The sequence below is a fragment of the Scyliorhinus torazame genome, chromosome 22 (assembly GCF_047496885.1).
Source record: "Scyliorhinus torazame isolate Kashiwa2021f chromosome 22, sScyTor2.1, whole genome shotgun sequence".
NCBI lineage: Eukaryota > Metazoa > Chordata > Chondrichthyes > Carcharhiniformes > Scyliorhinidae > Scyliorhinus > Scyliorhinus torazame.
This window is the reverse complement of record NC_092728.1, coordinates 69,406,832-69,478,920: the sequence shown is the minus strand read 5'-3', so window position 1 is coordinate 69,478,920 and position 72,089 is coordinate 69,406,832. Positions and strand designations below refer to the sequence as shown.

Below are 72,089 nucleotides of genomic sequence, written 5' to 3'. Positions count from 1 at the left end.
TAGTGGGAGCTCGCCAATCCCCCTCTCCTGGTCCCCTAGCTGAACTACGAACAGCTCGCTCTTCCCCATATTGAGCTTGTACCCCGAAAAGTCCCCGAATTCCCTAAGGATCCTCATTACCTCTGGCATTCCTCCCACCCGGTCCGCCACATACAGCAGCAGGTCGTCCGCATAAAGCGACACTCTATGCTCCTCCCCAACCCGCACCAACCCCCTCCAGTTCCTCGACTCTCTCAGTGCCATAGCCAGTGGTTCAATCGCCAGTGCGAAGAGCAGGGGGGACAGGGCACACCCCTGTCTCGTCCCACGGTGCAACTGAAAGTACTCGGACCTCCTCCTATTTGTGGCCACACTCGCCATCGGGACCTCATACCACAGCCTAACCCACCTGACAAACCCCTCCCCAAACCCGAACCTCTTCAGCACCTCCCACAGGTACCCCCACTCTACCCTATCGAAGGCTTTCTCAGCGTCCATCGCCATCACTAACTCCGCCTCCCCCTCCCTCGCCGGCATCATGATAACGTTCAAAAGCCTCCGCACATTCGCGTTCAACTGTCTCCCCTTCACAAACCCCGCCTGGTCTTCATGGATGATATGCGGCACACAATCCTCAATCCTCGTGGCTAAGACCTTCGCCAGCACCTTGGCATCTACATTTAGCAAGGAAATCGGTCTGTAAGACCCACATTGCAGGGGATCCTTGTCCCACTTCAGGATCAAGGAGATCAGTGCCCGGGACATCGTCGGGGGGTAAAGCCCCCCCCTCCCTTGCCTCATTGAAGGTCCTAACTAACAGCGGGCCCAACAGGTCCATATATTTTTTATAGAACTCGACCGGGAAACCGTCTGGCCCCGGTGCCTTCCCTGCCTGTATGCCTCCTATCCCTTTGATCAGCTCCTCCAGCCCAATCGGGGCCCCCAGTCCCGCCACCAGTCCCTCTTCCACCTTTGGTAACCTCAATTGGTCCAGGAAACGGCCAATCCCTCCCTCCTCCCGTGGGGGCTCGGATCGGTAAAATTCCTCGTAGAAGTCCCTGAAGACCCCATTGATGCCAACCCCACTCCGCACCACGCTCCCTCCCCTGTCCTTAACTCCCCCGATCTCCCTAGCTGCGTCCCGCTTCCGAAGCTGATGCGCCAGCATCCGGCTTGCCTTTTCCCCATACTCGTAGACCGCCCCCTGGGCCTTCCTCCACTGCACCTCCGCCTTCCTGGTGGTCACCAGGTCGAATTCGGCCTGGAGGCTGCACCTCTTCCTCAACAATCCTTCCTCAGGTTCTTCCTCATACCTCCTGTCTACCCTCACCATCTCCCCCACCAGCCTCTCCCTCTCCCCCCCGCTCCCTCCGCTCCTTGTGGGCCCTGATGGAGATCAGCTTTCCCCTCACCACCACCTTCAGTGCCTCCCATACCATCCCCACTCGGACCTCCCCGTTGTCGTTGGTCTCCAAGTACCTCTCTATACTTCCTCGGACCCGCTCGCTCACCTCCTCGTCCGCTAACAGCCCCACCTCCAAGCGCCACAGCGGGCGCTGGTCCCTCTCCTCCCCCATCTCCAAGTCCACCCAATGCGGGGCGTGGTCCAAAATGGCTATTGCCGAATACTCGGTATCCTCTACTCTCGCTATCAGCGCCCTACTCAAAATAAAAAAGTCGATTCGAGAATAAGCCTTATGGACATGTGAGCAGAATGAAAATTCCCTAGCCCCCGGCCTTGCAAATCTCCAAGGGTCCACCCCTCCCATTTGGTCCATAAATCCCCTCAGCACTCTAGCCGCCGCCGGCTTCCTATCCGTCCTAAACCTGGAGCGATCCAGTGCAGGATCCAACACCATTATCAGGCCCCCCACTTCCAAGTCTGGGATCCGACCCAACATACGCCGCATAAAACCCGCATCGTCCTAGTTCGGAGCATACACATTGACCAGTACCACCCTCTCTCCCTGCAACTTACCACTTACCATTATGTACCTGCCGCCATTATCTGCCACAATGCTCGATGCCTCGAATGACACCTTCTTTCCCACCAAGATCGCCACCCCTCGATTTTTGGCATCTAGCCCCGAGTGAAACACCTGACCTACCCACCCTTTCCTCAGTCTTACCTTGTCTGCCACCTTCAGGTGTGTCTCCTGGAGCATAACCACATCCGCCTTGAGCCCCTTCAGGTGCGCGAACACGCGGGCCCGCTTAACCGGCCCATTCAGTCCCCCTTACATTCCAGGTTATCAGCCGGATCAGGGGACTACCCGCACCCCTCCCCCGGCCCGTTCCCCACAGCAGCATACCCCCGTCTCGACCCACCCCACTCGCTCCAGCTCCTCCCTGATCTTAGCAGCAGCAACTCGATTCCCCCCCCCCACCCCCCCACGGGCCTGGCTAGGACCCATCCTAGCTGGTTTACTCCCCCCATTGCACTTCCGAAAGTCAGCTGACTCCTGCTGACCCCGGCCACTCCCGCCTCCCCTTCGACTCCTCCCATTGTGTGGCACACCCTCCTCTCCCGCTCCCCATTCACAGGCTCTCCCCCTCCGTTCTAAGCGCGGGAAACAATCCTCGCTTCCCCGCCCCGGTCCCCCCCCCCCACCCCCCCACCCCCCACCCCCCCCAGTCTTCGGCGCGGGAAAAAAATCCCCGCTCTCCACCTACCAGGCCCCGCCACCAACCAAAACAGTACCCAACCCGCCCCATCCACCCTCCCCAACCCGAAAGAGAAAAACACAGAGAAAAACAAACCCAAAACAATGCAGAGGCCCCCCCCCCGAACCAGAAATATTCATAACATATCCACCGCAGTCCACAATCGCCCATCCCGACCCCCAGTCTGTGTCCAGCTTCTCGGCCTGAACAAAGGCCCACGCCTCTTCCGGAGACTCAAAATAATGGTGCCGGTCCTTGTAGGCAACCCACAGTCTCGTCGACTGCAACATGCCAAACTTCACCCCCTTCCTGTGCAGCACCGCCTTCGCTCGATTGTACCCGGCCCTCCTCTTCGCCACCTCTGCACTCCAGTCCTGATATATCCGAACCTCCGCGTTCTCCCACCTGCTGCTCCTCTCCTTCTTGGCCCACCTGAGCACACACTCCCGATCGACGAACCGATGGAACCGCACCAGCACCGCCCGCGGAGGCTCGTTAGCCTTGGGCCTCCTCGCCAACACTCTATGGGCCCCTTCCAGGTCCAGGGGCCCCTGGAAGGACCCCGCTTCCATCAGCAAGTTTAACACGGTGACCACATAGGCCCCCACGTCCGGCCCGTCCAGCCCCTCCGGGAGGCCCAGAATCCGCAGATTCTTCCGCCTCGACCGATTTTCCATCTCCTCGAACCGCTCCTGCCATTTCTTGTGGAGCGCCTCGTGCGCCTCCACCTTTACCGCTAGGACTAAGATCTCGTCCTCATTGTCAGAGATCTTTTGTTGTGCCCCTCGGATCGCCACCCCTTGGGCCGTCTGTGTCTCCAGCAGCTTATCAATAGAAGCCTTCATCGGCTCTAGCAGGTCCGTTTTAATCTCTCTGAGGCAGCGCTGGATACCCTCCTGTTGCTCCTCCGCCCACTGCCTCCACGCTGCCTGGTCTCCGCCCGCCGCCATTTTGTCCTTCTTCCCTCCCTTCTTCTGGTCCACCACCACCTTTTTTGTCACCCCGCTCCTAGTTAAAGCCATATACTGACGGGAGCTATTATTAACTCCTTCCCACACCGGGAAACGTCGAAAAAGTGCCCTTGGGGGCCAGAAAAGAGTACAAAAGTCCGTTTTTGTGGGAGCCGCCGAATGTGCGACTTAGCTCCGCATAGCCGCAACCGGAAGTCTCGAGAGGGAATCCTTTTGGCAGTGTTCGCTTCACCAATCTGCCCCAAAATGTCTGTGGAAACTCCTGAAAAAGGTCTAAGTGTCCGTTCCAGACGGGAGCTGCCGAATGCGCGACCTACTCCTCCATGGCCGCCACCGGAAGCCTCGTCCCCGCTTCTTCAGTGGCCTTGGTGAGATCTTTTCACAGTTGTTCCCTCTGCAGTTAGAATTCAACTTTGATAAAGGCCCTCAGGTCAGTTTGCAGCTTTAAGCTTGCCCTTCCCCCGCCTGCATGCTGGAAGAGGCTCTGTTTATCCTGCAGTTACAGCCAAATCTTTTACTGTTTCTGCCGGGTCTGGTAGCCAAAAGACATAACATTCCTGGGCGACACTGTCAGGGGAATGTTGCAGTCTTCCTGCCACACCGGGAAATGTCAAACTAATGCCGTTGGGGCCCTGTAAAAGAGCCCAAAAGTCCGTTCCAAGCGGGAGCTACCGAATATGCGACTTAGCTCTGCATAGCCGCACCCGGAAGTCTCGTATAGAACCTTAGTTAGGCCACACTTGGAGTATAGTGTTCAATTCTGGTCGCCACACTACCAGAAGGATGTGGAAGCTTTAGAGAGGGTGCAGAAGAGATTTACCAGAATGTTGCCTGGTATGGAGGGCATTAGCTCTGAGGAGCGGTTGAATAAACTCGGTTTGTTCTCACTGGAATGACGGAGGTTGAGGGGTGACCTGATAGAGGTCTACAAAATTATGAGGGGCATAGACAGAGTGGATAGTCAGAGGCTTTTCCCCAGGGTAGAGGGGTCAATTACTAGGGGGCATAGGTTTAAGGTGCGAGGGGCAAGGTTTAGAGTAGATGTACGAGGCAAGTTTTTTAAACAGAGTGTAGTGGGTGCCTGGAACTCGCTACCAGAGGAGGTGGTGGAAGCAGGGACGATAGTGACATTTAAAGGGCATCTTGACAAATACATGAATAGGGTGGGAATAGAGGGATACGAACCCAGGAAGTGTAGAAGATTGTAGTTTAGTCGGGCAGCATGGTCGGCACGGGCTTGGAGGGCCGAAGGGCCTGTTCCTGTGCTGTACTTTTCTTTGTTCTTTGTTCTTTATTCTGTGGGGTGTAAGGTTAGGAACGCGTCCTGGAGTTTAGTTTGACTTATTTTCAATGAGTAGGATAACACTTCGATGCAAGTGATTGAATGCATTAAATAATGCCCAAGATCAGGGCAGCACGGTGGCTCAGTGGTTAGCATTGCTGCCTCACGGTGCCGAGGTCCCAGGTTTGATCCCGGCTCTGGGTCACTGTCTGTGTGGAGTTTGCACATTCTCCCCGTGTTTGCGTGGGTTTCACCCCCACAACCCAAAAGATGTGCAGGCTGGGTGGATTGGCCACGCTAAATTGCCCCTTAATTGGAAAAAACGAATTGGGTACTCTAAATTTATTTATTTTTTAAATTAAAAAAAATAATGCCCAAGATCAGAAAGGCTGCTGTGTAGAAAACAGATGGACAATCCAGCCTTCTCTCAGCTCTTTTTCTTGATTAGCTCACAACATCTTGGGATTTTACCTTGGTGTTCAATGTAATTTGAGTCAGTTCCAGCAGAGGGAGCTCTGATACTGTTATAAATAAACACAACAGCTTTTTAAAAATTGTACCTCTAACAAATGTTCAGAAGGGTTGGAAGAGGGGGGGGGGAGGGGGAGGGGGTCGGTGCAGGCACAAATACCCCTGACATAGGGCAAGGCTTTAAGCTGTTTTGTTACAGGAAGAGAGAGAGAGAGAGAGGGGTGGAGGAGTCCCAGGTTTAGGAAGGAAATTCCAAAGAGCGAGAACTCAGTGACTGACACCACAGCCAGAAATTCAGGCTGATATGAAAAGAGGAAGAATAAAAGGGATGAGAGTTTGTGGGGTCGAGAAAGAGAAGGAGCTAAGACAGAGACGGAGAAGGGGGCTATGAATAGACTTGAGCACAAGGCCGAAAATTTTAAATACAATTCACTGGGGGCCAAAGGGGCTAAACTAGGTTGAGGAAGGAGAGATGTGATGAGGGGTCTGAGTGTGGTGTAGGATTAGGATATTAGCCGCAGAGTTGTGAATGATCTGAAATTTATGGAAGGTAGAGAATAAGAATACATCCTAAAGAGAAATCAGTCAAATGTCTGAAGAGACAAAGGTGTGGTTGAGGATCTTGGAGGTGGAAGTGTAGAATCCCAGGTTTCTTTACCCGTCAGTCTGGCCTCAATAAAAGTCGAGATGGATTTGCAGGTACAGCATTAGTTATTATATTTAGCTTGCAAGCGTTCCTCAATTCTCAGGAGCACGAAGCACATTGTGCTCCATGGACTTCTGGAATCAAGTGAGGATATGGAACAAAGGAATCTGTACTGATACATTCAAATGGCATCAAGTTTCACATACACGATGCCCATAGGTCATCCTATATCCCTCCTGACCTGTTGATCTATTCTGATTGGCTCACTTCCAATCCCTTCCTCTGGCCCCTATTACCCAGCATCCTTTTCTCCTGCTTTGGTGGACACACCTCTTCTTGTTTTTCCATGCGGTCTGAAATCCTTTGTCTGTGAACTCACCAGAATTAAACTGGCCTACCTCTACATTACATTAACTAATATCTCTAAAGTAACTATTTTATATCACATTCGTCAGAAGTAGCTGGTCTTTGAGATGAGCATGGTGTAGGGTTGGAAATACAGCTTGGGGTCAAGTGGGACATTGAGATGGTGAGCAATCTGATGCAGCCTGAGACAGTGGTCAGCAGAGGAGATGGAGTTGATGGCAAAGACACAGGGTTTATGGCAGGAGCAAAATTCAATGTCTTTGGTCTTTGCAATATCAGGTGCGTCAGATTATTGCAAACCAGAATATTGGAGCATCAGTATGACAATATGCAGATAATGGTGGGTTGGAGAGAACTGCTGGAGCTGGCTGACATCAGCATAAGTGTGGAAAACTCAATTCCTGCGCAGAAAGTTTGACAGTGAAATTGTGATGTTACTGACCTATTAATCCAATAGCTCAGTTGGCTGGACCGCTGGTTTGTGATGCAGGGCGAGGCCAGCCGCGCGGGTTCAAGCCCGGTGCCGGCTGAGGTTATCAATGAAGACCCTCCCTCCTCAACCTTGCCCCCTCATCTGAAGTGTGGTGATCCTCGGGTTACATCACCGCCAGTCAACTCTCCCCCTCAAAGGGGAAAGCAGCCTCTGGTCATCTGGGAACATGCCGACTTTCATCCGGAAAACTGTGAATTCAAGATCCAATGCGATGGTGGCTTAAGTGGTTGAATTCAATGTTAAATCGCTGGAACTGAAAAGATGGAATCAGTAAAAAGTAACCAGATTGTTGTACAAATGCAACTGTTTCATCGATGCCCTGTGGGAAGAAAAATCTGTCATGGTCACCTGGTCTGGTCCCAATGACTCTGGTCCTGTGTCAATGTGGTTGACTTTGGTTGACTGTCCTCTGAAATTGCTCAACAAACCACTAAGTTGCATCACTGTATTCTGTGGGCAATGTGGGATGGGGAATAAATTTCAACAACAGCCACATCGTTAGAATGCACTAAAATGATGATGCCAGTGTAAAAATGAAGAAGTTTTGGACGAGCACATGGGGAACTCCAGAAATGTTGTGGAGAGAAGACATTACTAGAAAGGTTGTGACAAAATGATGACCAGCATTGAAATCATTTCTGCATTTTAACATCTCCATTTGTTTGATTTATTCCTTGGGTTAGAAAATACATTTTTTTAATATTTAAAATATTTATCATAATTGTTTCATGAGGGGTTGGCAACAACTTCCATTTAAATAGTGGATTTAACAAGGCACTTAATGAGAACAATAGGAATAACAGCATTTTTGGCATATTTTTTGAGAGCTCAGGTGGAATTTTCTCATTTTTTGGGTAGAGTGGAGAAATGGGCAGGATAGATGATGTTGAAAGCTGCCAGCCACAAAGGCCGCATCCTCCATCATATTTTAAGAGTCATAGAACGCTAACTGTTAAGGGGCAGGTCCCACGGCATCACGCTTGCAGGGCGCGCTCTGATAGAGCCCCTCACCACAGAACCTTCCCCCATTACGGAACCCACACCCCCCCAACCACCACCACGGAATTCCACCACCATGGAACACCTCCCCCAAGGTCTGCCAGCACTGCCCCGAGCACTGCTGCCAGGAGAAGTGCCAGAGGGCAGTGCCAGGGGCAGTGCCCAGGCACTGCCAGGGTGCTTCCCAGGCAGGACACACTTCCCCTAGGGGGCTGCAGTTACTCTCGCAACTCTGGCGGGTTCTGCCAGCCAGGTGCACATCTTAGGGCGGCCTGTCGTGATTCGCATCGGCGAACGCGAATGGACAATCTAACGATGAGGGGACTAGCAGGCTTGAAGACCTGATAATTATATTATACAATTAAAATATATTCAAATGGGGTTCCCAACAATGAATGTCACGATTCCCATTATGTAATTGACAGAGGGTGGGGGGCAGGGTGGGGGTGGGGGGGGTGGGGTGGTCAATCAGAACATTAAATCCTGCAGCATAAACCAAATGCGTTTACATAAGCTTCACAGATTTTTAAAACTTCAATTCTTTCTCAAAGTTGCAAAGCCAATGCACAGCGCGGACAGGGCCAGCTCTTAATCCATTTCCTGGCTTGCTCCAAAAAACAATTCAAATTCATATTTAATCCAATTCCTGGTCCCCACAAGGGAGATATTCTACATACAAGCTGACAAGAGTAGGCATTACATCAGATCTCGGATTTCATCCTACACTTGATCTTAGCCAAAAGGCGGAGCTTTACAGGATTTATGAAGCCTTTCACCATAAGTACAAAAATGCAATACGTGATAGCAGGCAGTGGTAGCAGTCACATTTACTGGGGAACACCAGCCCTCAACCTTCAGTAGACTGTGGCGCATGTCTCCCACGTGAAAAAATTCTTCATTGGACTCTGACTTTGAGAGGCTGGAATCCATGTGAACCGATATTCCTATGGCCATTGTACAGTAAACCTCCTTTTCTCTGTCCATACCCCTCCTTTTGTTTTATAAATTTTTAAATTGAATTTTACATTTTTTTCACTATACAGGTGATGATTGAAACGGTTATTATTTACAACTTACATGCTTTTCCTTTTTTGGCACTCCCTCTCCCCCCACCTTGTGTCTCTCCCGCCTCCCCCATTTCTGCTATTCAGGTTCTGTCCTAGACCCATTCCTCCGCCATGGGTGCTATTATCTATCCTTCATTTTGTTTTTGTTCTTATGGCTTTGTGGGGGGCCCTCTGTCCCCTCTTTGGTCTCTCCCTGGGTGCCCCCTGGTGTTTCCTTGGGTCCCTCCCTCACTGCCCTCACCACCACCTACCACCCCCCCCCCTTCTCCCCCCTCCCCACCTCTCGCTTTGTTCCTGTCTTCTTTGTGTGGCCCTATTGGTTCCTATTCCCACCGCTTCCTATCCATTATTGGCTTCAAACAGGTCATGTAACAGGCTGTTGAATTGTCCCCATGCTTTGTGGAAGCCATCATCTGAACCTCAGATTGTGTATGTGATCTTCTCCAGATGGAGAAATTCCGACAGGTCTGCCAGCCAGTCTGCAGCTGTGGGTGGTGCTGCTGATCGCCAGCTGAGCAGGATTCTCCGGCAGGCGATTAAGGAAGCAAAAGCCTGGGCGTCGGCCCTCTCCCCCATATGAAGTTGTGGCTGGTCCTTTACTGTGTGAATGCAGAGTGGGATCTTGCAGACACTCCTTTTGCGGATTTTGAACTAACCTTCTGAGTTAATCCCGACTTGAGTTTGCTGTGGAATTATTAGTAAAACTGGATCGCACAAGAATGGAGGGTGCAATGAGATGCATAAGTAATCATGCAATATAGTGATAGACAAGACCTCCAACCAGCAGGTGGCAGTATGGAAAAACCACATGACACTGTTACCTCAGGGAGCCTGGGCATAGTCTTCGTAGTGGATAGTCACAATTTGTAGTAGCTCTTATGTTATTTGTAATAGTTGGTAGTTTTTGAAAATATTCTCATGGTTATCTAACCCACGTAATTTTTGAATAATAACACTTTAACTAGTCAAGAGCTAGACTTTCTCTAGTGCACTTATTCTGACCGCCAAGCACCAGAACGTAACAGGCGGGTTGGGAAAAGGATACTTCATCACTTATTCTTTAAAATAAACTAGTCCAAAACACCTTCCATTTTTGGATATGTGATAAAAGGAAACAGTGCTGTTTGAACTAACCCCCCTCTCCAGTCCATAACTCTAGGCTGGGAAATAGGAGACTGCCTGGCATGGAAAGCAAGGAATAGTCAATCCTCGAGGTAACGGAGGCGTGGATGAGAGTTTCAGCTTATGAGCTGAGAGAAGCTTGGAGTCACAGAGGTGGAGGCAAGTATCATGGTGATGGTGTGGATAGGTGGACAGAAATTCAACGCAAGGTCAAATCATCCTTAAGGAGATGGAAATGGTGAAGAAATGGTGAGGAATTACCATACCAATGAGAAACTGAGAAATGTCAGGAATGAGAATGACTAAACATGAAAGTGGATGGACATCCACATACTCTGTGCCAATGTGTTACCCAGCTGCTGTGTCCATCTGGTGGTAATTGGTTCCAGTTGGGCGGGGGGAGGGGGTTCTCCCGCACCAGCTGAGAATTCTGAATTCTCCCTCTGTGTACCCGAACAGGCACCGGAATGTGGCGACTCGGGGCTTTTCACAGTAACTTCATTGCAGTGTTCATGTAAGCCTACATGTGACAAAAAAAAGATTATTATTAAAAGGTGCAGGCACCCACACAATCCAAATCTTGGTACAGCGGAAGTAAGTCCTCCGGTAGAGTGCAGGCATCTCGTTTAGCCAGCAGTCTCATTTTGCTGAACTTCCGTAGCACTTCTTGAAACCAAATAAGGAAATAGGAATGAAACAGCTTACAATTATATAGTGTTGAGGACTTTCCAAAGTGCTTTACACTTAATGAAGTCTTTTGAATTGTGGCTACAGTTAAATTTATGTTGAGTTTTTCATTTCCTTTCACATAAATCACTTTGATGAGGATCACTTCCCTTTTTGGCGCTAGTTAAGTACTTTGTTCTGCAGTCACAACTTAATCGAATATGGATACATTTTGGTTTCCAGTGTTAAAGATAAGTGGTTCAAAAGATGTGGTACGTCGGTGGCGCAAAAGTAAGTTGAATCTTTACAAGAATTATAACCCTGGAGATATTTTAACAATGATTTAATTGTCACAGAAATAACAAATAAAACTATCAAAAAACTCACACATGTGTGTTACAGTATTGTATCAATCTCTGCTGAGAGCACAGTTAAGATATTACTGTGCTGCATTAACACTTTAACAAAAATACTTTTGTTAACCCTCATATACTGGATATTCAACTGGACCTACTGAAATAAACTAGAACAGATACTCAATTGATCAGATCATGAAATTAAAATATTTTATGATTTGTATTTTGCATTTGAAAGAAGCCAATCAGCAAGAAAGTTAATGAACTAGAAGTTAAATCAATGCAACATTCAAATTTCAATCGCTCGCAAGACTGGGGCACATGAATGCTGATTACACTCTAGTTTATTACTTGGGGTTACATTTAATGGACAGATCTGATACAGCTGCTGCATTTCAAAATAGTATGGAACTCTTGAGTTATGTCCAGACAGATCTTTATCCTACTGCAGTCCTCACAGATTGCAAAAAGCAGCACAGGTAAAAACCCAGATGCACAAGATGGACTTTGATTCAGTTGGCCTGGCTTGTTTGAATGAAGTGATCGTAGGACCTTTGTAAGTGTCAGTACTCATGAAGAGATGAGTGCAAATATTTGATCGGAGGGACTTTCAACTAAGAGGCATGTTTACACTATTTTTCGAAAGAAAAGGAATGAGGGCCATGATTAGCCTTGCAGTTTGTTGGTTCCAGTGAGGTACGGTTCCAAGCCTTGTAGTGCTAATTAATTGTTATATTCTGTACTTGCTCGCACAGCTGAATGACGATTCCGTTAACTGCATTTCCTGGGGTTCTTTCGCACAGGCTTGTTGACTTTGCTGGCATTATGACAGATAACTACAAAAACCCTATGCTGTAAGTACTGTTTTATTTTTGCCTTTACAGCTACAGGAGCATATCCAGTTCTAAGTTTGTGATGCGTTAGTGGTATGCATCTAAAGGGATGATTTCAAGTATTCATGATTTCCATCAAGCACCTAAATCTGTTGTTTTAGAGGACTCCCATCCTTTTGCCGAAAATAATAAGCGTAAACCATTTCCCTGTATCGTTACAATATCACAAACGAATAAGAATCTCAACCCAGTTTGCATGCTATTGTTTAGTGTCAGGAAAACAGAGGTAGTTTTAGATGAGCAATATTCGTAATGTTAAATATTAGAAATAAGGTATAGTTTTAAGCGGCAGGGTCCCAGGGTCGATTCCCGGCATAGGCCACTGTATGTGCGGAGTTTGCACGTTCTCCCTGTGTCTGCGTGGGTTTCCGCCGGGTGCTCCGGTTTCCTCCCACAAGTCCCGAAAGATGTGCTTGTTAATTAATTTGGACATTCTGAATTCTCCTTCAGTGTTCCCGAACAGTAGCCGAAGGGTGGCGACTAGGAGATTTTCACAGTAACTTCATTGCAGTGTTAATGTTAGCCTATTTGTGACTCAATATCACGAAGATTATTATTATTAATTTAGTGTTGCAGTGTAAGGAAATGTAAACCCATAATTAGATTAATGCCAGAAGTAAGTGTGGGGTTTTGGTCAGCTCAAACGGTGCTTCTATTGTGCTTGGAGAGCATGAAAGGTAAACAAGCTGGGAGAAGTGGAAAGTCGTTGCGAAGTAACCAGGGGCACCTCTCAGTTGGGAAGGCATTTTGCGTTTAGTTTTAACTGGATTTATAGCAATTGGCGCTATGTAGTGAGAGAGAAGGCAGCTCTTACAGACCTGCTGGAAGCAAGAAAGGGCAGTTAGTTCTAGAAGCCAGGGAATGGAAAACAAAAGCCAGGAATATTGAAGTAAAGAGAATCAAAGAAGAACTGCATTTGGAGCAGATTCCTGCTTATGGAAGTCATAGTCAGACCTGGGAACAAAGAAAAAACAAAGAACAAAGAAATGTACAGCACAGGAACAGGCCCTTCGGCCCTCCAAGCCAGTGCCGACCATGCTGCCCGACTAAACTACAATCTTCTACACTTCCTGGGTCCGTATCCCTCTATTCCCATCCTATTCATGTATTTGTCAAGATGCCCCTTAAATGTCACTATCGTCCCTGCTTCCACCACCTCCTCCGGTAGCGAGTTCCAGGCACCCACTACCCTCTGCGTAAAAAACTTGCCTCGTACACCTACTCTAAACCTTGCCCCTCTCACCTTAAACCTATGCCCCCTAGTAATTGACCCCTCTACCCTGGGGAAAAGCCTCTGACTATCCACTCTGTCTATGCCCCTCATAATTTTGTAGACCTCTATCAGGTCTCCCCTCAACCTCCTTCGTTCCATTGAGAACAAACCGAGTTTATTCAACCGCTCCTCATAGCTAATGCCCTCCATACCAGGCAACATTCTGGTAAATCTCTTCTGCACCCTCTCTAAAGCCTCCACATCCTTCTGGTAGTGTGGCGACCAGAAGTGAACACTATACTCCAAGTGTGGCCTAACTAAGATTCTATACAGCTGTAACATGACTTGCCAATTCTTATACTCAATGCCCCGGCCAATGAAGGCAAGCATGCCGTATGCCTTCTTGACCACCTTCTCCACCTGTGTTGCCCCTTTCAATGACCTGTGGACCTGTACTCCTAGATCTCTTTGACTTTCAATGCTCTTGAGGGTTCTACCATTCACTGTATATTCCCTACCTGCATTAGACCTTCCAAAATGCATTACCTCACATTTGTCCGGATTAAACTCCATCTGCCATCTCTCCGCCCAAGTCTCCAAACAATCTAAATCCTGCTGTATCCTCTAACAGTCCTCATCGCTATCCGCAATTCCACCAACCTTTGTGTCGTCTGCAAACTTACGAATCAGACCAGTTACATTTTCCTCCAAATCATTTATATATACTACAAAGAGCAAAGGTCCCAGCACTGATCCCTGTGGAACACCACTGGTCACAGCCCTCCAATTAGAAAAGCGTCCTTCCATTGCTACTCTCTGCCTTCTATGACCTAGCCAGTTCTGTATCCACCTTGCCAGCTCACCCCTGATCCCGTGTGACTTCACCTTTTGTACTAGTCTACCATGAGGGACCTTGTCAAAGGCCTTACTGAAGTCCATATAGACAACATCCACTGCCCTACCTGCATCAATCATCTTAGTGACCTCCTCAAAAAACTCTATCAAGTTAGTGAGACACGACCTCCCCTTCACAAAACCATGCTGCCTCTCACTAATACGTTCATTTGCTTCCAAATGGGAGTAGATCCTGTCTTGAAGAATTCTCTCCAGTAATTTCCCTACCACTGAAGTAAGGCTCACCGGCCTGTAGTTCCCAGGATTATCCTTGCTACCCTTCTTAAACAGAGGAACAACATTGGCTATTCTCCAGTCCTCCGGGACATCCCCTGAAGACAGTGAGGATCCAAAGATTTCTGTCAAGGCCTCAGCAATTTCCTCTCCAGCCTCCTTCAGTATTCTGGGGTAGATCCCATCAGGCCCTGGGGACTTATCTACCTTAATATTTTTTATGACACCCAACACCTCGTCTTTTTGGATCTCAATGTGACCCAGGCTATCTACACACCCTTCTCCAGACTCAACATCTACCAATTTCTTCTCTTTGGTGAATACTGATGCAAAGTATTCATTTAGTACCTCGCCCATTTCCTCTGGCTCCACACATAGATTCCCTTGCCTATCCTTCAGTGGGCCAACCCTTTCCCTGGCTACCCTCTTGCTTTTTATGTACGTGTAAAAAGCCTTGGGATTTTCCTTAATCCTATTTGCCAATGACTTTTCGTGACCCCTTCTAGCCCTCCTGACTCCTTGCTTAAGTTCCTTCCTACTTTCCTTATATTCCACGCAGGCTTCGTCTGTTCCCAGCCTTTTAGCCCTGACAGATGCCTCCTTTTTCTTTTTGACGAGGCCTACAATATCTCTCGTTATCCAAGGTTCCCGAAAATTGCCGTATTTATCCTTCTTCTCACAGGAACATGCCGGTCCTGAATTCCTTTCAACTGCCACTTGAAAGCCTCCCACATGTCAGATGTTGATTTGCCCTCAAACATCCGCCCCAATCTATGTTCTTCAGTTCCCGCCTAATATTGTTATAATTAGCCTTCCCCCAATTTAGCACATTCATCCTAGGACCACTCTTATCCTTGTCCACCAGTACTTTAAAACTTACTGAATTGTGGTCACTGTTACCGAAATGCTCCCCTACTGAAACATCTACCACCTGGCCGGGCTCATTCCCCAATACCAGGTCCAGTACCGCCCCTTCCCTAGTTGGACTGTCTACATATTGTTTTAAGAAGCCCTCCTGGATGCTCCTTACAAACTCCGCCCCGTCTAAGCCCCTGGCACTAAGTGAGTCCCAGTCAATATTGGGGAAGTTGAAGTCTCCCATCACCACAACCCTGTTGTTTTTACTCTTTTCCAAAATCTGTCTACCTATCTGCTCCTCTATCTCCCGCTGGCTGTTGGGAGGCCTGTAGTAAACCCCCAACATTGTGACTGCGCCCTTCTTATTCCTGATCTCTACCCATATAGCCTCACTGCCCTCTGAGGTGTCCTCCTGCAGTACAGCTGTGATATTCTCCCGAACCAGTAGCGCAACTCCGCCTCCCCTTTTACATCCCCCTCTATCCCGCCTGAAACATCTAAATCCTGGAACGTTTAGCTGCTAATCCTGCCCTTCCCTCAACCAGGTCTCTGTAATGGCAACAACATCATAGTTCCAAGTACTAATCCAAGCTCTAAGTTCATCTGCCTTACCCGTAATACTTCTTGCATTAAAACATATGCACTTCAGGCCACCAGACCCGTTGTGTTCAGCAACTTCTCCCTGTCTGCTCTGCCTCAGAGCCCCACTGTCCCTATTCCCTAGTTCTCCCTCAATGCTCTCACCTTCTGACCTATTGCTCCCGTGCCCACCCCCCTGCCATACTAGTTTAAACCCTCCCGTGTGACACTAGCAAACCTCGCGGCCAGGATATTTATGCCTCTCCGGTTTAGATGCAACCCGTCCTTCTTATGTAGGTCACACCTGCCCCGGAAGAGCTCCCAGTAGTCCAGATAATGGAAACCCTCCCTCCTACACCAGCTGTTTAGCCACGTGTTTAGCTGCTCTATCTTCCTATTTCTAGCCTCACTGGCACGTGGCCCAGGGAGTAATCCCGAGATTACAACCCTAGAGGTCCTGTCTTTTAACTTTCTGCCTAGCTCCCTGAACTCCTGCTGCAGGACCTCATGCCCCTTCCTGCCTATGTCATTAGTACCAATATGTACAACGACCTCTGCCTGTTTGCCCTCCCCCTTCAGGATGCCCTCTACCCGTTTGCAGACATCCTGGACCCTGGCACCAGGGAGGCAACATACCATCCTGGAGTCTCTTTCACGTCCACAGAAGCGCCTATCTGTGCCCCTGACTATAGAATCCCCTATTACTATTGCTCTTCTGCGCTTTGACCCTCCGTTCTGAACATCAGAGCCAGCCGTGGTGCCACTGCTCTGGCTGCTGCTGTTTTCCCCTGATAGGCTATCCCCCCCGACAGTATCCAAAGGGGTGTATACCTGTTCGAGAGGGGAACAACCACAGGGGATTCCTGCACTGACTGCCTGCCCTTTCTGGTGGTCACCCATTTCTCTGCCTGCACCTTGGGTGTGACCACATTTACATAACAGCGATCTATGACGCTTTCCGCCACCTGCATGCTCCTAAGTGCATCCAATTGCTGCTCCAACCGAACCATGCGGTTCATGAGGAGCTCCAGTTGGGTGCACGTTCTGCAGATGAAGCCATCTGGGATGCTGGAAGCCTCCTGGACCTGCCACATCTCACAGTCAGAGCACTGCACCCCTCTAACTGACATTGCATCAATTAATTAAAATTAAAATTTAAAAAAAAAAATGTTTTTAATGTATTTTTTTTTTAATTTCAAAGTTACTGCTAACTATCTGTTTCCAAGCACTAGATTTCTAATAGAAATGTGAAAGCTAAATATAGTACTCTCCGATCTCTGGCTTAGATACCCCTCTAAATTATAATTAAGTAATTATGTTTAATTAGTTACCAATGCTTAATTTTTTTAATTTAGTGTAGATTCCCAACCAGCCAATCAGGTCACAGCTTTTCTGTGATGTCACTTCAGTTTCCCCCGACACACACAATTTGAAAAAGGTATAAAAGTAAAAATGAATAAAAATCACTTACTTACCTTCTTACCTTCTGAGTGTCTTAGATGTTCTCAGGTTCTCCCCCTGACAGAGACTGCTCCTCCCCCTCCGAACCTTGACCTGCACAATGCTAATAATATAATATAATAATAATATAATATGGCACTTACCTCACACCAATGGGTCTTATTATTAGGTTAGAGGAGGAGGGCGGGTGGGAGCCACTACACGTGTAGTGTCTCGGGTTTCCTCTCCACCAGAATTTATTGGTTGGGGGGGGGTCTTCCCAGAAGTCCGCGGGTCGAAAAAAATAAAACAGAAAAGAAGTGTTTTTTTAAAAGGATACACTTACCTCCCTGAAATCACTTGCGCACCGCTGCCGCTGAAATCGACTGGCCTGCTCCTGTGAAGGTAAGAGTTTTTAAAGGATACACTTACCTCCCAGAAATCACTTGCGCGCCGCTCCCGCTGAAATCGACTGGCCTGCTCCTGTGAAGGTAAGAGTTTTTAAAGGATACACTTACCTCCCAGAAATCACTTGCGCACCGCTCCCGCTGAAATCGACTCTAGAAGAGAAGAGTTGATGGGGTTGGCTGCAGCCAAGCCACATACCTGAAGCAATCATAAGGTTCGGTGTTATATCGGAATCAAACTTTTCGGGAGCGATTTTCAGCCCATGTTAGCTGTCAATGAGAACGGCAACATGGGTGCAAAATACAGCGAGAATCGGAAAACGCTCACCGGTGAGATCGTGTTTTCTGGTTTTCCAGACCCTTGCTGGTGAGGTAACAAGAATCCTGCCACAGAAGGCCGGTGTTATATTTCTTTGTTGCCGCAAAGAGTACAGGTCTGGAGGTGCCCACACTCCGAATTCTTGTAAAACAGGCTGAGAGATGTTGCTCATACAATCAAGGTGATGATCTGTCCAAAACCCGCGCAAAGACTCATGACACATCACGTGATGCAAAACCAGCAAGAATGTCTTCTGGGATACACAGCACCCCTCCCTCGTTACTTCATTATTGCAATGACAACGATTAACATTCATACAACAGATCGCCTTATGTATTATTTCTATACATATAAGACAGTCTCCATGGTGGATGTTTGTCGCTTTCAGTGTTCTTGAACTTGGCTCCTTGCCACCTCAGAAGTGTCCTCATTCCTTTCTGTAGATGGTACTTCATGAGTAGTTCTTTCAGTATCTGTCACTATAGGCATTAGAAAGTCCTCAGAAACAGAATGTAAACTCGCTCAGTTTCTAGTCTCTGTTCCAAAGTATAGCTCTCTAGATCTTCAAAAGGTAGAACCCTTGATAAGTTTGTACAAACTTACTGATTAAGTAACGATCAGCATGTCGTCGGCAAAATCTTTCATCGTCTGTCTGTATGGTGGTTATTGGACCTGTCTTTTCTCGGAAGGTAACTGGTACCCATTTCTCATTGGTGGTAATTCCTAGCTAACTCCCTCTCTCCCTGGTTGAATACTATTTTTTAGAGATTCTCTCCCTCCGAGCAATTTGTGTTGTTGTCATTTGACAATCTCTGAAGTATCAGATGGAGTTAACAAATAAAACTGTGTTTGTAGTTTCCTCTTGAACAGCAGCATTGCCGATGAACTTTGCGTGGTAGCATGTACAGTGTTCCAATAAGATATTCAAAATTTGTTTACTCTTCTTGATAACATTTCCAGGTCCTTCGATGCTTTCATGATTGTACAAAACGTGCAGCCAATCCATTTGTTGCTGGATGATATGGAGCTGACTTGACTTGATAGGGTGTATATTATTCCCTTTCGAGTAGTCCTCAAACTGAAGTAAACTGGGTATCATTATCATGTCCAGTGTTCCGACTCTTGCAAACACTTCTTCTTGTTTCTTAATTGTCTGCTCAGTCATCGTTAACTTCGCTAAAGCGACTTCTAACCATATCGCGTGTGCGTCCACAATCACTAAGAACATGTGCCCGTCTAATGGGCCAGCATAATCGATGTGTATTCTTTGCCATGGCTGTGTCGGCCATTTTCCTGGATGTAATGGTTGTAATGATAATAATCATCCTTATTAGTGTCACAAGTAGGCTTACATTAACACTGCAATGAAGTTACTATGAAAATCCCCCAGTTGCCACACTCAGGTGCCTTTTCGTATACACTGAAGGAGAATTCAGGATATCCAATTCAGCTAACGAGCATGTCTTTAGACCTGTGGGGGGAAACCGGAACACCCAGAGGAAGTTGACACAGACATTGGGAGAACGTGCAGACTCCGCACAGACAGTGATCCAAGCCGGGAATCGAACCTGGGTCCCTGGCGCTGTGAAGCAACAGTGCTGATGGCATGTTCCTTAGTTTCACACGCGATTGGCATTGCCCAACATTCTCTTCAACTTCAGTATCTAATCCTGGCCATCAAAAATAACAGTGAGCCAATTCCTTCATCCTTACCAGATCAGGATGTCCCTCGTGCAGTTGGTCAAGCACTCTACTGTGCAAGCATGGAGGAATAATCGCACAATAGAATTCCACTGTCAACTCAAGTCTTCATATGATGTAGGGTTTGAGGTCTGGACTTTTCCTATCAACGTCTGACAGCGCTCCTTTTGGACCAAGTTCATCTGCCTCGCCATCACTGGATTGGTTCTTGCATATCTTTGGATTGCAATTAAGTCACAGGTTACACTATTCAAGAGCGAGATAAACAAAATGTTGACTAACTTTCTTCTGGTCATGCTTGACTTATAACAGCATACGTGATGAAGCATCAGCATTTGCATGCTGCTTGGACTTGTGATATTGGATATTGTTGAAAGTTTCTTTATCTAGCTGAGCATAATTTATTTCTGTGGTAGTAAGAGTGCGTGAAGCAAATTCTATCGGCCATTCCACTGCTGAAGGCATAATGTGTGAGATGAGTGCACCAACCTCATAGAGTGAGGCATTGCAAGCAAGTTGCAACTTCAGCTTGCAATTACAACAAACCAACAGCTCTGACTTCAGTAAAGCTTCTTTCCCTTTGTTGTATGCATTCTCACATTCTTCTGACCAGCGCCATGCCTGTTTGATTCATAGCAAAGTGCGTAAGGGCTTCAATCCTATTGCTAACCATCATAATTGTTCAATCAATAGAAACGACCTTAATTGTGTCACATTTTGAGGACGTGGTGCTTCTAAGATTGCTGACATCTTCTTTGGTTCCTTGTGCAAGCCATCGTTGTCAATATTATGACCAAGGTAATTTATGGCCGACTTGAAAAAGTCATACTTTTCCTTCTTAAATTTTAGGTTATGGCTTTGTAAACGCTTAGTGGCAGCTCCCAAATTCTCTAATTGTTCTGGTTCACTCGAAACGGTGATGAGTATGTCATCTAAATAACATTGCATTCCATTAAACCCACTTCGAATTTAGTCTATGGATCTTTTAAAAAGAGCTACTCCGCAAGGAAGTCTTCTGTAATGAAACAGACCTTTGTGCGTTATGATGGTGAGTTGTAGCTGTCATTTGGCAGCCGCATTCATCTGCAGATATGCCCGCGAAACCTCAAATTTGCTGAATTTCCAGAAATTCTAGCAAACAAGTCTTCAATCAACGGCAGTGGATAATGATCTATGCCCAAAACTGGGTTAATAGAAGCTTTAAATTCTCCACAAATTGTCACTGAGCCATTAATGCAGGAACTATTGTTACCCAATGACTTGTAGCAACAGGTTCAATGACTCCTGTTCATACCAATCTTTCTAGTTATTCTTCACCTTTAGGCCTGATGGTGTACGGTATAGTTGTAGCTTTGAGACATTTGGATGTGCATTCTGGCTTGATTTTTCGGTACCTCAACTGCAGTGAACCTTTGAAAACTTTTTATGCCAATCAAGCTCTGCCAAATAGAGCAGGGAAGTTTCCATGGGCTGGTTTAGCTCACTGGGCTAAATCGCTGGCTTTTAAAGCAGACCAAGGCAGGCCAGCAGCGAGGGTTCAATTCCCATACCAGCCTCCCTGAACAGGTGCCGGAATGTGGTGACTAGGGGCTTTTCACAGTAACTTCATTTGAAGCCTACTTGTGACAATAAGCGATTTTCATTTCATTTCACAATGTGAAGAGGCAAGTTCACTGTCTGTCCATTTGCTTCTACTTTCACCATAATGCATCCTTTTAATGGTACAACCTCTTCGGTGCACATCTTTAGGATCACATTTGGTGGTTTTCAAGGCAGATGCCTCAGCTTTTGATGATAAATTGCTCGGGTATTAATGGTACTGCTGCGCCCCTATCCACTTCCATTTTAATTTCATGCTATTCAAGTTTTGGATATGTCCAATAACGTTGCTGATCTCCCTGCATTGACAAAGCACCCACCTTAAGCTCTTGCAGTAGCTCAGTTTCATTGTCTTTTGAGTGATCTTGAGAAAATCATCCACAAATTTGTAGACATGATCAAATTGTTTGACTGTGCTTTCCTTCTCTCACTTTCTTGGTGTAGAAAGGTTTTTCTGAGCCCAACGTCCTTGGCAATGTGGCCCTTCTTGCCACAGTACGTGGATGTGATCGATTTACTCCAGCATTCCTCCTGTTGTGTGTCCAACCTGTGTACAATGGTGACATGGTTGCACCTTTGCCGCCTTGTTCCATGAGGTATCCATTTTGTGGATCTTCGCTCCAGCCCCTGGGCGGGATTCTCCGGGAATTGGCGGGGCGGGCCATACCGGTGCCAAGGAGTGGTGTGAACCACTCCGGCGTCGGGCCGCCAAGAAGGTGCGGAATCCTCTGCACCTCCGGGGGCTAGGCCGGCGCTGGAGTGGTTGGCGCCGTGCCAACAAGCGCCGAATGGCCACCGCTGGCCAGCGCGAGTTGGCGCATGTGCAGGATCGCCAGCGTGTTCTGGCACATGCGCAGATCCGCTGGCGTGTTTCCTGAACATGCATGGGGGGGTTTCTTCTCCGCGCCGGCCATCGCGGAGCTTTGCAGAGGCCGGCTCGGAGGGAAAGAGTGCCCCCACGGCACAGGCCCGCCCACAGATTGATGGGCCCCGATCGCGGGCCTGGCCACCATGGGGGCCCCCCGGGGTCGGCTCCCCCCGCGCCTCCACCGAGGACTCCGCAGGCCGCCCTCAAAGCCAGGTCCTGCCGGTATGGACCTGGTCTAATGCACGCCGGCGGGACTGGCCAAAAACGGGCGGCCGCTCGGCCCACCGTGGCCCGGAGAATCCTGCCCCCTATCGGGATTGAAGACGTATGCTGTTATAAGTCAAGCATGACCAGAAGAAAGTTAGTCAACATTTTGTTTATCTCGCTCTTGAATAGTGTAACCTGTGACTTAATTGCAATCCAAAGATACGCAAAACGACACCGGTGAATTTGGCAGCCGTCGTCGGAGTGGCGGGGCGGGATTCATGCCGCCCCCCGGCGATTCTCCAACCCGGCGGGGGGGGGGGGGGGGGGGGGGGTCTGAGAATCCTGCCCCTATCGGTGAAGCTTCTCTTGTTGCCAGCTCCATAGATGTGTCAACCTCCACAGCAGCTTTCAGAGTTACATCACTTACAGTTCGCAGTTCCTCTGAAGAGCATCACTGCAGAGTCCACAAACGAGCCTACCATGAAGAGTATCATCAAGTATTGTACCAAATTCACAATATCTAGCTAACCTTCTTAAGGATGCTACAAACTAGTAGCACCAAAACCTTTCTGCATTTAATAACGGTTTATAAGATAAATGTCCCTCTAAGTTTTTCAGTAATTCACTGAAGGACTTGTCTCCTGGTTTTGCAGGGTAATGAAGCAGCCTAAATTGTTTACAGGCAACTGAGCTGAGATATGTTGCGACCTTTAGGTCCTGCAGTGTCTGATTAGCAATTGGAAACAATTGGAATCTTTCCTCATATGAATTCCATGTTTCATAATCCTCATCAAATGCGTCCAAGGCGCATGTTTTTCTCACCATTTAGCGTATTCCTCCTTTCCCACTGTGTTGAACATTATGACATAAACAATCCCTTGAACAAGCAACTAGAAAATCTCTCCACTTTTTGCCTGGCTATTTTTTGACTTTTCTCCCCCCCAAGTAGTGGCCCTTGCAGAGTCGGCAGACTTTGAAATCCCCATTCCCCACAGTCTGTTTAGATTTGCCATGTGTGTGGCCCCAGCAGCCCAGACCCCACTCACTTCAATGCAAGCAAGCCTTCCCCAACTGTCGGTCTTCCTGCTCACAGTTGCTGTTGAAATTTGTTTATACCTTCTGCCTCGGCGACAGTGCTTTGCCCAACGTCTGTTTGTGTGTGAGTCCGGTCCCGAGATTCCTCTATTGCTCCCGATGCCGCCCCACAATTAGTTGTTGAAAATCTTCTTTCGAGCAAATTTTTTTTTGCCATCATCAGTCCTCATCGCCAGTTTTATCTTCTGTTATATTTCTTTGTTACCGCAAAGAGAAAAGCTATGGAGATGCCCACACTCTGGATTCCTGTAACACACGATGAGAGGTTTATTAAGAGATGATGCTCATACAATCAAGACGGTGATCTGTGCAAAGTCCCGCAAACACTCACTACACATCATGTGACGCATAACCAGCAGTAGTGTATTCCCTCATACATAGCAGTCGGGAGCCTCATTTAAGTACATTAGCATCTTATTAGCGAGTCCTCCCGGCGGGAATTTCCCCCTTACTGAATATTCATTAGGTGTTGGTGTAATAACAGCTGTATAAAAACAAACACCTGACATCTCGCCTTCAAAGGGGCAATCGGAGGTGAGTGCTCAGGTTGTCATCACCTTCCTGGTGCCAATTGCAGAGGGGACATGGAGAGGATGTGGGGGATCCATATAAGTGAAACTCTGGGTCTGGGGGAAGGGGGGGGGGGGGGGGCATTCAGTTGCAGCATCTCGGGGGAAGGATTGCTCTCAGGCCTTAGCGACCCTTCATTCTGTGAGCCTCTAATTTAATGGGGTCTGTCTGGCGACTGGTTTGCAGCATCACCTCCCATGTCCTCCTTGCTGTGATAGCACCACTGAGGGATTTCCCTTCCAGAGTGGCAGCTGGAAGGTGGGTGGGAGCAGATGATCAGGGTCAGCATGTGAGGTCAATGATTGGAGTCCAATGAGATGCCAGGCTGCCCGGACAGAGTGAGGGACTCTGAAAAAGAGTGATTCACAGACTCATGAGGGCTGCAGAACCGCCCGGACGGGAGGACGGGGGGGGGGGGGATGAGTGGGGTAGGAATGATCCCCGTACTCAGGCAACACTGTGAAGCCAGAGGCCATGAGATGTCTGGAAGCTCAAAGCCGCTGCTTATGGAGGCCAGGCTGTCAGGGGTTAAAGTACGGATGCCTGCCTGTTCAAATCGGAAGGCTTGGTCAAATTGCAGCCCTTGAGAGCTGGGGGATTTGGCGGTGCTATTTAAGGATGAAGTTGACATGCTAATTTCAAGGTTCACATGCATCACCGTACCACCATCCACCCGGACCATCCCTGCATGCGGCTGTGACACTGCAGCGCGCGGTCCTGTCCTCTGCCCGGGGGCATGTTGATGGCGGCCCAGGGGGAAGGGGGCAGAATCACCTGGGGCTGAGGTAAGACCACCCCTCACACACACACTTGCGCTCAACGTACATGACAACCCCCGCACGCTTTGGACAGAGCACAAAGGCAGATTCTGTAGGTGCAACATTGACTTTAATAACGAAAGGAGTTCATGCACGTGCCCTAGCCCCTAAAACTCATCTGTGCCCTGCACCCGTGCCAACTTACTCAGTGTCTAATTGTTTGGCCTTACGGGCCCTTTGACTACGCCTAGGTGGTTCCCCAGACGGTACAGCAGAACTGGAGGTGGACTCCTGTGATTCCTGCCCTCTGACACGGGATCCCTTTGGCGGCCGTTTCCTTGGGCGTCCTGGCCTAGATGAGCCAGGCTGCGGCACGGGCGACTGGGATGGCGAGCTGCCAGCCTGTCCTGCCCGTTGCCCACCCGATGCACCTTGGACGGAAGGGGGGGAGCCCGAGGTGTTGAGGTGTTCCGGGACCTCCCCTACAATGGGACCCGGAACGGGCCCCAGCACCTCCTCCTCCCTCGGGGTGCCCGATGGCCCCCAGGCCTCTACATGGGTGGGGGATGCGAACGGACTGGCCATCCGACGCCCCCCCGACATCTGCCGCTGCCAGTCCTGGAGGCCTGTGCTGGTATCGACAGGGGTCTGCAGGTTTGCAGCCATGGAGCTCAGGGGGTTGGCAATCCCTGTCTGTGACTGTGCGATGCCGACTCTCACATGGGCAATGGCGCCAATGCCTCAGCGATGGCCTGCTGAGACTGGGCCATGGCCTGCTGAGACTGGGCCATGGCCTGCAGAGATTGGGCTACGGACTGCTGAGACTGGGCCATGGCCTGCAGAGACTGGGCCATGGCCTTCAGAGACTGTGCCACGGAGTTGAGCCCCTCTGCCATCTGCCGCTGGCGCTAGCTCATGGCCTCCTGTGAGAGGGCAGCCATGTCCTGGGCCACAGACGCCGCCTGCACGGAAAGCCCCAGGCTTCGCAAACCGCTCCCCATGTCTGACACCGTCGCACCCATTGCCTCCACCGCGGACGCCACCCGTGCGGTGTCGGCCTGGGTGGCACGCATGACCGGCACCACTGCCAGCTCCTGGACGCGGGTGGACTCCTCCACCTACGACTGCAGCTGCCGCAAGCTGGCCGTCACCCTCTTCGCTCGTCTCAGGTTCGGTGGTTGCATCGGACCTATGGGTGGGTGTGGTAACTCCAGGAACCCGGGATCCATCCGGGCGGCTGATGTTCGCATGCGCCAGGCTGCCCTCCCACCGCCCGGCCCCTCTGCTGCTCCTACCTCCACCTGCTGTACCAGGACGGCTGTGTTGTGACCACCAGTGAGTGTACCAGACGCCTCATCACTAAAGTGCCCAACCGAGGTGAGCGTCTCTGCGATGGTGGAGGGTGTTGGTGACAGCAGTGGCGTTGTGTCGTGCGCATCGTCCGACTCTGAGTCCGTGGCACTTTGGGGTGGGGGTTCGTCTCCGCCCATCCAATCTGTGTCACTGTCATGTATTTCAGTTTCCTGGGTAGGGGTGTCCTGGGTAGTGGTGTCCTGGCTCGGCTGTGACGGGGGCCTGTGGCTGCCCCTCTCGTCACTGGGTGGCACATGCCTGCATCGCCGCACCCGCATGAGACGGGGGCGTCGTCTCCCTGTTGCTCCAGGTCACTCCGTCTCCCGTGGCCTCCGAGGGGCATCATGCGGGCGGTCTGCATCTGCGGGGATGGGTGCCTCGACGTTTGCTCCTGCGATACACAATGGAGCATGCATGGTTAGACACGCAGGCTGTGATCAGGTGATATGGGGGAGGGGGGATATGGGGGAGGGGGGATATGGGGGATATGGGAGAGGGGGTACGGGCTGTCGGTGGCTCACTTGCTGGTGGGCCCCCGACCCCTGCATCAGCAACCTTCTGGTCCTCAGGTCCGCCAGCCAGTTCCAGGGCCCTTTCCTCATGTTCGGTCAGTGGCCTCTCATCAGGTGGGCCTCCTCCAGTCCTCACATGCTCCTGGTGTTGTGTGCGTGCTTCTCCTGTGGGGGGGGATGGCAGGGGTAAAAGGCAACAGTGTTAGACAGGTATATGAATGCACGCCATCGGTTGCGCGTGTATTGCAAAGGTTAAGGTTCGGGCTGGATTCACTTGGGGATATGGGGGATAGGGGGGAGGGGGGAAATGGAAGAGGGGGGATATGGGGGCTGGGTGATATGGGGAGGGAGGATATGGGGGATATGGGGGAGGGGGATATGGGGGAGGGGGGATATGGGGGAGGGGGGATATGGGGGAGGGGGATATGGGGAGGGGGGATATGGGGAGGGGGATATGGTGGATGGGGAGGGGGGATATGGGGAGAGGGGATAGGGGGAGGGGGATATGGGGGATGGGGGATATGAGGGGGGATATGGGGAGGGGGGATATGGGGAGGGGGGATATGGGGAAGGGGGGATATGGGGAAGGGGGGATATGGGGGATATGGGGGAGGGGGATATGGGGGAGGGGGATATGGGGGAGGGGGATATGGGGGAGGGGGGATATGGGGGAGGGGGGATATGGGGGAGGGGGGATATGGGGGATATGGGAGAGGGGGGATATGGGGAGGGGGATATGGGGGATATGGAGGATATGGGGGTGGGGGATATGGGGGAGGGGGGATATGGATATCGGGCAGGGAGGGGGGACTCACCCTGGCTGCCCTGACAAGGTCGTTTACCTTCTTGTGGCACTGGGTGCCTGTCCGTGGTGTCAGGGCCACAGCGCTGATGGCCTCTGCCACCTCCCTCCACAGACGCTGGCTGTGGCGTGGGGCAACTCTGCGGCCGTGTCCGGGATGCAGGACCTCCCTCCTCTGCTCCACCGCGTCCAGGAGCGCCTCAATGTCGCGGGACTGGAACCTCGGGGATGAGCGGCGGGCGGCCACCCGGTCGGGTCTTCTGGTCGGGTGGGGGAGCAGCGCGTCTTATGAGCCGTCACGCCGTGCGGCGTGAACCACGTGAGCCTCCTCCAGTCCTTTGGGGCAGCACGACGCTGGAGTGGTTCCCGCCACTCCATCCCGCCGGTCCCCCCCATCCCGCCGGGTAGGGGAGAATCCCGGCCCTTATATTTCATTCGTGAACTTGTTTCTGAGACGGTCTAACATTATAGCGATGAACTCATTGTGGGTTTGGTGCGTTAAAGTGTTGGTCTCCTTAAGCGACGATATTGATAACTTTTCAAATGCTCTTTGAGAATCTTCTCAAATTCACTGAGATATTCAAGGCAGGTTAAAAAATTACCTCTTTAATTTGACAATGATGACTTATCATGTACTCTTAGAAGACAGCAGTTTGACTGTGGCTACAACACATCTCAGCAATTCCTCCAATAAGAACACTCCTTTTCACACTGAACCGCTACCACAGAATCAATTCTTCCAGATAAATAACGGGCGGGATTCTCCACTCCCGCGCCGAAGTGCCCACACCGTCGTGAAGGCCCTGATCCCGACCGGCCCTGGCCCCGACAATGGCCTAGGATCGGGGCCGCGTCATTTACACGCGCCAGGCCTTGTCGCTGCGTAAAGGCGGCACCGCATTGATGACGCGGCCGGCGCCGCATAACTGGCATCACCCGCGCATGCGTGGTTGCCGTCCTCTCTGAGTCCGCCCCGCAAAAGATGGCAGATGGATCTTGCGGGGCCGCGGAAGGAAGGAGGTCCTCCTTCAGAGAGGACGGCCCGACGATGGTGTGCACCGATCGTGGGCCATGCCACATTTGAGGTACCCCCAGTGTAGGATCCCTCCCCCCCCCCCCGGCAGGCCGCCCCCCCCAGCGCTCCCGCGCTGTTCCCGACGGCAGCGACCAGGTGTGGACGGCGCCGGGGGGAACCCGCCGTTTTGGCCTGGCCGCTCAGCCCATCCGGGCCTGAGAATAGCGGGGGTGCCGGAGAGTCGCCATTTTGGGTGTCTCCGGCAATTCCCCGGCCTGCAGCCCGCGGAACGCAACGGGGCCGTTCCCGCCGCTTGGGAGAATTGCGGGAGGGCGTCGGACCGGCATCCCGGGAAATATTGGCGGCCCAGGCGATTCTCCCAACCGGCGCGGGAGTGAAGAATCTCGCCCAAAATGTTTGAACAAACTCACAGATAGTTTTAATTTGAGCTCTGGAAGTTTCAACATCAGTACTATCTCTCCCAACATCTCTCCAGTTAGAGCACCCAGCGGTGAATACCTGTTTCCCTTTAATACGGTCAGGGAGTATTTTGGAAACATAACAGTAGTCTGCCTTCGATGTTTCGGGAAATAAGTCAACCAATTTCTAATTTCCATCATCCCATTTCTCTTCACCCTCAGAAAATGGGACTCATGAAGATTTCTAACCAGCTTTCGCCTCCAACCTCAAACCTTTTTCTCAAATTTCCCATGATACCTTTGTTTTCTGGTTTATTTAGTACAAAATATTCTATCATACCCAGTGGAACATATTTTGGCGTTAAGGCAATGTGTTCAGGGAAGATTTCTCCCCTCATTTCAACAGAATATCTTGTAGTTCTGTTACCATTTCAGAGCCCAGGTTCGCCCTCTTTCCTCTCCTTCAATTTTCTGTGTTTTTGACAGCCAGATTGATAGTGTTGCTTCATATTGAGAAAGAAACTGACCTTGATTTTAGGCAGACAATAAAATGTCTGAAAGTGCAGGCCTTTCCTCAGTTAGGTTCATGCTTTACAAAAATGGGATTCATCTTTTTATTATGAGGATGAGATTCTGATCATGGAATTCAAACAACACTCACTCGATTCTCCTCCTGCCTATTCATCCCTCGCAAATTCACAAAATCACCCTCCCCGTGGACCCTGCAACCCCATCAGAAGCTTTCCCTCCATGCAACCCGACCCTCAAACGCTCTCCCTCCCTGCAAAGCTGCAACCCAACCCCCTCACACACTCTCCCTTCCTCCCACACCCTCACACTCTTTCCCTCCTCCGCCATCCCCTCACAGACTCCCCTCACTCCTCACACTCTCCCATTCTCACTCACCTCACTCGCCTGGGAGCTTCAAGTTAGCCTGCCTCATCCACGTTGTGTCTTCGCTATGGCCGCCATGGCCGCCGAGCCTCTCCCTCACCTCGGGGTGTTGTTGTATGCCTGTTGCTTGCCTGGTGGGGGGGGGGGGGTTCTACTGTGCTGCGAGCGCAAACACAACGTTCAGTTCCTCGTGGCTGAAGTGTCATAGAATCAGGGAATCAGAGAATTTACAGTGTAGAAGGAGGCCATTCGGCCCATCGAGTCTACACCGGCATCCTACAGAAGCCCACACCTCCGCCCTAGCCCCGTAACCCAGTAACCCCATCCCACCTTTTTGGATATTAAGGCTAATTTAGCATGGCCAATCCACCTAACCTGCACATCTTTGGACTGTGGGAGGAAACCGGAGCACCCGGGAAGGAAACCCACACAGACACAGGGAGAACGTGCAGACTCCACACAGTGACCCAAGCCAGGAATCGAACCTGGGACCCTGGAACTGTGAAGCAACTGTGCTAATCACTGTGCTACCGTGTTGCCCTCTCACAGTGAAGGTGTGATGGGTGTGTGTGAAGGGGCGCAGCTGGCGACGAGAAAAAATGTGGGAAAATTCCACCTTTCATGATTATTAAATGTTCTTTTTCTTGTTAAATTAGCTGTCTTGTAACTCTGATACTCCACGTTGCTTGAAATAAAGTAGAAGTTACATTCCTTTGAGTCAGGGTTCCATTCTGGAATCTTCCTGTCCAGTAATAACACCAAATGGGATTATTAGCAAATGTATGATGGCAATAAAGTTACTTCTATCTCAATGGTCTGGTCTCCTGAATGCAAAATGCGTGGCCTCTTTTGCTTCATAATCGACCACATCAGCTGCCTGTCCTGAAACACCGGTTAAAACAGCTTCGTGCTGGGTGAAATTGGAGTGTCAACATCACAACAGCCTCCTGAAAATGGTCCTACAGAAACACCACAGGAAATATGAAAGCACGGTGGCACAGTGCTTAGCACTACTGCCTCACAGCGCCAGGGTCCCAGGTTTAATTCCGGCATTGGGTAACTGTGTGGAGTTTGCACGTTCTCCCGTGTCTGCATGGGTTTCCTCCGGGTGCTCCGGTTTCCACCCACAGTCCAAAGATGTGCAGATGAAGTAATTGGCCATGCTAAATTGCCCCTTAAGGTGGGGTCATAGGATGGGGGGATTGGGCCTGGGTAGGGTGTTCATTTGAAGAGTTGGTACAGACTCGATGGGCCGAATTGTCTCTTTCTGCACTGGAGGCTGTAGGGGTTCTATTTATGATTCAATGAAGTTGGGTGATCCTGCTTGTATAAGGCTTGTACAAGGCGAGGGGCTTTTCACAGTAACTTCATTGAAGCCTACTTGTGATAATAAGTGATTATTATTATTACAAGGCCTTGAAGTCCACTCAAACCAGAATATGGAAGCAGATCTAATTGAAGAGGCAGCAGGTGTAAGCCTCAGACACATACTGGACACAGACCACTTTATGCAGATCTTTGCAACTAGGTGTTTATTTCGGGACCAACTCTGTAACTGAGTCACAATTGGCCACTTGTGTTCCCCCATAGTCCACCCACACAACACCATTTCATATATAAGAGCACCAGGCAACACCGCAGCTCACATTCAAGACTCGCACTTGGTTACAACGTATGAATAACTGCGAAGCCATAAGCAAAGACTCGAGTCAAGAAAGCTGTTCTGCTGTTGATGCAGACTTTTTTTGCAGTGAGTCATTAGCTGAAAGGTGATGATCTGTATGTTAGATATTGAATGTTGACATTTGCTGTGAAAGTGAACTACAAGATGAACTAAAGCTTATCACTTTATCAAATGATGCCCGGCATGAGCGTGCTGAAGTGGGAAGTAATATGAGGACAGGTCTGAACGTATTCATTAACATTGCTACAAAAGCAGTGCAATAAAGCCCTTTCATTTAGATTTACTAAATTGAAGCAAATTGGCAGTACAGAATAATATTGAGATATACATTTCAATTGTTAATGTGTGTAATACAGCTTCCTATTTTCAGATTCAACGTACTTCAGGGTCACTCACTATTTTCCAACTCTGGTTACGGGCGTTTGTGTAAAGTTATTCAAATATGTTAATTATCTGCAAAATAACTTTTCAATTTCTATTCATTGGGTGTGGGTGTCACCGGCTGGTCCTGTATTTACTACCCATCCCTAATTGCCCTTGAACTTCGTGACTTGCGAGGCCATTTCGGTGTCAATTGAATTGCTGTGGGTCTGGAGTCACATGTAGGCCTGACCAGACAAGGGTGGTAGATTTCCATCCCTAAAGGGCAACCTGATGAGTTTTTAAGACAATTGACAGTGGTTTCATGGTCGTCATTAGACTCTTAATTACAGATTTTTATTGAAATCAGATTTCACTATCTACTGCGGTGAGGTTGGAACCTGTGCTCCTCAGGCAGTGCCCCATGGTCTCTGAATTGTAACTGATCCAGTGACAATGCCAGGTTGCCGACTGTCTCCCCCTCTGTTCTGGTTCAACTTTTTGCACTGTGTCCTTCAATGATTCGGATATTGACCTTGGGAGGAATGACATTATGGTGACCATAAAACCATTATCGATTGTTGTAAAAACCCATGTGGTTCATTAATATCCTTTAGGGAAGGAAATCTGTCGTCCTTACCTGGTCTGTCCTACATGTGATCCCAGACAGCAATGTGGTTGACTCTTAAATGTCCTCAGGGATGGGCAACAAATGTTGGCCCAGCCAGCGAAGCCCAGATCCGATGAACGAATAAAGGAAGTGTTGTCTGGATTTGCAGACCACACCAGAATGGGAAGCTGATTAAATGATTGAAGGCAAGAGGGATATTGAGATCGAAGGTTGGGCAGGCTAGCAAGAAACAGATGGAATTTAACGTCAGCAAAATGAGACGCCCCATTTTGGTCCAAAAATATAAAAGTAACTGTACTTTGAAGGGAAGCTTTGATGATGGTGATGAGCAGAGGGATTTGGAAGTTCCAATTCACAAAACGTTAAAACTAGCAGCTGGTAGAAAAGATTATTTTAAAAATGCAAAATGGTTTGTTTTATTGGAAGAGGTATAGAACATGAAGGTTGAGAAATGATAGTAAATCTATATAAGATCTTTGTTCAGAGTTGGTCTCAACACAATCGGAGGAAAGTTGAGACGAGGATACAATTCCAAATCACCGAGTTGTTGTCTGGCATCAACAAATACTTTCATTCTAACAGAAAAGGTTACTTGATAGAGGCATTTCAAACAATGGAGGGATCAGACACGTAGAAATAAACTATTTCACTAGTGGAGAGTCTAGAATGAGAGAAGAAAGATAGGCTTGCGTTTATATAGCGTCTTTCATTGCCAATGGATGTCGCCAAGGTCTTTACAGTAGTGTGGTCACTGTTGTAAAGGTGGAAAGGTGGCTGCTAATTTGCACTCAGTACAGCAATGTGACAAATGACCAGATAATCTGCTCTCTGTCATGTTGAATGAGGAATGAAATTTGGGACGAGGACACTGGAGGCAACTTCTCTCTTCTTCTTTGTAATAGTACCGTGGTAGCTTTTACATTCACCTGAGAAGGAAAATCGAGCCTCGGTTTAATATTCCATCTGAAAAGTGGCACCTCTAACACTGCAGCGCTCCCTCAGTAGTGCACTATAGTATCAGCCTTAATTTTCGTGCTCAAGCCCTGCAGGGTACATGAACCGGGAACCTTGTGATTCAGAGAAAAGAGTGGGGCAACAGATTGAAAAAACAAATGTAAGAGATTTAGGAAAGTGAGAAGGAGACACCACTATACGTAGAGAATTACGAGGTTGTACTTATAATGGTGGTTGGAGCAGAGACCATGGCCTGGATATTTACACCCACGTCGGGAGTGTAGATTCATAACATTTCCCGTCTCCGGAAAACCGACCCGGGTAAAAGTGGCCAAGAGTTGGAATTTTCGTTTTGGGGGAGCAGGATGAAATACGAGTTGGCTGTGCCTCTCCACATCCCAGAACAAGTGCACCAGCTAGCAGGAGCGGAGGCAGGCTGGCCGGAAGGACTGCCTCAGGGTTCTGGCACTGTCAAAAAGCCCTCTAATCCTCCCCTCTCACCCCCACCACACTTGCTCCCCAAGTCCTCCCCATACCAACCTGTGCCACGTCATTCCCTGTACCCACCATCCATAGCCCCTCATGTGTTCCATGCCACCTCAGGCTTCCCCCATACCCTCAATGCCACCTCATTCCCGTATCCACCCACCCCTTAAAACCCATCCCCATCATGTCAAACAATGCCCCCGGTATCCACAGCAGACAAACATTTTAACACTCAAGACATTTTCTTCCAAACATTTAAAGGGTGGGACTTGTAAATGCCTCAACAACTCCCTGTGACAATTAGTCTTGACCTGCCTTCTTGACAGTCTGACAGATCCTCCTGACAGTACTGAAATCTACCTTTAGCAAGTTTCAATGAGCTTGACAGTAATGCATTGAAGTACTTTTTATACGCATTTATCCCTACTTTTAACAATTCCAAATGACACCTGACATAGAAATATAAGAAATAGGAGCAGGAGTAGGTCACCTGGACCTTTGACCTTGCTCCACCATTCAATATGATCATGGCTGATGCCCGATCTCAACACCATACTCCCGTGCTCTACACATACACCTTGGGGTCTTTAACAACAATCCTGCTTTCCCAGGAATCAGTCTAGTGAACCTTCACTGCACTCCCTCTATGGCCAGTATATCCTTTCTTAGATCAGGAGACCAAAACTTTTTTTTTTAAATATGTTTTATTGAAATTTTTTCGATCAAAAATTTTTTCCCCTTACAGAACAAACATAACAGTAAAGAAAGTTTAACAATAAACAAATGGCTAATCAACATGGTAATCTAATCATTTACCATAAGCTAAAACTTCCACCCCCCCCCCTTCCCCCTGGGTTGCTGCTGCTGGTCATCTGTCTTCCTTCTAACGTTCCTCTAGGTAGTCGTGGAATGGCTGCCACTGCCTGGTGAACCCTTGAGCCGATCTTCTCAGGGCAAACTTTATCCGCTCCAGTTTTATGAACCTCGCCATATCGTTTACCCAGGCCTCCAGTCCGGGGGGTTTCGCCTCCTTCCACATGAGTAGAATCCTACGCCGGGCTACTAGGGACGCAAAGGCCACAACGTCGGCCTCTTTCGCCTCCTGCACTCCCGGCTCATCCGCAACTCCAAATAGAGCTAGCCCCCAGCCTGGTTTGACCCGGGCCTTCACCACCTTAGAATACCCCTCCAGTGCCGGGCACGACCAAAACATATGTGCGTGGTTTGCCGGGCTTCCGCCGCACCTCCCACACTTGTCCTCCACTCCAAAGAACCTGCTCAGTCTTGCTCCCGTTATGTGTGCTCTATGTAGCACCTTGAATTGAATCAGGCTAAGCCTGGCGCATGAGGAAGAGGAATTTACCCTGCTTAGGGCATCAGCCCACATACCCTCCTCTATCTCCTCCCCTAGCTCTTCTTCCCACTTTCCTTTTAGTTCGCCCACCAACTCCTCCCCCTCTTCCCTCATCTCTCGGTATATCTCTGACACCTTGCCCTCTCCGACCCACACCCCCGAAAGCACTCTGTCCTGAATCCCCTGTACCGGGAGCAGCGGAAATTCCCTCACCTGTTGTCTAGTGAACGCCCTCACCTGCATATATCCAAGGAAGTTTCCCCGGGGCAACTTATACTTTTCCTCCAATGCTCCCAAGCTCGCAAACGTCCCATCCATAAATAAATCTCCCACCCTCCTAATTCCCAACTGGTGCCAGCTCTGAAATCCTCCATCCATTCTTCCTGGGGCAAACCTATGGTTGTTCCTGATTGGGGACCCCACCAGGGCTCCCCGCACACCTCTCTGTCACCTCCATTGTCCCCAGATATTCAATGTTGCCGCCACCACCGGGTTCGTGGTAAACCTTTTTGATGAGAACAGTAGCGGCGCCGTCACCAGCACCTCTAAGCTCTTCCCTTTACAGGACTTTCTCTCCAGTCTTTTCCACGCTGCTCCCTCTCCCTCCATCATCCATTTACGAATCATCGCCACATTGGCGGCCCAATAGTAGTCGCCCAAATTCAGTAGCGCCAATCCTCCCCTGTCCCTGCCACGTTGTAGGAACCCCCTCATTACCCTCGGGACTTTCCCTGCCCACACGAAGCTCGTGATGCTCCTGTCTATTTTTTTGAAAAAGGTCTTAGTGATTAGTATAGGGAGACATTGAAATACAAATAAGAACCTCGGGAGGACCATCATCTTAATTGCCTGCACTCTGCCCGCCAACGACAGAGGCTGCATGTCCCACCTCTTGAAGTCCTCCTCCATTTGTTCTACCAATCGTGTCAGATTAAGTCTGTGCAAGGTTCCCCAGCTCCTAGCGATCTGAATCCCCAGGTATCGGAAGTTTCTTTCCACTTTCCTTAGAGGCAGGCCTTCTATCTCTCTACTCTGGTCCCCTGGGTGTATCACAAATAGTTCACTCTTCCCCATGTTAAGCCTATATCCCGAGAAATCTCCGAACTCCCTCAACATCCGCATAACCTCTATCATCCCCCCCGCTGGGTCCGACACATACAACAGTAGGTCATCCGCGTATAGCGAGACTCGGTGTTCTTCTCCCCCTCTAATCACCCCTCTCCATTTCCTGGAGTCTCTCAACGCCATGGCCAGAGGTTCAATTGCCAACGCGGACAACAGTGGAGACAGCGGGCATCCCTGTCTTGTTCCCCTATATAATCGGAAATACTCCGATCTTTGCCGACCCGTGACTACACTTGCCGTTGGGGCCCCATAAAGAAGTTTGACCCAGCTAATAAACCCGTTCCCGAACCCAAACCTCCTTAAAACCTCCCATAAATACTCCCACTCCACCCTATCAAATGCCTTCTCTGCATCCATTGCCGCCACTATCTCTGCCTCCCCCTCCACTGGGGGCATCATTATCACCCCTAATAGTCGTAGCATGTTAACATTCAGTTGTCTCCCTTTTACGAACCCTGTCTGGTCTTCGTGCACCACCCCCGGGACACAGTCCTCTATCCTCGATGCCAGTACCTTTGCCAGCAATTTGGCGTCCACGTTCAATAATGAAATAGGTCTATAAGACCCGCACTGCAACGGATCTTTATCCCTCTTCAAAATTAGCGATATCGTCGCCTCCGACATTGTCGGGGGTAAAGTCCCTCCTTCCCTGGCCTCATTGAACGTCCTCACCAACAACGGGGCCAACAAGTCCACATATTTTCTATAAAATTCCACCGGGAACCCGTCTGGTCCCGGAGCCTTCCCTGCTTGCATGTTCCCCAGCCCCTTAATAACCTCGTCCACCCCAATCGGTGCCCCCAGGCCTTCCACCTCCTGCTCCTCCACCCTCGGGAACCTCAATTGATCCAGGAACTGCCGCATCCCCTCCTCTCCCTCTGGGGGTTGGGACCTATACAGTCCCTCATAAAAGGTCTTGAACACCTCATTTATCTTCCCTGCTCTTCGCACCGTGGCTCCCTTTTCGTCTCTAATTCCCCCTATCTCCCTCGCCGCTGTCCTCTTTCGCAACTGATGGGCCAGCAGGCGACTAGCCTTTTCCCCATATTCATACCTCCTCCCCTGTGCCTTCCTCCACAGCACCTCCGCCTTTCTGGTGGTCAGGAGGTCAAACTCCGTCTGGAGTCGTCTCCTCTCCCTGTACAGTCCCTCCTCCGGGGTCTCTGCAAATTCCCTATCCACCCTTAAAATCTCCCCCAGTAATCTTTCCCTTTCCTTGGCCTCTGTTTTCCCTTTGTGGGCCCCAATGGAGATCAGCTCTCCTCTGACCACCGCTTTTAGTGCTTCCCATACCACTCCCACACAGACCTCCCCGTCGTCATTGACCTCCAGGTATCTCTTGATACACCCCCGCACTCCTCCACACACTCCCTCGTCCGCCATCAATCCCACATCTAATTGCCAGAGTGCTCTCTGCTCCCTTTCCTCTCCTAGTTCCAGGTCCACCCAGTGTGGGGCATGGTCCGAAACCGCTATAGCTGAATACTCAGCTTCTTCCACCCTCGAGATCAACGACCTTCCCAAAACAAAAAAATCTATCCGGGAGTACACTTTATGGACATGGGAGAAGAAGAACTCCCTGGCCCTCGGTCTAAGAAATCGTCATGGATCCACTCTCCCCATTTGGTCCATAAACCCCTTGAGCACCTTGGCCGCTGCCGGCCTTCTTCCGGTCTTTGATCTGGATCTATCTAGCCCTGGGTCCAACACGGTGTTGAAGTCCCCTCCCAATATCAAGTTTCCTACCTCCAGGTCCGGTAGACGACCCAGCATCCGTCTCATAAATCCCGCATCGTCCCAATTCGGGGCATATACATTAACCAACACGACCTCCATTCCCTCCAGCCTGCCACTCACCATTACATATCTACCTCCGCTATCTGCTACGATGTTCTTTGCTTCAAATGCTACCCGTTTCCCCACCAATATGGCCACCCCTCTATTCTTTGCATCTAGTCCTGAGTGGAACACCTGTCCCACCCATCCTTTCCTTAACCTAACTTGGTCCGCCACCTTCAGGTGCATCTCTTGGAGCATAGCCACGTCTGCCCTTAGTCCTTTCAAATGCGTGAGCACTCGGGCCCTTTTAATCGGTCCGTTCAGGCCTCTCACGTTCCACGTGATCAGCCTCACTAGGGGGCTACCTGCCCCCCTCCTGTGTCGACTAGCCATCGCCTTCTATAGGCCAGTCCCATATCCCGCCTCCGCACTCCCACTCGCTCCCCAGGCGTCGCATTCCATCCCCGTCCACCCACTCTTTAGCCATTTCCTTTTTGATTTCCGCAGCAGCAACCCAGTTGTCGTCGTCCCCGCCCCCCCCCCCCGCTAGATCCCTTTCTAGCGTGATTGCTCCCCCCATATTACTTCCGCAAGTCAGCTGACTTCAACTGACCCCGGCTACTCCTGCTCACTCCTTGACCCCCCCCGTGTGGGGAACTCCCATCCGCCTTGCGCCTGTCTTCCCGCCATAATCTTTCTGGCGCGGGAACATCCCTTTATCTGACCCGCCTCTTGTGGCGCAGCTCCCTTTCCTCTCCCCCTCCCATTCCTCATTCTCCGCCCATGTCCCTTCTGTCCCCCCTCACCGGCGCCCACATTTCCTAGTGTGTCCCCCCATCCCAATTTACTTCTCTATTTACATCAACCATAACAATAACAATAACATTCCCTACAGTATCAGTCCCTCAGTTCCGATCCAATTTCTCCTCTTTAATAAAGGTCCATGCTTCTTCCGCCGTATCGAAATAATGGTGTCTCTCCTGGTACGTGACCCATAGTCGTGCCGGCTGCAGCATCCCGAACTTCACCTTTTTGTGCAACACCTCCTTGGCTCGGTTAAAACTCGCCCTCCTTCTCGCCACCTCCGCACTCCAATCATGGTACACCCGTACCACTGCATTCTCCCATCTGCTACTCCGCACCTTTTTAGCCCATCTCAGGACCTCTTCTCTATCTTTAAGGCGGTGAAATCGCACGATTGTCGCCCTGGGTGGTTCTCCCGCTTTTGGTCTTCTCGCCGGGATCCGATATGCCCACTCCACCTCCAAGGGGCCCGCAGGGGCCTCAGCACCCATCAATGAGCATAGCATCGTACTTACATAAGCTCCACAGTCCGCTCCTTCCACTCCCTCAGGGAGACCCAGTATCCGAAGGTTCTTCCTTCGCGCTCTGTTTTCTAGGGCCTCGATCCTTTCAATACACTTTTTATGGAGTGCCTCGTGCGTCTGTGTTTTGACCGCCAGGCCCAGGATCTCGTCCTCATTATCCGTCACCTTCTGCTCCACCACGTGGAGCTCTGTCTCCTGGGTCCTTTGTGCCTCCTTGAGCTCCTCAATTGCCTGTAGCATCGGGGTCAGCACCTCCCTCTTTAGTAGCTCCACACACCGCCTCAAAAATCCGTCTTGCTCGGGCCCCCATGTCGCCTGAGCTTTCTCCGCCGCCATCTTGTGTCTTCTCCCTTTCTGTCCCTTTCGTCGACGATTCCTCGCGCTGCAGCCGCCACCGCCGATATTTTCCTCCCCAAGGCCCTTTTCCATTCAATAGACAAGATGATTATGGTGTTTTAGTGGGGCGGTGGGGGGGGGGAATCCAACAATCACCAAAATAGTACTACAAAGAAGAAGAAATATGGGGGTCCTGGCCCTCCCGAACTTGCAATACTACCACTGGACAGCCACGGTGGAAAGAGTGAGGGGATGGGTGAAGGACACAGGCACAGAATGGATGAGGATGGAGGAGTCCTCCTGTACAGCAACAACCTTCTGGGCCCCGCTCACCAAGCGAAGCACTGTACAGGGTCAACTCCTCCTGCGGAAGGCTAAGCCTCATGCAGCCGAAAGTGGAGCACACCTGACAAGAACCCGAATGAGCAGCTTCTTCCCGGAGGTGGAGGACAAATGTGAACGGTGCCAGGGAGGCCCAGCCAACCACACCCACATGTTCTGGGCATGTCCCAGAAATGTGGGGTTCTGGACAGCCTTCCTTGAGGCAATGTCCAAAGTTCTGGGTGTGAGGGTGGAGCCGTGCCTAGGAGTGGCAGTCTTCATGGTATCGAACCAGCCTCAACTATTCATGGGGAAGAGGGCTGATACGCTTGCCTTTGCTTCTCTCGTCGCCCACTGGAGAATCCTGCTTTGCTGACAATCAGCAGCACCACCCACAGCTGCAGACTGGCTGGCCGACCTGTCGGAAATTCTCTATCTGGAGAAGATCAAGTTCACCATTCAAGGACAACCTTCTCGCAAAATTGGTTATAGTTAAAGTCCAAATGTGGAGGCCATTCACAAACTTGTTCCAGGACTTGTTCGAAGCCAACAGCGGGATTGGGTGGAAGCATGGGAGACAATGGGACCACAGGGAGCAGACGGGAAAGGGAAGCGGGGGAAGGAGGGGGGTCTGGGGAAAAAGGAGGGGTAACCAGAAAACAGCCGATACAGAGGCCAGGGGGCCTAGAACATGGCCATAACGAAAGGAACCACCGAGAAAAGACTGAGAATAGTGGAGAGAAGAAAAGGGGGGTGGCCAAATGACACAATGGGGGAGAGAAAGGAAGGGCACCGCCCACAGATAAATAGCAGATAACTGCCCATTGTGCAGTGAGGCACACAGGAAAGGACCCAGAAACAACAAATGAAGCGGGGGGGGGGGAATCGACACAAAGGAAAATGACATGTACATTGTAACCGGTGCATTTATGGGTGGCAAGGTAACACAGTAGTTAGCACTGTTGCTTCACAGCGCCCGGGACTCGGGTTCGATTCCCGACTTGGGTCACTGTCTGTGCAGAGTCTGCACGTTCTCCCGTGTCCAGCATGGGTTTCCTCTGGGTGTTCCGGTTTCCTCCCACAAGTCCCGAAAGACATGCTTGTTAGGTGAATTGGACATTCTGAATTCTCCCTCAGTGCACCCGAACAGGTGCTGGAGTGTGGCGACTAGGGGATTTTCACAGTAGTTTTGTTGCAGTGTTAATGTAAGCCTACTTGTGACATTAAGAAAGATTCTTATTATTATTTATCCTTACCAAATGTATAGTGCATAAAATGCGAAAATTTCAATAAGAACATTTTAAAAAAAGGAAGTGCCATATTCGGGGGCAGGATTTAGGATTTTCACCAATTCCACCATTTTCAGAGGATCTCCATCTTGGTGAAAATTCAGGCCCACATCAACTCTTAATAGATTAGATATGTGGTTGAAGAAAAGGTGCAAAGCAACAGTGTGACCATAGAGGTTAAGGACCACTGTTGGTGCAGATGATTAAACACTAACCTGATGTGCTGTGCTCATTGTGTGTTGTATTTTATGTGTACTTGCATGTTGAATATATTATTACAGCATGTAAGAAAGAGGAAGTTACTGGAACCAGGATGTGATTCTTATTTAGTGAAAGATTCACACTGGATCGCAGCCAATGGGTTACCGCACCAGGCCCAGTTTTGGGCCTGCTTTTATGTTAGCTCATAGCGAGCCCCAGGTGGTTGACCACCATCCCTTGGAAACTCGTACTCCATGGGTCCCACGGGGAGATCAACGATGGATGATAGGGGCAGCACTGTAGCATTGTGGATAGCACAATTGCTTCACAGCTCCAGGGTCCCAGGTTCGATTCCGGCTTGGGTCACTGTCTGTGCAGAGTCTGCACATCCTCCCCGTGTGTGCGTGGGTTTCCTCCGGGTGCTCCGGTTTCCTCCCACAGTCCAAAGATGTGCAGGTTAGGTGGATTGGCCATGATAAATTGCCCTTAGTGTCCAAAATTGCCCTTAGTGTTGGGTGAGGTTACTGGGTTATGGGGATAGAATGGAGGTGTTGACCTTGGGTAGGGTGCTCTTTCCAAGAGCCGGTGCAGACTCGATGGGCCGAATGGCCTCCTTCTGCACTGTAAATTCTATGAAAATTCTATGATTCCCCGTGGTCCATGTGGGGGTTATGGCAATCAGATTTGTAACCGTGCCCTATTCAAGACAATCTTCTCGTGAAATTGGTTATAGTTGAAGTCCAAGGACATTTCATTTTTCTGCTGAAAGCTTGAAATCTTGAAACCGTGAAAGTCATCCCACACTAACATCCTGCTTCTTTGTGGCTTACCCAATAAACCTGGCACAATTGAATGAATTCCAAATGTTAGTTTTTTTTGTGGCCGCAATAATTTTAAGACTGTTCAATTGCTCATTTAGTTCAAGTATCTTTCTGCCATTGAAGTGGGTTTTTTTTCAAATTGGGCATCACAGACTAAAATTAATTCAACATTGAATGTTCCTTTATGTATACATAATATATGTGTACCTGTAAGTACAGTTGGCCTTTCAGACTGTTGGGATGGCTGTGGTTTAGAGTTCCTTCATAAAATAACCAGTTCATCAGATAATTAGCAGTGGAAATATGTACGTGGATGCAGTGCAGTAATCATTAGTGCAGTGCAGAAGTCAGAATGAATGCAGGAAGTCAATGTGTTATTCCTAGAACTGCCACTTCATACTCATCCCAATGCATCATAAATGCATCTCTAATAAAAGCAAAGTACTGCGGATGCTGGAAATCGGAAATAAAAACAGAAAATGTTCGATAAACTCAGCAGGTCTGGCAGCATCTGTTGCTGCGAGAAACACGGTTAACGTTTTGGATCTAAATGATCCTTCTACAGACTGTAGACTGGCTGGGTTTTGGGCGATTGCTGGTCTCTATGGAACTTTGCCACAGCACCTTGAGGGGAGGAAATGGAGAAAAGAAAGTCGTAAATGGTCAGAGCAAGAGAGGGAGTCTTTCCCTTTAAGAATGTCTTAAAACTCTTTTGCCTGTCAAGTAAAACAACTGAAGTGGGGATTCCATTTTGAAATTTACGTGTGCCTGTTAATTGTGCTATAGGCAGCAATATTCTCCCCGTGTCTGCGTGTGTTTCTTCCGGGACTCCGGTTTCTTCCCACATTCAAAAGATATGCAGGTTAGGTGGATTGTACATGACAAATTGACCCTTAGTGTGGGTTTACAGGGAGGGGGATTGGGCCTAGGTATGGTGGTTTTTCGAAGTGTTGAGCAGACTCAATGGGCCGAATGGCCTCTTTCTGCAATGTAGGGATTCTATGATTCTATGTTAACTGGAGCTTCTTCCTGTTTTAAATGATTGATGTGTCTGGCTGCGCTTTTCAGTCATTGAAAGCATCAGCAAGGGCCTAATATTGCACATGGTTCACGCTGCTTAAAGGCAGCTTGCACTTCTTAAAGTGGTGATGCATTGTGGCGGCAAGAAATAGATGGAGTTGAATCTATACACTGGTACTTTAAGGAATGGTTGAGCATGGAACAGGACAAGCACCAAGGTTTCTAACAATGTATTGGAGGTCTTGTTGTGAGACTTGGCGAGAGGAGAGTGGGATCCTATCCGGAAAGGGGAGGATGCCCCCAGACACACTCAGGAGGCGTTGGGAAAAAGCAGCCATGGAGTTATCTGTCCTCAACCAGTCCAGTGTGCAGGTATAAATGATTGTACACCCTTGGGTGTTAGAAGGGAAATGGTTCAAGATTCCCTCTTCATCTAGTTCAGGGGAGGGGAGAGTGAGGTGGTGTTACGAGTGGAGATGGGAAGAGACGTTTGCTCCAGTATGAGTGCAGCGGGTGGGGTAGAGGAAGCGGACTGATGTGGCATGCACACGTGCCTCCTATCCAGCAGGCTCGGGGCTCCGAGGCTGGGGGCCGGGAAGGTGGCATGTAGGCAGAGAGGCGAAAACATCATTCCAAAATTGCCAGGAGAAAGTTGATTGCATCATTTGTGTTATCTGGCTGAAAATAAATCGTGAAACCTTGGCAAGGTACAAAGAAAAAGTCATCATGGCAGTGGAGCTCACTGCAAATAAGATGATTTTGATTGTTGTCAAGGAAACTTGAGGCTTCCATCAACACTCCTCGCATAATACCTCACCCTCTTCGCCACCCCATGTGTTAAAACTCAAATACGTCGGCAAGTACACAATCCCACACTTCAATGAAGCTACGATTGGCCCTTAAATTATCTCTGTTGATGAGAACTGGGGAAGTACCAAAGAGCTACCCGTGTGCATGGAGAAGGGAAGAAAAATATAAGTGAACAGGAAGTGAACTAAAACCAGTTGTACCCATATTGATTCTGCACCACCCGGCGGGAAATATCGGGGCAGTAATCTTTATATCAGGTTCTGTGGTCCCTCAATAAACTGTTATCCACTATTCTTGGTATCCACAGTCTTACAAAGTAAATGTAAATTATCTATAGCTCATCACTATTTCTGTGAAATAAAAAGGAAACCAGTCTTTGCTGTTGAATCAGACTGGCACAAATGAAATCAATAGCACTATAATTACTTCTGCAGATCTTGCTGAATTAAACCATTAAAATGCTTGACTTTTATATATTTATCCATATTTATATCATCATATTATTTACATCATATATTTATGAACACCTTTAGATACTTCCCCCTTTTTAATTGTTCAACAACTGAGTTTTTGTGGAGCAATGAGTAGTGAGCCTGCTTCAGAGCCAGAGAAGTTCTGGGTTCACGTCGAACTCGAGGACTTAGTGGCCAAGGAATGTTCATTCATAACGAGGCCAAAGAGATTGAGTATGAACCTGCAAACCCTTCCAACATAAGCCAATAGCAGGCGCTAAGAGTGCGACCGATTCTTCGTCAGCCATGAAATGGAAAGACAATTGGAGCCTTTGCCATCACTATTTTGAGCTTGAGACTGCAATACGCACATTAGAAGAGCATGTTGCCAAATGTCAGTTGGCTGTACAGCCGGTATGGATCAGACTGGTACTAACAGCATGGGGTTCGATATCTATTCAGGCTGGGGTGGATGTGGGAGCAGCCCCCTTGCCCCACATGTGGCAGATATTGCGGCACTGTATGTCAGACTTGCCTTCAGACAGATTAATCGACGAAAACGGAAGTTGTCCAAAATCATATATTGCAGTGTGGTTCTGTACAATTTACCAATATTCGATCATGGGAGGGACAATTTCCTAAGAACCACTGATCTTGACTTTAAGCAATGATATGGGACAGCTGCTCATTGTACATCTCTCCTGATTTTTATTTGCATTGAAGTCAGTGGAAATAAATATGGAGTTAATCAGACTGCTGACATGCTGGCACTTATTTTACAAAGCCAAGATCTAACCGATTGCCTCTGCCACTCAGTAACCAGTGGTTGGGTGACGCATATTCTCTTGCAGGCACTTTCTCAAAATACTTGTCCGAGATTAACAACTTGACTGCTCCCGTGTTGTACCAAAGAATTGTCTTGCCATTCAACATTACTAACTTGGGCTATGAAAATTCAAACAACAATATTATTGTTTTCTGAAATACGATAAGGTGCATTTTGAAACTTGGAACAGCATTTTTGGCACACCGATAATCATTGAAAGACTTTTGCTTTAGTCAGGTCCAAACAGCAATCACCAAAATTTAGCATACTCCTTCGAGCAATATGTCACTCACTGATATTTGACAGCAATGTGCCTGCTTTTGAGGCATGGAATGGGCGTGGTAGCACAGTGGTTAGCACTGTTGCTTCACAGCTCCAGGGTTCCAGGTTCGATTCCCGGCTGGGTCACTGTCCAGAGTCTGCATGCTCTCCACGTGTCTGCGTGGGTTCCCTCCGGGTGCTCCGGTTTCTTCCCACAGTCCAAAGATGTGCAGGTTAGGTGGATTGGCCATGGTAAATTGCCCCTTAGTGTCCAAGAAAGGTTAGGTGGACTTACTGGGTTACGGGGATATGGTGAAGGTGTGGGCTTAAGTAGGGTGCTCTTTCCAAGGGTCGGTGCAGATTCGATGGGCCGAATCGCCTCCTTCTGCACTGTAAATTCCACAATTCGATGATTCTATGATATCGTGGGTAGAAAGTGTGCACTCATTATGTGCGGGATGTACATTGCCCACCATACTGGGGATGGCAGGAGAAGAATTAACCAGTGCCCATGCATGGAATCAATGTTCAGATAAGCATCCACAAATTGGGGGTCCAAAGCCTCTTTGAAATTTTCATTCTAGAATTGACCATATCCAACGTTAGCCCAGCTGTGTTCATGAAAATACAGTCTCCACGCAGCCCATCATAAAATGAAAATGTACTTACCTGGATTTGAAGTCAGAGAGCTCCACTGCAGGGTCGAAGGCCATTGTTTTCCCCCATTTATCGCTCTCCTGATTGCTTGCATCCTTCCCCCAGCCCCTTGAAACCACGCCCCCTTCTCCGCATAACATCCCTGAGGGTTGCTGATGCAACGGAGCTGTCAGAAATTCAAATCCTTTTCGTCTGTGGTGTCCAGCAGGCAACTTTGGCTCACCAACCTGACCTAAATGGGACCCTAGCTTCAATCCCAAGTGAGCCTGGTGTGAGGGTGTTAGACCTCACATTGGACCTCACATTGTATCCCTTACGAAACCAGACAATGCAGTTTGCAGAGGATGTGTGTGTGCAAATTGGCTGCTGTGTTTTCTGCATTGTGACAGAGACTACACCTCAAAGGCTCTTTGGGATTTGTTAGATCATCCCACGGTTATATCAGGTTACATAAATGCCATTTATTTTTCCTTCATCGCAAGTAATTGATTTTTTTACCTCACTTTCAACAGAACCCAGATGCCTGGCAAGTTGAAACACTTTGTAGAGGTGTTTCTCTGGGGTTCATATTTCTGTATGGACACAGTTAGGGTCGAAGTGTCCTGGTTGTACTATACTGCATACAAGGAACCCAAAAACCATCTCATCGGGTATACAATTCAACTCTTAGTCCTTCAACTCGAAGATAATCTGGAAACAGAATTTTTCTTTTCATTCTACACTCAATAGTGGGGTTAAGCTAGATGTAATGCAAAGCTCCTCAGTAGAAAACCTAGGCAGGATTCCCTCAGCCCATGCCAGACCGGAGAATCGCCGGGCCAGGCGCGAATCGCGCGACACCGCCCCGACGGCGGTCCGCCGATTCTCCGAATAGGGCTCAGAATAGCTGTTCCTGGGGGCCTGTTGAAGCCGTCGTAAAACGCGACGGCATTTCTGACGGCATCAACACTTAGCCTCAGGATCAGAGAATCCCGCCCCCTATGTCTTGCTTTATTATCTTTCCATTTTATTATCTGGATCTTGACCCAAATGTGATTCGGAAATCAGCGCCAACTACAGGGCAAGCTCTATCCAATTTATTCAGGAGAACCATGATGCTATTACCTAAACACGGTTTAGCAACAAAACCTAAATGTTTTCCCCCACATCTAGGTTCGACAACTGTGATTAATTGTGCTCCAGGAGATTTCATCACGTGTCTTACCCCCATGCTCTTTCATTAGTCGGTGAACACATTCATCCTTGTGACAAACTGTCTTTCTTCGCCAATTGAAAAAAAATAATTTTACAGAATGTGGATGTCGCTGGGTAGGCCAGCATTTATTGCCCATCCCTGGTTGCCCTGCAGAAGGTGGTGGTGAGTTGCCCTCTTGAACCTCTGCAGTCTTGAGGTCTAGGTACACCCACAATACAGTTAGCGAGGGAGTTCCAGGATTTTGACCCAGCGATAGTGAAGGAACAGTGATATATTTCCAAGTCAGGGTGCTGTGACTTGGAGGGGACCCTCTAGGTGGTGTGGTTCCCTGATATCTGCTGCTCTTGTCCTTCTAGAAAGTAGCGGTCATTGGTTTGGTAGGTGCTGCTGAAGGAACCTTGGCGAGTTCCTGCAGTGCATCTTGTAGATGGTCCACACAGCTGTCACTGTTCGCGGTTGTGGAGGGTTTGAATGTTTGTGGAAGAGGGAGCAATCAAGCAGGCTGCTTTGTTCTGGATGGTGTTGAGCTTCTTAAGTGTTGTTGGAGCTGCACTCATCCAGGCAAGTGGAGAGTATTCCATTACACTCCTGACTTGTGCCTTGTAGATGGCGGACAGGCTTTGGAGGGGCTCAGGAGGTCAGTTAATGCCATAGGATTCCTAGCTATTCAATGGCATTGCCATCGCTAAATCCCCCACAATCAACATCCTGGGGGTTACCATTGATCAGAAACTGAACTGCACTAGCCACATTAATACTGTGGCTACCAGTGCAGGTCATTAAAAAACCCTCCACCACCGACGAACAGTGACAGCCGTGTGTACCATCTACAAGATACGCTGCAGTAACTCACCAAGGTTCCTCAGAGAGCACCTCAGAGAGGATGGGAATAGAGGGATATGGATCCCAGAAGTGTAGAAGATTTTAGTTTAGACAGGCAGAATGGTCGGCGCAGGCTTGGAGGGCCGAAGGGCCTGTTCCTGTGCTGTACTTTTCTTTGTTCTTTGTTCCAAATCCACAACCACTACCATCTAGAAGGACAAGAGCTGCACATACCTGGTAACCCCACCATCTGGAGGTTCCACTCCAAGTCACAGAACCCAAACTTGGAAATATATCGCCGTTCCTTCACTGTCGCTGGGGCAAAGTCCTGGAACTCCCTCCTTAACAGCACAGTGCGTGTACCTACACCTCAAGGACTGTAGTGGTTCAAGAAAGCAACTCATCACCACCTTCTGAAAGGCAATTAAGGATGGGCAATAAATGCTGGCCTAACCAGCAATGCCACATCCAGTAAATTAATTTTTAAAAATTCACTCTCACCTCACCTCTGGCATTCATCTCTTTTGTCCATATTTGAACCAAGTCTGTAATGAGGTCAGGAACTGAGTGAACCTGACGGAACCCAAACTGAGCATCCGTGAGCAGGTTATTGCTGAGTAAGTGCCACTTGATAGCACTGTTGATGACTTCTTCCATCACTTTGCTGATGATGGAGAGTAGACTGATCCGGCGGTAATCGGTTGTATTAGATTTGCCCTGTTTCTTGTGTACAGGACAAACTTGGGCAATTTTCCACATTGCCGGGTAGATGCCAGTGTTGTAACTGCACTGGAACAGCTTGGCTAGGGGTGCAGCAAGCTCTGTAGCACTAGTCTTCAATACTATTGCCGGAATATTGTCAAGGCCCATAGCCTTTGCAGTATCCAGTGCCTTCAGCCATTTTTTAATATCACGTGGAGTGAATTGTATTGGTTGAAGACTGACATCTGTGCTGCTGCGGTCCTCCAGAGGAGACCAAGACAGATCATCCACACAAACCTTCTGGCTGAAGATTGTTACGAATGCTTCAGCTTTGTCTTTTGCACAGATGTGCAATGAGGATGGGGATATTTGTGGAACCTCCTTCTCCAGTGAGTTGTTCAATTGGCTACCACCATTCACAGCAGGACTGCAGAGCTTAGATCTGATGCGTTCGTTGTGGAATCGAATAACTCTGTTTATTACTCGCTGCTTATGCTGTTTGGCACACAAGTAATCCTGTGTTGTAGCTTCATCAGGTTGACATCTCATTTTGTTGCTCCTGGCATGCTTTTCTGCACTCTTCCTTGAACCAGGGTTGATCCCCTGGCTTGGTTGTAAGGTAGAGTGGGAGATATGCCAATTCTGCTGCTGATGATGGCCCCCAGCGCCTCATGGATGCCCACACTTGAGTTGCTAGATCTGTTCAAAGTCTTTTCCATTTAGCACGGTGGTAGTGCGACACAACACAATGGAGGGATCCTCAATGTAAAGACGGGACTTTGTCTCCACAAGGACTGTGCGGTGGTCATTTCTACCGATACTGTCATGGACAGAGGCATCTGCAGCAGGCAGGTTGGTGAGGATGAGGTCAAGTATTTCCATCTGCTACAGTCCCAGTCTAGCAGTTACCTTAGGACCCGGCCAGCCCGGTCTGTGGTGGTACCAAGCCACTCTTGGTAGAAGTCCCCAACCCAGAGCATTTTCTGTGCCCTTGCCACCCTTAGTGCTTCCTCCAAGTGGTGTTCAACATGGAGGGAGTACTCATTCATCAGCTGATGGTGGACAATATGTGGTAATCAGCAGAAGGTTTCCTTGCCCATCCTTAACCTGAAACCATGGGACCTCATGGGGTCCAGGGTTGATGTTGAGGGCTCCCAAAGCAACTCTCTCCAGACTATGCTTCCACCTCTGCTAGGTCTGTCCTGATAGCGAGACAGGACATACCAAAGAATGGTGATGGTGGTGTCTGGGACATTGTCTGTAAGGTATGACTCTATCCATATGACTATGTCAGACTGTTGCTTAATTAGTCTGTGAGACAGCTCTCCGAACTTTGGCACAAGCCCCCAGATGTTGGTAAGGAGGACTTAGCAGGTTTGACTGGGCTGTGTTTGTCCTTGTCGTTTCCGATGCCTGGGTCCATCCGGTTTCATTCCTTTTTTGTGGTTTCATAGTGGTTTCATGAGTGGCTTGCCAGGCCAATTAAGAGTCAACCACATTGCGGTGGGTCTGGAGTCTCTGGAGTCACATGTAAGTCAGACAAGGTAAGGTTGGCAGATTTCCTTCCCTAAAGGACATTAGTTGCCAGATGTTTTTTTTACATCAATCGTATCATGAGACCAATTCCAGATATTTTATTGAGTTTAAATTCCACCATCTGCCGTGGTGGGATTCGAAACCTGGTCCTCAGAAATCCTGGGTCTCTGGATTTCTAGTCCAGCGACAATACCACTACACTACGCCACTGCCTCCTCATTCATGCTCGTCTGTCGGCCAAATATTTTTGTATCTGGCAAAGAGAAATGTTCAAAGAAAAGAAAAAAGACAAACAATCTTTTAAACCTCCCTGTGATTTTTCTCCAGGGTTGCACACAGCAATGACCTAGAGATTGAGCATCAATTCCAGGCCAATCCAGGTTTGGCAACCTTATCTACATCTGAGAAGATTATCATAAATTATCATAGAATTTACAGTGCAGAAGGAGGCCATTCGGCCCATCGAGTCTGCACCGGCTCTTGGAAACAGCACACTACCCAAGGTCAACACCTCCACCCTATCCCCATGACCCAGTAACCCCACCCAACACTAAGGGCAATTTTGGACACTAAGGGCAATTTATCATGGCCAATCCATCTAACCTGCACATCTTTGGATTGTGGGAGGAAACCGGAGCACCCGGAGGAAACCCACGCACACACGGGGAGGATGTGCAGACTCCGCACAGACAGTGATCCAAGCCGGAATCGAAACTGGGACCCTGGAGCTGTGAAGCAATTGTGCTATCCACAATGCTACTGTGCTGCCCTACAATGCTACCGTGCTGCCCAGGGTTGATCCACATTTCTAATTTCATATTTAATGTGCATTTCAAAACGCTGCAATGGTTGCAATTTTGTATTTCAATTTAAATATGTGTATTTGCTTATTTTCCTAGGTAAATGAACCGAGGGACCAGATGTGACAGCTCTACTACTCTCAATGCAAAACAATGACCTTTAATACTTCAATCAGTAATCCTGCATGCAAACTTCAGAAGCTGGTTATTTTCATCCCTACTTTTCTAGGTGTAGTTTTTATCATTGGTTTTGTTCTGAGTGCCTTAAGCCTTTATACGTTTTGGTTTCGCTTCAAGAAATGGAAAACCGGAATGATCATCCAGTTTAATCTGGCTTTATCGGACATTAGCATTGCTCCAGCAGCACCACTTATGATCACCTACTTCTCAATGGCGAATCATTGGCCCTTTGGACAGTTCCTCTGTCAGCTAAAAGTGTTCTTATTATTCATACACATGTACGGCAGCATCTACTTTCTCACTTTGGTGAGTTTGCATAGGTATATCACAGTTGTGCGCCTGACTGAACACTGTATTTTTAAGAACCAACGGTTTATGAAAGCAGTTTGCATTGGCGTATGGATTTTCCTCTTTATTAACGCATTGCCATTCTTTTTTATCCTCAAAACATCTGAAATGAGCAATGTTACCCAATGCTTACGTATACACCAAACTGAAATGTCATCTGTATACTTCACATGGAGCATGGTCAATATATTCCCTGGCTTCATCATCCCATTTCTGGTTTCGGTCACTTGCTATATTTTACTTGGCTCTTATATAGTCAAAATGGATACCAGCCTTTCGAGGAGAACAGCGATGAAGGTGAAATCAATGGGAATGATTGCCGTGTCTCTGGTTATATTCCTTGTGTGCTGCTTGCCGGTACAAGTCTCACGTTCAGTTGGTGTCATAGTGAAACAGTTCTATCCTGAGAAGTGCCAGTGGCTTTACAAGATTGAAAACATTTATTATGCATCTATTGTGCTAGCCAATGTGAACTGTTGCCTCGATCCTCTACTCTACTGGTTTTCCAGTCGGAAATTTCAAGAAGCTTTCAAAGGAACTCTAAGTCGATTCAGGTGTCGTTGCAAACAGTGGAATCCAAGTTCCCATGCAGATAATTCAATTGCAGCAGCAAGACCCACTGTTTAGACACTGAAATGTTTCTGCTGCAGTTGTAGTCATGTAAAATCAGGTGAGGCAGTGGTATAATGGCATTGTCACTCGACTAGTAATCCAGAGACCCAGAGTAATGATCTGGGGTCCCAGGTTCAAATCCTGCCGCTGTCGATGGTAAAATTTGAATTCAATAAAAATCTGTCTATGATGACATGAAACCACTGTTGGAAAAGCTTATCTGGTTCACTCATGTCCTTAGAATGAAAATCTGCATGTGACTCCAGATCCACAGCAATGTTGACTCTTAACTGCCTTTTCAAGGGCAATTAGGGATGGGCAATAAATGTTGTCCAGCCAGCGATGCCAACGTCCCATGAACCCATAAATAACTATCCTGGGGCTTCGAACTATATTTTGCTTCAAAACAACCATGTGCCTTTAAATGAATCTATCATAACCAGACAACTGGTTTTAGTCTGTGAGGCAGCTTATTTTACGTGCTTTAAAAGAACATCATATCATTAGCTGTGATTGTTTCTGCCATCTGGAGGTGGTGAAAGTTGCTGCTTAAATGGAAATTCTTTCTTTAAGACCATAAGAAATATGAACAGGAGCAGGCCATTCAGCCCCTCGAGCCAGCTTCGCCATTTAATAAGATCACGGCTGATCTAACACTCACTCAGTCCACTTTCCTGTCCTCTCTCCGCGACCCTTCACCCCCCTACTGATTAAAAACCTATCGACCTCAGCCTTGAAAATGTTCAAGGACTCGGCCTCCACAGCTTCCTGGGGTAAAGGATTCCAAAGATTCACCATTCTTTGAGAGAAGAAATTCTTCCTCAAATCCATCTTAAAGGAGCTCCCCTTTATTCTGCGATTATGTCCTCTGGTTCTACACTCTTCCATGAGTAGAAATTTTCTCCCAATATTTATCCTGTCTAATCCCCTGAGAATCTTACATGTTTCAATCATATAACCTCTCATTCTTCTGATCTTCAAGAAGTGCAAACCCAATGGGCTGGATTCTCCGACGGCGGGACCTCCGTTTTGCCAGCAGCGCACTCACGCCCGCGGATTTCCCAGATGCGTGTGGGTGCCCACAATGGGAAACTCCCATTGGATGGCTGCGGGGACGGAGAATCCCGCTGCCAGCAGGGGCGCATCGTACCAGAAAATGGGAGTGGCGGGACGGAGCATGCTGCCAAATCTATTTAATCTTTCCTCATATGGTGATCCCTACCCGGGATCATCATCCTAGAAAACCTCCTCTGTTGCACAACCTCCAATGGAAGTAAATCTTTCCTTAAATATGGGAATGAAAACTATACACGGTGTTCTAAGTATGTATTAGTGGATGGTGCAAGCTAAAAGCATTTTGTCAAATATTTCCTCTCTCCACTTTGTGTATTCAAATTGCAAATGCAAATGAGTTCATTTTGAATGTCACCACACTTACTGCAGAAAAAAAATCTTCCTCAGCATACTTAGCATTGATAAGGGCAGCATTTAGTTAATTGTTTCAGAGGCTGTTCAATGGGCTGTGGATGAAAGGCATGTAGGTTTTCTGGTGCTATGGTTTTGAGTCAAGATGACTACCTCTGATATTTGGCAGGGTGGGGTTTCAGAGTGTAGAAAGTTGAGAAACTCCAGAAGTATGGACTTTCCCCAAAAGTTTTGAAAGTTTGAGTCCACAGTAATTCTTTTACTCCTCAGCCCTGTCAGGCAAGAAAGATTCCAGAAATGGCCGCCGCCAAGGTATTTGTAGTTTAAAGTGATGAAGGAAGGGATTGGACGGATGAAGTGTGTTTGGGAAAGATGGATAATTGCAGGGGTCGAGGATGAATGTGGGGGCTTTAGCGAAGCTGACAGATCGCAGGGTTGAGTGTGGACATTGACAAGATGGTGGAAGAGGTTTGTGGGGGTTGGGTAGGGGGGAATGGAGGAGGTGGTATCAGGAGGTTCAGTGGGTGGGGTGACAAACTGAGAGATCGCAGGGAGATTGAGGAAGGATTGGGTTATCAGTGATGATAGGATCAGAGGAGATCACTAATGTGGGAGAGAGACTTTAAACGCTAAATCCATCAGGCCTGTAGGAAATAATGCTGCGCCTGTTGCCTCACTAGCAGTGCTGTAAAGGCACTTAACTGATAAATCAAGCATTGTTGTCTCCTTTTACCTACTGAGGTTTCCCAATACCCCGGCAATCTGATGGATTTGAGTTAAAAATATAAACATTGTTAAAATGGAGGAATGCAATCTTCTTAAAAGTTTTCAATGATCTCCCCCCGCTGAGAGTGGATTGATCATGTACCCACATCCAATCTTCATTAAAGCCAAGTAGGCAAGTTCAAAACAGATTGGGTACGATCTGCTCTGGGGTATTTAAATGACCCCCTAACTGAGTCTCTGCTATTTCATTTTATAAAGCCTTTATGCACTTAATAGTTCTCATTTAAAATAACTACCAAAACTAGTTTCTATGAATAACCAAGAAGCTTTGGAAGATTTCAGGCTCCTAAATGCTCATACAAACAGTGTGTTTGGTATCAGTGATAGTGTTAAATAAATAATATCTCTTCGGCCACCATTCTATGCCTCTCTAGATTTTACTTTCCATTGACTTCAATTTATAACTGACAAATGATAGGATATTGTCCCAGTTACATTATTGCCCAAAGTCACAATGACCTCTTGTGGGTCATTTTGGGGGATAAATCTAGTGGAGAAGTAAGGCAGAAGCTAAAAGTTAAGGCCTGATTTTACATTTCATTGTTTCTGTTGTTGTTTTTCTTCCCACACCCAATGGTGCACAAGGCAGTTATACATATGACAAAAGAGGATGCTGGAAAAACTCAGCAGGTTTGCCAGGGGAGAAACAGAGTTAGCATTTCTAGTCCTTTGGCTCTTCGTCAGAACTGAAAGGAAGGAGAATGTGTTAGATTTGTATAAAGTGCAACAAAAAGTAGCAACTTTAAGAACAAAGGACAGATAGCCAGGTGTGGAAGTGAGGGGAGTGGTTGGTTGCATTGAGGCAATACATGTATGGGATATGTAAAAAAAAAAGGACTTTTAAGATGGAGGAGAAAGTTTGATATCTAAAGTTGCCAAACTAAATGTTGAATCCTGAAGGCTGCAACGTATCCCATGCATGTATAACCCCACACCCCATACCAGGCTATCCGTCTTTTGTTCTTAAAGTTGCAACATTCTGTTGTAGTTTCTACAGTATTAACATATTCTCACTCGCTTCAGTTCTGATGAAGACTCAAAGAACACAAAACCTTGGGCGAAATTCTCCGTTATCGGCGCAAAGTCCGCCGATCGGCGCAAAAAACGGCGCAAATCCGACTTGCGTCACGCCGCAAAAATCGTCGCGAAGTCTCCGGCCCGAAATGGGCTAGCAGTGACGTGACGGGATCCGCTCTTGCTCACGTGGTTCACGCCGTGCAGCATCATACACGCCGCACGGCGTGACGGCTCATAACGACGCGCTGCTCCCCCCCACCCGACCGGAAAACCCGACCGGAACACCCGACCGGATGGCCGGCCGCCGCTCAGCCCCGAGGTTCCAGTCACGGGATGTGGAGGGGCTCCTTGACGCAGTGGAGCAGAGGAGGGAGGCCCTGTATCCTGGGCACGGCCGCAGAGTTGCCCCACGCCACAGCCGGCGTCTGTGGAGGGAGGTGGCAGAGGCCATCACCGCTGCGGCCCTGACACCACGGACAGGCACAAGAAGGTGAACGACCTCGTCAGATCAGGCAGGATGAGCCTCCCGCCCCCCCCCTGCCCGATATCCATATCCCCCCTCCCGCATACCCCCCATATCCCCCCTCCCCCATATCCCCCATATCCCCCCTCCCCCATATCCCCCCTCCCCATATCCCCCATATCCCCCCTCCCCAATATCCCCCCTCCCCCATATCCCCCATATCCCCAAGTGAATCCAGCCCTAACCTTAACCTCTGCAATGCACGCGCAACCGATGGCGTGCATTCATATACCTGTCTAACACTGTTGCCTTTTACCCCTGCCACCCCCCCCCCCCACGCCCCCCCCCCACCCCCGCCACAGGAGAAATGCGCACACAACACCAGGGAGCATGTGAGGACTGGAGGAGGCCCCGCTGATGAGAGGCCACTGACCGAACACGAGGAAAGAGCCCTGGAACTGGCTGGCGGACCTGAGGACCGGGAGGTTGCTGATGCAGAAGTCGGGGGCGTATTAGCAAGTGAGCCGCCGACAGCCCGTCCCCATATCCCCCCTCCCCTATATCCCCCTCCCCCATATCACCTGATCACTGCCTGCGTGTCTAACCATGCATGCTTCATTGAGCAAACGTCGAGGCACCCATCCCCGCAGATGCAGACCGCCCGCAGGATGCCCCTCGGAGGCCACGGGAGACGGAGAGACCCGGACCCTCCGGCATGCGACGTCCGCAGGATGCCCCTCGCACACCACGGGAGACGGAGAGACCCGGACCCTCCGGCATGCGACGCCCGCAGGGTGCCCCTCGCACACAACGGGAGACGGAGAGACCCGGACCCTCCGGCTAGCGACGCCCGCAGGATGCCCCTCGCACACCACGGGAGACGGAGAGACCCGGACCCTCCGGCATGCGACGCCCGCAGGATGCCCCTCGCACACCACGGGAGACGGAGAGACCCGGACCCTCCGGCATGCGACGCCCGCAGGATGCCCCTCGCACACCACGGGAGACGGAGAGACCCGGACCCTCCGGCATGCGACGCCCGCAGGATGCCCCTCGCACACCACGGGAGACGGAGAGACCCGGACCCTCCGGCATGCGACGCCCGCAGGATGTCCCTTGGAGACCACGGGAGACGGAGAGACGTGGAGCAACAGGGAGACGACGCCCCCGTCACGTGCGGGTGCGACGGCGCAGGCGTGTGCCACCCAGTGACGAGAGGGGCAGCCACAGGCCCCTGTCACAGCCGAGCCAGGACACCACTACCCAGGACACCCCTACCCAGGACACCCCTACCCGGGACACCCCTACCCGGGACAGCACTACCCAGGAAGACAAAATACCGGACAGTGACACAGAGTGGATGGGTGGAGACGAACCCCCACCCCAAAGTACCATGGGACGAAGAGCACGACACAACGCCACTGCTGTCACCAACACCCTCCACCATCGCAGGAACACTACCTCGGTTGGGCACTTTAGTGATGAGGTGTCTGGTACACTCACTGGTGCGCACAACACAGCCGTCCCGGTACAGCAGGTGGAGGTACGAGCAGCAGAGGGGCCGGGCGTTTGGAGGGCAGCCCAGCCCAAGCGAACATCTGCCGCCCAGATGAATCCCGGGTTCCTGGAGTTACCACACCCACCCATAGATCCGATGCAACCACAGACCCGGAGACGAGCGAAGAGGGTGACGGCCGGCTTGCGGCGGCTGCAGTCCACCCGCGTCCAGGAGCTGGGAGTGGTGCCGGTCATACGTGCCACCCAGGCCGACACCGCACGGGTGGCGTCCGCGGTGGAGGCAATGGGTGCGACGGTGTCAGACATGGGGAACGGTTTGCGAGGCCTGGGGCTTTCCGTGCAGGCGGCGTCTGTGGCCCAGGAAATGGCTGCCCTCTCCCAGGAGGCCTTGAGCCAGTGCCAGCGCCAGATGGCAGAGGCGCTTAACACTATGGCCCAGTCTCTGCAGGCCATGGCCCAGTCTCAGCAGGCCATAGCCCAGTCTCAGCAGTCCATGGCCCAGTCTCAGCAGGCCATCGCTGAGGGCATCGGCGCCATTGGCCATGTGCGAGCCGGCGTCGCACAGTCACAGACAGGGTTTGCCAATCCCCTGGGCTCCAGGGCTGCAAACCTGCAGACCCCTGTCGATACCAGCACGGGCCTCCAGGACTGGCAGCGCCAGATGTCGGGGGGGCGTCGGATGGCCAGTCCGTTCGCATCCCCCACCCATGTAGAGGCCTGGGGGCCATCGGGCACCCCGAGGGAGGAGGAGGTGGTGTGGTCCGTCCCGGGTCCCTCTGGAGGGGAGGTCCCGGAACACCGCGACACCTCGGACTCCCCCCCTTCCGTCCCAGGTGCATCGGGTGGGCAACGGGCAGGACAGGCTGGCTGCTCGCCATCCCAGTCGCCCGGGCCGCAGCCTGGCCCATCTAGGCCAGGACGCCCCAGGAAACGGCCGCCAAAGGGATCCCGTGTCAGAGGGCAGGAATCACAGGAGTCCACCTCCAGTTCTGCTGTACCGTCTGGGGAACCACCTAGACGTAGTCAAAGGGCCCGTAAGGCCAAACAATTAGACACTGAGTAAGTTGGCACAGGTGCAGGGCACAGATGAGTTTTAGGGGCTAGGGCACGTGCATGAACTCCTTTGGTTATTAAAGTCAATGTTACACCTACAGAAGCTGCCTTTGTGCTCTGTCCAAAGCGTGCGGGGGTGTCATGTACGTTGAGCGCAAGTGTGTGTGTGAGGGGTGGTCTTACCTCAGCCCCAGGTGAGTCTGCCCCTCCCCCTGGGCCGCCATCAACATCCCCCCGGGCAGAGGACGGGACCGTGCGCTGCAGTGTCACAGCCGCATGCAGGGATGGTCCGGGTGGATGGTGGTACTGTGGCCATTGGTCAGACATAGTTCAACGATGTGGAGCCAGGAGCTCATCGCAGGGCGGGTTGTCATCATCCTTCATGGCCTGCAATAGACACGCGTCCACCCGCAACTGTGTGAGCCCGGCCATTGTGCCGTAGGTGGATCGGCAATGGGGGTGGTGGTGTGCATGCGGGTGGGGTGGGTGGGGTTGGGGAGGGGGGTGAGGGTGCTGGGTGGATGGATGGGTGGGGGCTGTGGGTGGTCGGCTGTTGCCATGGTGTGCGGTCTGTGGCCGTACTACCCGATTCCCACGCCCATCTAGTCAGTGAAGCGGGCGCCTATCAGCCTGTCCCGTGCCCGCTGGGCCAGCCGGTAACGGTGGACAGCCACCCGCCTGTATCTAGCCCGTCTGCCCTGACCATTGCCCCCATCCCCCTCATCTGGGGAGGACTGCGCCTCTTCCTGCTGCTCCTCCACTCCACCCTCCTCTGCCTGCGGCACATCGCCCCTCTGCTGGGCCATGTTGTGCAGGACGCAGCACACCACAATGATGCGGCCGACCCTATCTGACCGATACTGGAGGGCACCCCCAGAGAGGTCCAGGCACCTGAAACGCATCTTCAGCACGCCAAAGCACCTCTCGATCACTCCCCTACATGGGCATCATTGTAGCGGTTCCCCGCCTCATTGCGTGGCCTCCGTATAGGCGTCATCAGCCATGATCGCAATGGGTAGCCCCTGTCGCCCAGCAACCAGCCCCTCAGCCGGGGATGGCGTCCCTCGTACATGCCGGGGATGGATGACCGCGACAACACGTATGAATCGTGTACACTGCCTGGGTAACGGGCGCAGACATGCAGGATCATCATGCGGTGGTCGCAGACCACCTGTATGTTCATCTAATAGGTCCCCTTCCTATTGGTGAACACGGCCCTGTTGTCTGCAGGTGGCCGCACGGCGACGTGCATCCCATCAATCGCGCCCTGGACCATGGGGAACCCGGCAACGGCAGAGAAGCCCACAGCCCGGGCATCTTGGCTGGCCCGGTCCACAGGGAAGCGGATGTAGCGGTGCGCCATGGCATATAGGGCATCTGTCACTGCCCGGATGCACCGATGCACCGATGTCTGCGATATGACGGACAGGTCCCCACTCGGTGCCTGGAATGACCCCGTTGCATAAAAGTTCAGGGCCACCGTAACCTTGACGGACACGGGGAGAGGGTGTCCCCCGCCAGTGCCACGCGGTGACAGGTGTGCCAGTAGGTGGCAGATGTGTGCCACGGTTTCCCGCCTCATCCGGAGTCTCTTCCTGCATTCCCGGTCCGTGAGGTCCTGGTATGACTGCCGGGGCCGGTACACACGGGGCCCCCTCGGGTGCCTCTGTTGCCGTGGGGCCGCGACGTCCTCCTCCCTCTCCTCGTCCTGTCGGTCAGGTGTCCCTCCAGCCTGGGCGGCTGCCGCCTGCCCCTCTGCGGCAGCCTGCGCCGCCTCTCTGGCACGCTCCTCCTCCTTCTCCTCCTCCTCATCCAGGGCAACATAGACATGAGCGGCTGCCGCCACGGCGGCCAACATCGCTGGATGATCGGAAAACATGACAGCCTGGTTGGCGGGGGGGGGGGGGGGGGGGGGGGGGGCGGGGGGGGGGAACGACGACATGTCATCATTGCCCATATCTCCTCCTCCCCCAGCCAGGTGGCATGGACCACATGGGTCCAACTGTTGGAGGCTGGCACCTGGCCAGGTGGACCAACTCACTTGCCCTCGCATCTCCCTCCCCGGCACGGGCCCCCCATCCTCCTCCCTGGCACGGGCCCCCCATCCTCCTCCCCGGCACGGACCCCCCCCCCAATCCTCCTCCCCGGCACGGGCCCCCATCCTCCTCCCCAGCACGGACCCCAACCTCCTCCCGGCACGGGCCCCCATCCTCCTCCCCGGCACGAACCCCCCCCCCCCCCCCATCCTCCCTCCCCGGCACGGACCCCATCCTCCTCCCCGGCACGGGCCCCCCATCCTCCTCCCCGGCACGGACTCCCCCCCCCATCCCCCTCCCTGGCACGGACCCCAACCTCCTTTCCGGCACGGGCCCCCCATCCTCCTCCCCGGCACGGACCCCATCCTCCTCCCCGGCACGGATCCCCCATCCTCCTCCCCGGCACAGACCCCCCCCCCCCCCACCCCCCTCCCCGGCACGGGCCCCCCCATCCTCCCCCCGGCACGGACCCCCCCATCCCCTCCCCGGCACGGACCACCCCCCCATTCCCCTCCCCGCACGGACACCCCCATCCCCCTCCCCGGCACGGACCCCCCATCCTCCTCCCCGGCACTGACCCCCCTCCCGGCACTCCCACGGAGCCCAGCCCACTCTAACCCCCCCCCCCCCCCCCCCCCCCCCGCCGCACACACATACACACAACCCTAGACACACCTCTCCCCACACATTCAGACTGCGGCCACGCCATCGCCTGCCCAGCGGCCAACCCCCCAGGCCGCCACTCACCTCCACGCTGGTCGGCGTGAACCTGGAGCACAGGTTGACGCCGATTAAAAGGAGGTTTGATTTACGTCAACGTGACCCGTCATCACGTCGACGGGACTTCGGCCCGGACGGGAGAATATCGGCAGGCCCAAAATTGTCTGCCTTGCGCACACCCGTGCCATTCTCCGACGTCTGCGGCGCCATTAACGCCCCGGCGACCTTTCTCCCTTCGGAGACTTCGGCAACCGGCGGGGGCGGGATTCACGGCGGCCAACGGCCATTCTCCGACCCGCTGGGGGGTCGGAGAATGACGCCCCTTAACTCTGTTTCTCTCCTGATGCTTACATACTAGCTGAGGTTTTCCTGCACCCTCTTCCTGTTTCAGATTCCAGTATTTTGCTTATTACGTCAATGTCTATACGTCAGTTTCCATAGCTAGTTTCTGCTGTCGCCTGAGGCTTACAGCTTGAGGGTTGCCACTCCGCACCAAGCATAGCTGGCCAGGTGCCTCTCCCACTCTTACCACCAGCTATTGTCATTTTTGGGGAGAATTCTGCAGGTTCACACTCAACCAGTTTGGTCGCATTATGAACGCACCTTCCTTGGCCATCAAGTCCTGGGTGGGGCTCGAACCACAAGCATCTGGCTCAGAGGCAGGGGCACCACCCGCTGCGCCACATGACCATCATGGTTTCTGTACCCTGTATTGACGACTGCTTGTTCTTGGTCTTTCTGCTGACGTGCATAAGAAAAATCCGTAAAGTTAACAGGCAGGATGGAGCAATTTCTGATAACCATTTTTGACGCAACATTACTAACATGCTGAGCATAGCGGTGTAAATTTATTCTGTTTCTTTGCTTCAAGACAAACATGTGCTGTGACTTGCTATGGCGTGACAAGTCAAAATAGCAATCTGAGAAAAGAATAGCTTTGAGATATTGGCATGTAATAAGTTCTCAATGACTTTTGTAAATGATGTCCAATCATGTTTCAAATACCTGTACACCAAATAAACTTGCAAATATCTGCTGAAGTTACAGAAGGTTGTGAGTTGATTCATTTTGCTGAGATGCCTTAAATATTCACCCTGCAGGGTTTGATTATTATCTGATGGATGAATGCTAAAGGTGTATGTTACCTTCAACTTAATTTTTAAAAATAGTTTTATTCATTAGCGTCATGACAAGGTTGTATGAGACAAATGTGAATATTTCCGAACATTAGTTTCCCCTCTTAAACATAGATTTGAATTCTCACATTGTTATGAATCTTCAGTTCACCATTTTTTCTGGCATGTCGGGGATGGCCTTGACTTCGTTAAATCCAAATACCTTCCTTTCCTTTTAAGTATTCGGTTTTCTCTGTTCTTCCCTTGTTGCCCAGTCAAAATACCTGGGGCGGGATTCTCTGTCCCGCCAGACCTGTTTTCTGGCACGGAGTGGCGCACCCCTGCCAGCAGCAGGATCCTCTGTCCCGGCAGCTGGCCAATGGGGTTTCCCATTGTGGCCACCGCCATGCTCTCAGGAAATCCGCGGGCGAGAGTGCGGTGCCGGCGAAGCGGGGGATCCTGCTGACGGAGAATCCCACCCCTGATGTCAGAGATAACTGCCTTCATTCATGAAACTTTCCTCTTAATGTGTCTTTTAACTCAATGTCAGGAGGTGTGAAAAAATTGGAATGACATGCTGCCAGATTTTTCACCCCTTTTCTCCTGAGCGCTTGGCGAGCATTTTACAGAGCAGCGGCAGCCCCAGTCCACTGGCCAGGAAGTCGAGAACAACCCTGCCCTAAAAGTCCCAACTGAATTTTACCGCCCTCAGGCAGGTAAGAACTGCAGTTGGGGACTCCACGACCTAAGAAAGCCAACCTCGCGAGGTGAGGGTTGTCACATGTAAGGGTTCCCCTCTGTGGGCCTTACATAGAACATAGAACATTACAGAGCAGTACAGGCCCTTCGGCCCTCGACGTTGCACCGACCTGTGAAACCACTCTAAAGCCCATCTACACTATTCCCTTATCATCCATATGTCTATCCAATGACCATTTGAATGCCCTTAGAGTTGGCGAGTCCACTACTGTTGCAGGCAGGGCATTCCATGCCCTTACTACTCTCTGAGTAAAGAACCTACCTCTGACATCTGTCTTATATCTATCTCCCCTCAATTTAAAGCTATGTCCCCTCGTGCTAGACATCACCATCCGAGGAAAAAGGCTCTCACTGTCCACCCTATCCAATCCTCTGATCATCTTGGTATGCCTCAATTAAGTCACCTCTTAACTTTCTTCTCTTTCATGAAAACAGCCTCAAGTCCCTCAGCCCTTCTTCATAAGATCTTCCCTCCATACCAGGCAACATTCTGGTAAATCTCCTCTGCACCCTTTCCAATGCTTCCACATCCTTCCTATAATGCGGCGACCAGAATTGCACGCAATACTCCAAATGCGGCCGCACCAGAGTTTTGTACAGCTGCAACATGACCTCATGGCTCCGAAACTCAATCCCTCTACCAATAAAAGCTAACACACCGTACGCCTTCTTAACAACCCTCTCAACTTGGGTGGCAACTTTCAGGGATCTATGTACATGGACACCGAGATTCTCTGCTCATCCACACTGCCAAGAATCTTACCATTAGCCCAGTACTCTGTCTTCCTGTTATTCCTTCCAAAATGAATCACCTCACACTTTTTTGCATTAATCTCCATTTGCCACCTCTCAGCCCATGCTGCCGCTTATCTATGTCCCTCTGTAACTTGTAACATCCTTCCGCACTGTCCACAACTCCACCGACTTTAGTGTCATCTGCAAATTTACTCACCCATCCTTCTACGCCCTCCTCCAGGTCATTTATAAAAATGACAAACAGCAGTGGCCCCAAAACAGATCCTTGTGGTACACCACTAGTAACTGGACTCCAGTCTGAACGTTACAACGCGTTACGTTGGTGGAGGTATTACTGCTACTGTAGGCCCAGACAAATGTAGGTCTCTTACAGTCAGTAACAGGGGAGTATATAATAGGGGCCAAAGAAATGGCTGAAATGAAATGAAATGAAAATAAAATGTAAATGAAAATCGCTTATTGTCACAAGTAGGCTTCAAATGAAGTTACTGTGAAAAGCCCCTAGTCGCCACATTCCGGCGCCTGTTCGGGGAGGCTGGGACGGGAATTGAACAGTGCCCTGCCTTGATCTACTTTCAAAGCCAGCGATTTAGCTGTGTGCTAAACCAGCTGAGCAACTAAACACATACTTTGCTTCTGTCTTCACAAACGAGAGTACAAATCAGATACCAAAAATGTTGGGAATGCAGGGATTAGTGATAGTGCGGAACTGGAATGAGATCTATGTTAGTAGAGAAATGGTGTTGGGGAAATTGATGGGATTGAAGGCTGATAAACCCTCAGGATGCATTGGTGGCCATCTTCCAGGATTCTATAGACTCTGGAACAGTTCCTGCAGATTGGAGGGCAGCTAATATAACACCACTATTTAAAAAAGGAGATAGAAAGAAAACAGGGAATTATAGACCCATAAGCCTGACATCGGTAGTGAGGAAAATTCTAGAATTCATTATTAAAGATTTTATAGCAGAGCACTTGGAACATCGTGGCAGGATCAGACAGAGTCAGCATGGATTTATGAAGAGGCAATATTGCTTGACAAATCTATTTGGATTCTTCGGGGATGTAACTAGTAGAGTTGATGAGGAGAAGCCAGTGGATGTGGTATATTTGGACTTTCAGAAGGCTTTTGACAAAGTCCCGCATAAGAGATTAGCATGTAAATTAAAGCGCATGGGATTAGGGGTACTGTATTGAGATGGATAGAAAACTAGTTGGCAGACAGGAAACAAAGAGTAGGAATGAACGGGTCTTTTTCCAATTAGCAGGATGTGACTAGTGGGATACCGTAGGAATCAGTGCTAGGACACCAGCTATTCACAATATATTCTAATGATTTAGATGAGAGAACAAAATGTAATATCTCCAAATTTGCAGATGACACCAAGTTATGTAGAAGGGTAAGCTGCGAGGAGGATGCAGAGGTCCTTCAGTGTGATTTGAACAAGTTGAGTGAGTGGGCAAATGAATGGTAGATGCAGTATAATGGAGAAATGCAAGGTTACCTACTTTGGTAGCAAGAACGAGAAGACAGACTATTATCTGCATGGCCTCTCATAGGAGAGGGGAATGTGAAATCAGGCCTGGGTGTCTTCCTACACCAGTCACTGAAGATAAGCATGAAGCTACAGCAGGCGGTAAAGAAGGCAAATGATGCTAGCCTTCATATCAAGAGGATTTGATTACAGGAGCAAGGATCCCTTGCTGCAATTATACAGGACCTTGGTGAGGCCACATCTGAAATATGTGCAGTTTTGGTTTCCTTATCTGAGGAAGAATGTTCTTACTCTCGAGGGAGTGCAGCGATGGTTTACCAGACTGATTCCTGGGATGGCGAGACTGATGTATGAGGACTGATTGAATTGGTTAGGATTGTATTCTCTGGAGTTCAGAAGAATGAGAGGGGGGATATCATGGAAACCTATAAAATTCCAACAGGACTAGACACGGTAGACAGGAAGGATGCCTGATGGCTGTTGCCGATGGTGGGTGTGTCTAGAACAGGCATCACAGTCTGAGGCAGACCATTTAAGACAGAGATGACGAGAAATGTCTTCACCCAGAGAGTGGTTGGCCTGTGGAATTTGTTACCACAGGAAATAGTTAAGGCCAAAACATTGCATGTTTTCATGAAACAGTTAGATGTAGCACTTAAGGCGAAGGGATCAAAGGATTTTGGGGGAAAGCTGGATTAGGCTATTGAGTTGGATGATCAGCCATGATCATAACGAATGGCGGAGCTTGCACGAGGGGTTGAATGGCCTCCTCCTGCTCCTATTTTCCATTTTTCTATGGTGACAGAGAAATAAGTATGGCAAGAGGTGAAATGAGTAGAGAGATGGGACAACGCAGCGGATTGTAGTCGGGTAGGGGAGAGAAGATGGTGCAGAGATAGGGGAACGGAGAAGTTGCAAACTATTTAAACATGGAGATCATAATATTAAATTGGAGGTGATGGGGATTGGAAGCAGCTTTTCATGTTCAGAAATCAGTGAGAAACAGGCGGCGGGATTCTCTGTCTGGTTTCCGGTGCGCTGGCAGCGGGATTCTCCAATGGGGTTTCCCATTGTGGGCACCCCCATGCGGTCAGGAAATCCACGAGTGTGAGTGCGCTGCCGGCGAAATGGAGGATCCCGCCGACGGAGAAACCAGCCAAATATATTTACCTAATTTATTCCTATTTTCTCCTAAAACAGAGGACTCGTGCTTGAGTACAGCATGAGATCAGATTAATGCCTCTCTATGTTTTATATGTTTTATGTAAAGGTCACCACATGAAACGTGTTTAGATCTTTGTGCACATTGGTGACGTGAAGCGTAATGAGTTTTACTCTGCCTTTACGCAGAGGGTAGTGGGTGCCTGGAACTCGCTACCGGAGGAGGTGGTGGAAGCAGGGACGATAGTGACATTTAAGGGGCATCTTGACAAATACATGAATAGGATGGGAATAGAGGGATACGGACCCAGGAAGTGTAGAAGATTGTAGTTTAGTCGGGCAGCATGGTCGGCACGGGCTTGGAGGGCCGAAGGGCCTGTTCCTGTGCTGTACATTTCTTTGTTCTTTGTTCTTTAGCCATGGTGTTATGATATATATACATTCTTCCAGTTCTCTTTAATTGCACAAATAAGCATAACAACCCTGCGAATTGGGAACTGAAACCAGAAATACAGGACACACCTTAGAGACGATGTATGAGTCAGTGTTTTGGACCAAGCCTTTTATCAGCTCTTGAAAATGAAAGATTGACAAACCTTTTAACAGCATTTGCAAAAGAGGAGTAGGGAGGGGGAAAAATAGAAGCATTAGGCCGTGATATAGCCAAAACAAAAAGGCTGTTCTGGGCGGGAATCGAGGAGTCGTTCCTGGCGGCACAAGCTTTTTTTTTTTTTTTTGGTGGCCCAGCAAGGACCCCACCCCTGTATTTCCTGCACTATGGAACTGCGCTTGCCGGAAAACACCTCTGGCACACCATGGCTTTCCTTAACTTTTCTATTGTTGTCAAAGAAGTTGTGGATTTCATTTCATAGATGTCTAGCCACTTTGAGTGTACATCCAATGTAAGTAAGAACATGGTGCCCATGAATGGAGGATTGGGATGTTCAAGGGTTTAGGTTTCCTTTGCAGAGGGAGGGATTGGGGATTTTTGGTTCTTTTCTTTGACCCATTTGATGTGGGCCCTGGTGTGGGTGGGGTTACTTCACTAGCAGGCAGAGCTTAGCTCGTGAACGGGAGTAAGATGAGGGGAGGGACTGTGGCCTATTGGACCTGCTCAGTCAGGTTTCAGTGTGAATGTGATGGTGAGGAGAGATAATAGTTCTCAAGGAAGTAGTTGGGGGATTTCTTGACTGGGGGAAAGGGGGGAGGGAGGGTAGATTGCTCACGGTAAGATGTTTTTTTTTCTTTGTCTGATCCTGTGGGTGGAGCTGGTGGCCAACTTGGTGTGCCCTGGCATATGGAGCCTGGAAGATGGAGGGAGTAATCCCTTGAGTGTGAGGGAAGGTGAGAGACTCCCGATTAGATTGTTCATGTGGAATGTTTGGGATTTGGGGTTTGGGGGGTCCAGTGAAGCGAGCGAGAGTTTTCTCTCATTTGAAGAATTTACGGTCCGATGTGTTGCTTTTGCAGGAGACCCACCTGCGGGTGAGGAATCAAACTAGGCTTCGGAATGGTTGGGTGAGTCAGGTGTTCCACTCGGGCTTCGATCGCAGGGGTAGCAATTTTAATTAATAAAATAATCCGGTTTCAGGTGCAGAAGGTTGTGGCAGATCAGGGAGATAGGTATGTATTAGTTACCGGGATTTTCGAAGGCAAATTTGAGGCTCCAAACTGGGATGACGTAACATTTATGGAGAGGATGTTGGCTGCCATGCCAGACTTGGACACGCACCAGTTAATCTTGGGGAGGGGGATTTGAAATGTGTTTTGAATCCAAAGCTAGACCGGTCTAAAATGAAGTTGTTGACCTATTCCAGATAGCAAAGGTATTGACAGCGTTCATGAAGGAGATGGGAGGAGTGGATCCGTGGCGGTCTCTGCACCTGGGGGTAGTGATTTCTCCTTTTTATTCTCCAGTGCATAAAGTATATTCGGGGATTCACATCTTCATGATGGGGAGGTCTCTGCTGCCAGGGGAATGGAAAGCGGAATATTCCGCAATAGATATTTTGGATCATGCTCCACATCTGGTAAATGCTGTATTGGAGGCAATCGGCGCGGAGGTTACATATGGGTTTGTTGGCAGATCTGGGGTTTTCTTAAGGATATCAATAATAATAATAATCTTTATTGTCACAAGTAGGCTTACATTAACACTGCAATGAAGTTACTGTGAAAATCCCCTAGTCGCCACACTCCGGCGCCTGTTCGGGTACACAGAGGGAGAATTCAGAATGTCCAATTCACCGAACAAGCACGTCTTTTGGGATTTGTGGAGGAAACCGGTGCAGACATGGGGAGAATGTACAGACTCCGCAAAGACAGTGATCCAAACCGGGAATCGAACTGAAGTCCCTGGCGCTGTGAAGCAACAATGCTAACCACTGTTAATCACGGGGTTTTTAAATAGTATATTTTTATTCCAAACCAAAGTATACAAATCACATATTCTTCTAAAAACATAACATAATCCAACCAGTTAGCCATTTTCCCCCCTTTTTCTCTCCTCCACACTCCCTCCCTTCTCCCCCTTCCTCCCCCCTTCGCTCCCCCACCACCCCCTGGCGACGAACAAATCCTTGAATAGTGACAAGAAGACCCTCCATTTTACGAATGAACCTCTAAGAGCAAACTTAATTTTTACCAACTTAAGACCACCACATTCCCCAGCCTCACCGGCACCCTCGGTTTCTCCACCGTACTCCACCGCAATAGCATTCACCTCCAGGTAATCAGAATGGCGAAGGCCGTGACATCGTCCCCCGCCCCTCCCCTCCAGTGGCTCCGGCAGCTCCGGCAGTCCAAAGATCGGCACCAGTGGCCACATCATCACCCCCACGATCTCCAACAGTACCCCAAACAAATCAAGTTTTAAAAACCCACAAGTCTCGGTCATGACCAAAACATATGGGCATGATTTGCTGGCCCCGTCCACATCTCTCGCACTTATCCCGTATTGCTGGAAGAACCCACTCATACGAGCCTGCGTCATATGCACTCAAAGCACCACTTTAAACTGTACCAGACTGATCCTAGGATTCTCCCGGTGCATAATTTCACTTCCAGAACCCCCATCCCAATTCCACTCCCAGCTCCTCCTCCCACTTCTGCTTTATCTCCTCAATTGGCACCTTCTCTGTATCCACAAACCACCCATAAATGTCCACAATCTTCCCATCCCCAGCTCATCCTGCATTAACCACCTGTCCAGCTAGGTATGCTCCGACAGTTGAGGGAACAAAGGTAGCTCCTTCCGCACAAAGTCCCACACCTGCATATACCTGAACTCCCCCCCCCCCCCCCCCAACTCCGCAACGGGTATCTCTCCTCCAGCCTTGCGAACCTCCCTTCCATGAACAGATCCTTAACCCCCTCCACCCTTTCCTCCTGCCAATGCTTATACGTTGTGTCCATCTCCGCCGGAGCGCATCTCTGATTCCCTCATATTGGGGCCGGAACCAACTCCACTGTGCCTTGCCTGCCCATGCAAATGCTGAAAATAATTTGTCCACTTTCCGGAAGAATGCCTTCAGCAGGAATATCGGGCGGGACTGAGAAACAAACAGATAGCTTGGAAGGATGTTCACTTTGACCATCTGTACCCTCCTGGCCGATGACAGCAGAGGGCATCCCACCTCTTCAAATCCCCTGTTACCCTCTCCACCAAACCGGCCAATTTCCACTTATGCATTGTTGCTAACTTTTGGTTGGTTCAATTGGCTCTGTTTTATAACCTTTGCTCTCGAGTCGCCGGGTATCTTTATGATACTGCCACGAGGTTCAACTTCAAGTAATGACCAATAACCCAACACACCAATTAGTAAGATTCAAATTAATACACATTTATTATACACAGTAAATCGCTACTCAAGCATAAACTCTACTTCCTATGCTATTTCTACCACTAACAGGCCTATACTTAGCTTCGGACTGGCCCACCAGGTCAGGGGAACAAATGGCCTTTTGTTCGGGTTCTGAAACTGCAGGATTCAAAAGCTGGTATAGACTGGTAGCTAGGAGCGCCTATCTCGTAGCGAGCGTTGACTTAAGACTTACTTCTTTGGAGGCCGCCGGACAGGTCACTGTCAAGGGTTGCTTCGCGTTGCTGAGTGACCCTGTCAAGAAGGACGATTTGAACTTGGGGGCTTTACTTTATAGTCCCCAGGGGCTTCCCGCCTTTCGGGGCGGACCCCGTACCTGGTTTCAAGTGATTGGACTTCGTTCTAATCGCTTGGTTCGATTTCTCCAATACTAGAGCGGTTCCCTGATCGATGGGCGGTCTTTAAGTGTCCGTTAACCTCTTTTGTGTTGGCTCCTGCTGGCCGAGGAGTCTGGCTTGGCTTTGTTTACCTCAAAATGTTTCGATTGTTTCCGGGGATCGCTCATTACTATGTAGATGGCTGCTACATTACTATGCAGATGGCTGCTTGTATCGATGCTGTCTGGATTTTTTTGCAGAGTCTAATACACAGTAACTTGCGCCTGCTCGTTTTTGCCTGTGTTGGCTGAATTTCCCTTCAGCCTTTGCAGTTCTCCATTTTAAGTCGAGAAGTGGCCAACTCAGGTGGCTACAGTATCATGGCCCAATCGTGGCCCACCTGAGTACCCACATATCTAAATCTGTTTTTGACTAGCTTGAGTGGTAGGGCACTCAAATTTGCACTCCTCCCCTGTCCCCTGGGCGTTCACTGGAAAGATTTCCCTTTCTGCCACATTCAATTTGTATCCCGAAAAAGCGCCAAAATTCCCCAATATACCCATTATCTTATCCATACACTCCAACGGATTCAAAATATACAGCAGCAAGTCAACCACATACAGCGAAACCCTATGCTCCCTGCCTCTCGTTTCAATGCCCGACCACTCTCTCGATGCCCGGAGCACAATGGCCAAATGTTCGATAGCCAGCGCAAACAGCAGCAGAGACAGCGGACACTCCTGCCTCGTGCCCCTATATAGCCAATAATCCCTTGAGCTCATTGGGTCCGTCCTTACACTAGCCATGGGGATGGCATACAATAACTGCACCCAGGAAATAAACATAGGCCCGAACACGAACCTACCCAGGACCTCGAACAGATACTTCCACTCTACCCTATCAAACGTCTTCTCTGCATCCATGGACACAACATCCTCCGGCACCTTACCCTTCGATGGAATCATAACCACATTCAACAATGGT

The 72,089-nt window shown here is 49.7% G+C and overlaps 1 protein-coding gene across 1 annotated transcript; it reads left to right on the top strand.

The window, feature by feature from the left end:
- The first annotated feature begins 11,852 nt into the window (after positions 1–11,852).
- On the top strand, positions 11,853–52,752 carry LOC140398823 (lysophosphatidic acid receptor 6-like). Its single transcript, XM_072487783.1, has 2 exons — positions 11,853–11,936; positions 51,562–52,752. Exon 2 carries the CDS (start codon positions 51,616–51,618, stop codon positions 52,615–52,617), a length of 1,002 nt encoding a protein of 333 aa, XP_072343884.1. The 5' UTR covers positions 11,853–11,936; positions 51,562–51,615; the 3' UTR covers positions 52,618–52,752.
- Positions 52,753–72,089: the final 19,337 nt, after the last annotated feature.

Bases quoted from the DNA above. Each gene is read 5' to 3' on its own strand.
- LOC140398823 (XM_072487783.1), top strand. From the start codon at position 51,616: ATGACCTTTAATACTTCAATCAGTAATCCTGCATGCAAACTTCAGAAG.